The 72089-nt window shown below is 40.6% G+C and overlaps 1 long non-coding RNA gene across 1 annotated transcript; it reads left to right on the forward strand.

Moving 5' to 3' along the window:
• Window positions 1–17245: 17245 nt before the first annotated feature.
• On the forward strand, window positions 17246–43946 carry LOC134471728 (uncharacterized). The gene is made up of 4 exons (XR_010041319.1): window positions 17246–17650; window positions 22503–22605; window positions 29475–29533; window positions 42506–43946. It is a non-coding gene; the product is annotated as an uncharacterized LOC134471728 (long non-coding RNA).
• The last annotated feature ends 28143 nt before the right edge of the window (window positions 43947–72089 follow it).

The raw sequence follows: 72089 nt of genomic DNA on the forward strand, positions 1-72089 counted from the left end.
GCCTCAAGTGACCAACTCTACCTAGAGGACACTCCGGCAGGCACTCTGTGTACAGTTACATCCCTAAAACCCTAAAGAGTTTCGTGAGAGGATCACATGATCTCAAGAAAAGAATGTGGGGTTTGAGCCTACTGGAAATGCCTTAGACTGATTGAACTACCACAGTTTAAACCTTGGGAAGAATTTTTTCTCGTGTTTAGAAAAATGCATGTGATATCGTCTCTCAGGGCTTTCTTGAAAACTCAAGGTGATAAATCCTGCCTGAACTATTTATCAAATGTTGTACCTTGGCTACTAAGCTATATTTCTCTTTCTTAAAAGTCCTAACTTTGCAGATTTTTTCAAACTCATAAGGAGGAGAAAACATTATGTTGAACATTCGTGTATCATTGAGGGAGAGGGAGCATGAGGGGCAAGGATATTGAACAAGGAAGGGTGTGGCCATTTGAAATTTGGAAGTTATTATGTTAAGTGAGTCACCCAAAAGAATTTCTGTGACACTGATAAGCATTCTTTTGTGGTTTCAGTTCATGTTCCAGAGCAGTGATCCTACTTCCCATGGCAAGATTATCATCCCTGGCAAACTTGGGGAGGGAATGGGGGGGAAAGCACAGTGCTTTAAGCCAGAGAGCTGTACAGGTAGACTCTGAAGCAATCAGTAGAGAGAGGAAAAGAAGAAGCGATTACAAGAGATGGGCACAATGCCTGGAATTTCATGCCTTTGTAGTAGAGGGGAAATCCAAGGAATCTTAGCTATCTTTCTCCATCAGCACATCCTTGCCCTATCAAAGCAAATCTACAGAAAACAATGACTGCACTGTTTCACGAGACACCTAGCGATCCAGTTTAGAACATTAGTTTTCTATGCCTCTGACTACAGCTGTGTCTGCCTTAGTGCAGTTTTTGTTAATATAACCGAATACCTGAGACTTGGTAATTTGTAAAGAAGAGATTTGTTTCTTGTGGTTGTGGGAGCTGGGAAAGCTGAAGTCAAGGGGCCCCACACACTAAGAGGGTGTTATTGCTGTTCCATTTCGTGGAAGACAGCAGGAACCTGGGAGAGTTTCAGAGAGAGGCAAAGGTTGAGCTCACCCTTTCATTGGGACCACCTCCAGGGATAACTAACCCACTCCTGTGAAGGGGGTCAATTAATCCACCTGTGAGAGCAGAGTCCTTCTGAACCAAGCCCCACTTAAGGCCCCTCTCTCAGCCTTGTTGCAGATCAGCAAGTTCTCTGTGTGGGAACCTTGAGGAGATGCTCAAATGACAGTAGTGTCTCTGTGCTCCCACGTTGGTACCAATGTGTCCTTCACAGAGGCCGGCAATCAATACACAGTGAAGAAGAATCCCACTGCTTTGGTTTGCAGGAGCCTGACATAGAAATGCAGAGGGCTTTTCCATTCTCAACATTTCACTCTTGGGACTGAGACATGCAGACTTAGAAGGAGAGGAGGATGAAGAGCAGAGTGGGCCGCCGTCTGCTATATAGAAGCCGCCATGCTTGGCCACTGTTGTCTTTTTCCCTTGTGTATTTTCATAACTGTGCAAAGCAGGCATTTTTACCCTACCTTTGTGGAAGTATAAAAAGTGGTAAAGTCAGTCAATGAGGGAAGGAAGAATTCACAATCCACAACAACCATGTATAGATCATGTATAGATACCATTGTCCATGTATTTATTCATTGAAATGAGCAGTTCAGGAGGGTGTCCCATATAGGAGGCAGTTGGATTTGGGAACAGTTATTTACAGAACAAGGCAGGAGGGAAGTGGTTTAAATGCAGTGCAGGGTAAATAAGCTCAGGAGGGTGTTCTAGTCATAAAGGAACAAAAAAAAAAAATCCTAGGAATGTCAGGCAAAATGACAAAGTGGCCACCACAGAAGTGACAGAAAAATCTGACCTAAAATATTTTTAAAATAGTAAATTTAAATACTTTTTTAAAGCTTAGTTTAAGATAAAGAGGCTACAGAGAGATGGCATTATTTTGTTTTATGCAAATAGTAGTTGTAAAATCCTTTTTTTTTTTTTGTCCTTTTGAGAAGGGTCTCCATGCAGTTCAGGCTGGCCTTGAACTCACTTTGTAGCCTAGGCTTGTCTCAAACTTGCAAAGATTCTCCTGCCTCAGCCTCCTGAGTGCTGGGATTACAGGTGTGAACCACCACACCTGGCTAGTAGTTGTAAAATTCTAACCTGTATTTGGTCAAAAGAAAAAAGAAAAAGTTTTAAAAATTCTTCCAAATAGATATTTTTAAAGTCATTATTTTGAGGCCACAACTCAGCAAACCTAGGAATTAAGGAGAAATTTTTATACATCTGACAAGTGGATAAACAGAGCACATGGATTTAAAAAATAGTTTAAGCAGTGAGGAAAACATGTATATTGATTACTCTTCAATATATTCCTTGGAACAAGGAAGAAATAAAAATATAAGTTAAATTGTATCTCAAAATCAGTGAAAAGATTACTTGTTATCAAAATTTACTTGTTCTAAACTTATAATTAGAAATGTACAAAATGCCTTTATTATTTTATTACTGAAAATAAATGACTGATCCTAGTTAAGTACTGAATCTACAAGTACAACCACAAAGTAAATTGAGGAAAATGACAAATGCAAAAGGTGCAGTCCTGATGTAGAACTCAGCACTGTACCGAGACAGGACAGAAATGAGCAAAGCCTGGTTCTTTGCAAAGACTAGTGAACAAAATTCACTGTGTGGAACCCCAGAAACGAGGGTGCAACCCACTGGCCTCAGATCCAGGGAGAAATCCGTAGCCTAATAACTGCCTGTCTACTTCCAGGGCCCTGTTGATAGATCACCCACGTAAAATTGATTTAGACAAAACAGACCCCGGGGCATTAATAAAGCAAAGGCAGGTTTCTGAGATTTCCACTGCCCCTGGGCTTTGCATACAAAGCTGCATCTTCCTTGCCCTTGTGTGATTCTAAAGCAACAGAAGTCTGGTTGACACTGAGGACTCCTTCAAGATGCACGGTGGTTCCCATTTATAGAATTTCGCTGTAAATTTTCCTATCTATCTATCTATAAATCAATCATCTATCTATCTATCTATCTATCTATCTATCTATCTATCTATCTATCTATTTCTAGAGAAAAATGAAAAAGATGAAGGAACTGAAGCTAAGGTCAGCAAAATGACCAGTCCAAAAGGAAAAAGCAAAAAGGAGAATTAGCATCCATGGACTGACTGAACGGATTGCATCAGATTATCTTTAGGTGGATCATCTGTAAACTATCTGTAATATTAGCCTCATTTTGCCAGTGATAGCAGGGAGCCACAGAGACACTAAGCAGCCTGCCCAAGGCTACAAAACCAGTAAGCAGCAGAACAGTATCTGACCCCAGGCTATCTGACTCTGAAGTCCCTGGTGACTAACAACCCATGGAGGCATTTCCTGACATCCCCTGCAGGAAATCACCTCCCCTGATGTCTCATCCTGCATCCACTGCCTTCTGCAAGGGTCATCCAGTTCTTCTCTGGCCCTGGGTCTGTTATAGCACATGATGGACCTGGGAGCTTAGGCCAGGTCCGGATGTGTGCAGAGAAAGCCCACCAGCTCCCCTTCCTCAGCTGCATGGTTCCTTCCCCCAGCTGATATCTCTCCTCTTATATAGATGGAGTGCTACTGGAATGTTTCTACTGTGAGTTTTCTCTCAAAGCATGAAGAAAAGAATGAGGTGTTTTGTTTCCCTTTGTTCCCTGGTAGCACCTATGTTAGGAATTTGTGCTTAAAGCATGACTCACTAATTCTTGGAGCAGAGTTACAAGGAAGTGAACAGATCTAAGCCTCTCTGAGATGTGGGCTTGAGCTCCTGTGGGAAAGAATCTACTGGAACCGCTGAGGCAAAGTTTCACTCAAAACACAAAAAGCCTCCCCACCCTTCCCCTTCCCCAGCAGCTCCCAACACGACTTCAGTGTTGTAGGCGCTCCATTTTCTTTCTTGCATGACTGTCAAATATTTCAGGCAAGTGATATCTAGTTCTTACATATGTGGGTGTGTGCTGGATTGTTCAGGTTTATAATTATTAACTGAATCATTGGTTTGTTGTGTGATAGGCAGTTGGATTTGGGAACAGTTATTTACAGAACAAGGCAGGAGGGAGGTGGTTTAAATGCAGTGCACGGTAAATAAGCTCTGAAAAATACTTGTTTTTTGCAGACTGAAGTGCAAGCATGCAACTAAACTCAGAGGATTTAATTCCCTCCATCTATGAATGTGAGGGGCAGAAATGGTCTTCTGTTGAATAATTGGCTTTCTAGAAAGAGATCTCTGTGGATGCCCCTGACAGAGGCCTTCTCAGCCCCAGGGATGAGATGGGGTGGAATGTTCTCCAAGGAACACCAGGAAGGCAGGAATGGTGGCAAGTCTGCCTGCAGGCTACTGGAGATCCACAGATGGGTTGCTCTCGGTGTGCGGATGTTTTCTTTGGAAAGGATCATCCAAAGAATTTCTTTTCTTTGAAGGAGACAATGAGGAGTGGGAAGTCACTCTGGGTGTGACTGTTTATCTCCCTTCTTTCATGTGCATTGCTCAATTCCTTCCAAAACAGAAATCTTGGAGCCAAGAGGCATATAGAGATTCAGCTTGGACTCCCTGGAGGCTGATGTTTCCCCAGGAGGCTTCACTTATCCACCATCAGACCCCAGGTTCTGTCTAAAAGGTATTTCTGTGAACGATTGCACAGTCTGACAAAGGAGCTTAACCCCAAATAGTCCCCCATTATCAAAATGGCATAACTCCCGGCTAATTTAGCGTAACCCTGTCCAATTTGGGACTCAATACAGCCTCACCAAAAACTGCAGTCAAACCTGTGCACCAGTACCACAGCCTTCAGTTAATTCAGCACTGACACCTACTCACTTAGGAGCTCACGGCAGCCAATCAGTGCCTGGGCCCTGGGAATATCAGAAAGAATATGCCATGAGTTATGCCTTGGAAGATGGTTCTATCTTAGAGTGACCTAGAAAATTACTCTCGTCTTTCCCCAAAATCGGGCCTTGAAGACCTAAAAAGCTTTCATCATCCTGTAATGATTTGATTAGTTCTATAATGTCCAGTATATATTCAATGTGTATGAAGATGGGGACAACTATTTGGAAGAAAACTAGAGAAAATAAGATAGACAGAGATCTCCAGTGGACTTGCTTTGAAATCTGTGTTTCTTTAATTTGTTTCCTTATAAACTGGTTTGTTCTGTTTTGTTATGTTTAATCTTATGCTCTTTAAGATAAAAAAGCAAATGTGTAGGACTGATAACCATATTACTAAGTTCTTGGTGGATCGTTGAGTAGAACTGTTGGCAGTGTCATTATTTGCATATCACTTTGTACACTTTAATTCTGTAACTCGAGCAACTATTTCTAAGATGACAGTACGTAACTTATCGACTGGTGATTTCTTACTGTTTATTTTTCTGAAATTCTGTATTGTTTCTATCCTTTTTTTATCCTTTTTTTTCTTTCTCTTTAAATAAAAATTTAAAAAATTTAAAAAAAAAAGAAAATTACTCTCATCTCATGTAATTTCTACTGCTGAGTACTCACAATAACCCTCGCCGCTGGTTTACAACAGAAACGTCAACCATTTGTGTAAGTAAGCCATACACAAATAAAAGCAAAAGTTACGATCAGCAAAACTTGCTTACTTGCTGAATGTCTGTCTCATTAGTTTTTAGGATCTAGGGAAGTGGAATTGTCTATTTTCTTCATTGTGGTACCTCTGGCATGTGACACAAAGCTTTTTTTGAAATATACAACCTCCATTCATTAAATGATGGGACATAGGAGAAAAGGATGAGTAAATGCAGCCTTTGAGGTCAGCTGAGATTAGCTGAAGAAAAGAGGATTTTAACAATAATCAACATGAAACTAGAGAGGAGTTGGATACATCGATTTTTGCATACATGTGTGTATATATGCATTTGTGTACATGTATTTATATGTTAGACCTCAGGGTCTTGTTTCCACAATAACATGAAGCTTGATTAGAAAATTGATAAGAATTGCAGAATGTTATTTCTAAGTGAGCATTTCTATTGTTCCTCCTTTTCCTTCTTCTTTTCTTCCTCTTTCATCTTTTTCTTCCTTCTTCTTTCCCAAGTTCCCTTCTCTTTTCTTTCTTTTGTTTTATAGTGGTAAGTTGATATAAGTTGATATAAGTATCATTATACTTATTGTTCATAATGGTAAACTGAATGGATAATACAGCCACAAGGAGTTGGAAATTACTAAGCCCTGCCCAAGTTGGAGGTTTATGAAATAAATAAATAAGTAAATAGATAGATAGATAGATAGATAGATAGATAGATAGATAGATAGATAGATGATAGTTGTTTTAAGAGAACAACTTTTGGATGGTTGATAACTGTAACAAAACTTATTGCCACTGATTATTCATTTTTATCCAGAAATAAAATTTCTGTTTCGACTGTCAGATTTTCTTTGAATCTTTTCTTTCAATCCATCAGTTATCTCTACTCTCAAGCTAGGAAGCTTGTATGTATATCACAGACAACTGGAGTACTAACTGAAGATACTAAAAGTGCCATATATAGTGAAAGGATTTTCAAATTCATCATTCGTTTCCCATCTGTGCTTCCATCCATCTATCTATCCACCCATCCATTTCTCCTGCTTGTAAGAGACAATCTAGGAAGAAGTTGATCAATGAGAATTTCTTAAGGAAGAAGAAGAAGAAGAAGAAGAAGAAGAAGAAGAAGAAGAAGAAGAAGAAGAAGAAGAAGGAGAAGGAGAAGGAGAAGGAGAAGGAGAAGGAGAAGGAGAAGGAGAAGGAGAAGGAGAAGAACAAGAAGAATAAGAACAAGAAGAAGAACAAGAAGAGGAAGAAGAAAATTTTCTTCTTTTTAGAGTTCTTGCCATAAGTCAGTAACAGAATCTCATCGGACATCATTGTTACAAAAAAAATCAAGAGTTTCTGAAATGAAAGGCAGAACTTGTGGAAACACTGATTCAAGATCAGAAAGCCAGATGTTCCCGTAGCTAGCAAATGCATAAAGAAAGACTGGTAGGTTATGCTGGCACTTTAAGTATTTCATATACTACTTCTATAATTTGTTACATGGTACTGATACTAGTACTGGGACTGTATCATGGACCAGACATTCAATAATGAATGAGAGTAACTATTTACCTTCCTTAGTGGGGCTTCCATTCAATGGGGAAAACAGATAACGTATATGTAAATTAACAAAATGTAATAAAATCATTCAAAGAATTCTAAGGATAATATGTAAATTAACAAAATGTAGTAAAGTCATTCAAAGAGTTCTAAGGATAATAAAGCTAGGTGATAGATAAAGCAGAATTAAGTAGGCAATCCTAAGGGCAATCTGGGAAGACCCATTTGAAGAACGTAAACATGAATTGAAATCCAAATGGCAAACAGAACAAGGAGGGTAAAGAGGTGGCAGAACAGCATGCTGAGCCCAGGTCACAGCAATTGCGGAGGTCTTGGGCAAATTCCACGGGTGGGCAAGCGTTCATCAGTGGTTATATGGGCATCAGAGATTTGTGTAGAAGACCAAGGATGCAGGAATCCAGCTGTTAGTCATTTATTTCACCCATTGATCCATCAATGCAACAGTTGGTCCACTAATCCATTTGTCCACACCTACCAACCATCTGTCACATGTTTTGACTGTCCCCCAAATACCAGGGCCCATCCTAGGCCTGGTGGGTACAGGGGTGAATAAATCCACAGTGTCTGTACATGAGGGGTGAATCATTAGGTTCTGCAAACATTCTGTACAGTGGCCTGGTATGTGACTGAATACTCACTTTATTGATAAGAAAACTTAAATGCAGTTAAATGGCCCACCCTGATATCACCCATGCTGCCAGGACTTAAGCACTTTATCTTCCCTCCTTACTCAGAGACAGCATTACATACAACCTAGTTCTTCCAACTCTCTCCCTCAGTAGGTCAACGATTAGAGTTTATGTATTGCTAGTGCTCATAATTTTAGGTTTCTTTAATGAGAGTATTTTAAATTAGTGTTATTTTAATTTTACTTGTCTCTTGAGACATTCTAGAGGATGAACAGCAAATAAGATAATGCACATGAAAGCACTTTGTAACCCATAAACTGTCATAGAGATGTGAGTTTATATGGTTTTATATTCAAGGATATTGCTTCATGTATTAGTAGCACTTCCTTTTAAGGGATCCTTTCAGAGAATTTCAGAGTAAAATAGACATCAAAAACAATGTTTTAAAGGCATTTGGTATTTTCTTTAAAACTTAAACTGACTCACAGTAGATTTCCAATGAATACTTGCTCAGGGAATGAATAAGATGGACCACGCAGTGGACATGGATGGGCAGAGTGGGTGTTGGTGGGTTTAAAGTAGCCACTGACTATGTGATGCCAGTTTCCACCACACTGTCACCGCAGGGGACTCTCAGAGTCACTCAAAGACACACAGCAGAATTGCTGCTTTGTACCATGGGAACCAGAAGTATGGGGCTCAGAGAAGGAAGACCACTTTTCAGGAAAAAGACACAACATTGTCTAGAGTTACATTTCAAAGTATTATTAATTGTTGTTTATTTTTAACAGTTGTTTCTAAAGTCCTATGTTGACAAAGTATTGTGTTTACTTTTTTCTTCTGCTTAGCAGGTGAATCTTTAAACTTAGAACCACAAACAGTTGGCAACATAGAGACTGCTCAGTGACTGGCAATTTGTGTTTTAGAGTTGAGCTGTCTGGATTCAAATCCAGGCTCTGATTTTTGGCTGCTTTTCTAACTACTTTGTGTCTAATTTTACTATTAAATGAGAGACTTTTATAAGCAGTGTGCCTATTAAAAGAAAATAATAAGTGTTATATATTTAATAGATTTGTGGAAGGATTAATTTTTGTGGAGTACTTAGAATTGCACTTAATGAATGCTCGGGAAGCGTTGGCAAGGATGTGCCTTCTTGTTTCTGTATACTGTTGGGTTATAACAGCTGACGAACAAGGGCTCTGGCTGATTTCACTTACCTTGCCTTCATCACGCCTGGACTAAGAGGGGAAACTGAGTCAATAGCAAGGGAATGGTTGATAATGGCAAAAATGATATAGACAACCATGGTAAATATTAGGTTAACCCACTATTTAAAAAGCCAAAATTAGCAAAGTATTTCGTGACAAACATGACATTTTCAAGAGAGAATGTATGCATGAACTAGATTTAATAACCATCATGGAAGGTGAGCTTGGGTGAAGACATGTTGCTGGTCATGACGGATCCTTGCAGGTGAAATGGAGATATGCAAGATGCTGATTTCAAGTACGCTATGACTTTACTCACCCACAAAACTGGGAAATGAAAATGATAATAAATTTCAATTGGGGTATAAATTGAGTGGCCTGCTTTTAAACTTTAATATTTTTCAAAGGTTTTAATGTTCTACAAGAAACTAACTGTTAAACACTTATGTTAACAGAGGTACCTACAAGAACACTTGTTTTGCTTAAGCTCTGGCACAACTAGGGTTTTCCCAGCTCCTGGCACACGGGCCAGTGCAGAGAGCGTGCCCTGCTCCTACAAGCAGAGGAGCTGTGAGAGATTCAAGACCCGACAGTGCGTGTCTTTTGAGCCCCTTTCTTGAGTGTGGGGACAGGTACCCCAAGAAGAATAAAAGAATTAAGATAAATTTTGTTTAAGGCAAAACTGGGTCCACCTCATTATCCCTTGCACTTGAATCAGTTTGTGTCAGGTTGTTGGATTTGATGTACTGAAATGTTTACAAAGGGCTACAGAAATCACAGCCCAGGATCCCCTTATCTTGATGAAGGTCATTAATGCCCTCTTCATCTGAGATCTCACAAAAGGCATCATGCAGTCCCAAAAGATAGATAACAGCAGCTAGTAAGCAGGGGTGCACCATGTAACCCTGTGTCTGCTGTTTGCATACCTACTAAAGTGGTGCTTACCAAAGTTTCTGAGCATGGCTTTTGAGAGACATAATGTGTATGCTATGATCCAATATATACACTTCCACATGCTTATATGTGATTGAGACACGTACCATCAAAACTTCTTGAATCATGGAAGATACATTTACTATTTCAATCTCATTCTAGACATTTACGATGCATTTTGGTGATCTCAAAGTCCTCTCATGAATCACTGAGGACCACGACCCATAAAAATGCCACCCCAGACTGCATTTTTGGGAGGAAACTATTTTGCATTTTTTACTGTACCTCTTATAGCCTCTGGTACAGGGAAAGTGTCTCATAAGCCATATTGGCTTTAGGCTTTGATGCAAAGTACACAAATTTGGAAGTAGCCCCTAGGTTCGATTCCCAGCTTCATCACAATTCGCTAGATAACTTTTGGACAGGTGACTTTACTCAAGAGCCTCTATCTCTTTATTTATGAGAGGAATTACAATAATCATAATAGTAACTAAATGCTGTGAAGGCTTGCAATACACTTTATGTATAATGAGATGATGATTAGAACTTAGGAGGGCTAAACAAGGTACTATTTAAAGCACCTGCCATTGTACAAGGGGACCAGTCATTGCTGGGCCACTCTCCTCTTTAGGGAGATTCCCTCCTGGCAATCAGAATCCAGCTGTCTGCTCCTTTGGGCATTTGGCACGTGCGGAGCTGGGAAGCACCCAGCACTTTGAAGAGCTCTGTGAGGGTGCATCACCAATTGCATTCTCAAATACCCATCTCCCAGCCTTCTTCCTGGCCCATTTGCAAGCCTTTGGTCTGCGTTTGTAGTAATTGTGTCCAGCTGGCCTCCATCCACATTCCAGCCTTTCCAAGGACAGTAGCAGCATTGTTGGCTGAGCACACAGGACACAGAGCTCACGTCCTCCGGCTACCTGTGGCATTTCTTTCCCAGCATGATCTTATTGTTCTTCTCATTGGTCTCACTGCCATGTGGGACCAGAGAGGAGAGAGGGCTAGACAGGGTGCCACGATGAGCGCAAACCACAGGGCACTGATGAATTGTGCAAATCGCTCTGTTCTGATGGGGCTTTTGGTCAAGAAAGAAGCACTTATGCTTGTTTGAAATAAGGTTCTTGACTTTGCCACTGCCCTGCCCCCTTCTCTTAGTAAAGAACTTAATATAATTCTGAGAGCATTACTTTCTACATCTCATAATTACAATTGTCATTCTTGAAAATATGCAAATATGTTTCTATTTGGTCGGTGTAGGTTATTTCAAACCTTCATAAGAACAGTTTGAACAGTAACGTAACATGCCTAGTTTGCAAACTTATAAGAATGAGACTAAAATGAGTGAAGTAATTTTCTTCAAAGCTCATAATGATGACTTTTGAATTGGACCAGGAGACTGTTTGAGGCTGAAGTCAGGTTCTTTCTGCTTCTCACATTACCTGTTCCAAACCACACTTTCATTAATACTCTGCAACCATATTTACTTCACTAAATGATTACTGTACGTCTGGCTGTTTTGCACTCTCCCCAAAATGTGTTGCTGAATCCTCACAACACTCTGACAGACTTATTACCACCAGATTTTCCAGATAAGGACCCAAAGCGTAGCTACACTGCAAGACTGGGTTCTGCTCTAAGCTGCGGACCTCATATCTCATCAAAGCAGCCTGAGCCTTTGAATGCAAACCTACTGTGTATCCTTTGTATTTCTCTTAGATCTCACACTAACTATGCAACCAGGGAGGGACTTACCTGCCCAGTATTAACAGAGCTCCTAAGAGGAAGGATGACTTGAGTCCGGGTGGTGTGGCGCCCAGTTCACCACCTGCTCCATCAAGTCAGGACAGGTCGTTGTGGCAGGCAAAGCACCCTATATGTGCCCTGGACTTGGCACCTGGGTGTGCTAAGCATATGTAGGACAGTATCCATGAGGTTGGCTCTGGGCCTTGGATGGATTACCAGCCTGTGCCCTAAGGAGGACTCCTCTCCTGGGGGCGGGCTTTGCTGACTCCTGCTTAGCTGTGCCTACCTGTTTTCTGTACGTCCTGACCTTTGGTGTGTGCCTGGCCCTTCTGCCATCCTGTATGCTGTCCACTCTGACCTCTCAGGGCTTTCCCGTGGATAAAGCATATTTTCTATTAGCAAAGGCTTGTTTTCTGCCTTTTCCTGGCAATTTATGGATATTTTCTCCAATTATTCCTGCTTCTAGCCTATTAGAATAAAACTTGAGGGGGCGGGTGGGTGTCAACTAGCACTTCAAAATTCCTACCCTCTACTTTCTACGTACACAGTAAGCACATCAATGAATGCTTGCCTCTGCCCTGCCTTTGGAGATCTGGTAATCTGTTTATGAACACTTGTTCCCTCCAAAAATTGTCCTTGAAAGAAGGGATGGTTTTTCTATTTGTTATGACCCAAAGGAAACAGTGTAAAGCTGGATTTATAGCACGAGCAGAGGCCAGAGAAAGATATGGGAAGTAAACAACCTTTGTCAAGTGCCCCTGTGTGGGGGCATAGTCATATATACCCTCTCATTTAATTCTGGCACCCTCTCGGGGAAGGAGCAGCTACAATTATTCCGATGCTCAGAGAGGAGACCCACAACTTGGAGGTACAAAGTCAATTTAGCTCAGAATGATGGAACAGGAACCTACGTCTAGAGAATATGGCTTTTACACTAATTGTTTTTCTTCTTCTTTTCACATTTGTGATTTTTTTGTACAATTTTTGAGTCTAGCAGTTTAGTATGTGTACATGAGTGTCTATATACATGTTTGAACCTAATATACACATCTCTCCAAAGATATTAATGGTATGATGTTTTTAACCTGTGTGTACAAAGCTCATATTGTCATCACTTGTAATTTTATAGTTCACACTTGTTCACCAAATGCCCATATTTCCCATTTACTAATAATTCCTCCTTCAGATAATGTCATTACTTTCACATATGTACCCCTAAATTTCATGAATTTGCAATTCACTGTATGATGCAAAAATTGGAGAAAATTCATCAATTCATGAAATCCCCTGTGGAATCATTCAGTTTAGTATTGGCATTGGAAACAAGGAATACATATCTATGTACGCATACATGTACGCGTACATTAAACACTGTAATTCTATCGTATTTGTATGTCATTAATTGGTAATTGCAAAGTCACTGTGTTTTATTAACTGAGAAGTGACAAGATGTGCAGAGCGCTCTTCTCCTAAAGTAAGTAGAGGGCTGTTAAATGTCCCCCTTGTAAGTTAACATAGGGTACACTCCCTGTGACAGGAGAAAGCCTGATTTGCCAAGACCTGACTTCATCCCACCTTCCCTAATGCACCTTCTGAATTCTGTCTCGTCTCTTCCACTCCCTCCACAAACATTTTCTGAGGTCAGCTTTGGAGAATGTCACGGCTCAGACAGACTCAGGGAGACCCACACTGGAAACCAAAAATGAAACTCCTGGGCCAAGATCTCTAAGTCTTATATTAAAAACAATGAATAAATAATAACTTTTGACATGATAATTTTTTAAGTTAAGAACTGATATAATAGATGAAATTCCCACTTATTTTTGAATTTTGATCATTTGAAGTGAAAATGATCTCTATTATGAAAATTCTGCCTTCAAGAGCAAATACTTCCTACCTCCAGTCTCTATCTCCCCAATTCCTACTATCTCTCCTTCATTTTGCCCTATAAATTATTTCTATTTTGAGTTTTTTAATTGATAATGATTTTATTTCTTGAAAAGTGTTTATTAGTATGGCACATAATGACATAATGGAGAGATTCGCCATGAAGCTGGTGCTTTTTTTTTTTTTTGGTACCGGGGATCGAACTCATGACTGCATGCCTGCCAGGCAGGTGCTTAAGCCACTGAGCTAAATCCCCAGCCCTTGTTTTTTTTTTTTTTTTTTTTTTTTAATTTTTTTATGGAGCTGGTCGTTTAACACATCACAGCTTCTCACTTCCTGATGCCCCCCTTCCCCCCACTTCTGTGCCCCTCCCATGTACAAGGGCTGCCCCAGTGGCTCTTATTGTCTATCCTATATTTGCTCTTTACGTTATTTATGTTTGAAACTTATATAAAGGAAATCATGAGATATATGTGTAATAATTTCACATATCCTTATGGTCTCAAGGTGTACCTACTATCCTTCATATGGTGGTTGAGTAATACTCCAACATAGATATATCATTCATATATATATATATTTATATATCACATTTTCTCTGGACTTTGTGGAAATGGGAAAGGGACCTTGGTATAGGACAGAGGAGCAGGAAGGGAGGGCAAAGAATACAAAGGATTAAAATGTGATATGTATAGGTACCAATTCCCATGAGGAATTACATATTGCAAACATACAGTAATAAAAAATAAAAAATTGGAGATGATGTCTCATCTAGGGAAAAAGGTTGAATACTTACTGAGCATCTATTTTCTTCCAACCACTGTCTTCTGGTATACAGTTAAAACATATCTGTCAGAGCAGCAAAGAATCTGTGGTTTTCATAGCCATTTCTTTGTAGTATGTACTTTGGGGTACCAGAGAACTATAATAAAGAATATGCTTTTAATGTTCAGGAAAATTTCATTTAGGTAGTTAGGGAAGATCGGACCAAAAAATGGTCATTAACAAGTATTAGAAAATTATTTAGCAATGAAAACTAAAACAGAATCTTCATGGACAGACGTTTGGACAGGTGGTACAAAAGCACAGTGAGTGTTGGCCACCGCACAAGGAAACCAAAGGAGATCAAGGCTGTTGGAAAGTGTGAGCAGAAGGATCTCTACAGATTTTATGATGCTAGGATCTGCTCAAACCAGGACCAGGAAGTAGAAATAGTATAAACTTCGGAAACACACTGTTTAAAATCCATGCTCTATTACTTAATTACTTGATACTTAATAAAAGCATTAAGTAAATTATTTAACCGTATGAATCCTCAAATGCCTAATCTTTAATGTGGAAATAATAAGATTACACCTGTGCATTATTGTAAGAGATTAAATGAGACAATCTGTTACAAATCGATATATCAATTCAACTGCTCACAGCTGATTATCTTGGCAAACAATGGGCCACAATAATGTAGAGGTAGGTTATATGAGAGTGTGTTGTTCAAAAATCTTACTTCTGGAGAAATAGTTTGATGAAAGTGTGTATAAATATTTATTATCAAATAGATTCCAAACAGTTAATACTAACTGTTCCCTGATGAATTTCTTCCTCTCATCCTTTTCATTCATCCAAAAGCACCTTGCAAGCAAACCCTACTTTGAGGTCCATTCATAGTCAGCAAACCACCCACTGATAAAGTGACACAGATCTCTCCATCAAGTCTGGAAGAGAGAAGATCAAATAGAATTTCAGCCACAGTTATGCCAAAGATCTTAGGCTGCTGGGCTTCTCAAAGTTTTTTGCTTTCTTAATGAAAGCCTAGCTTGTTCATAAACTTACTAGTCAACAACGCATTCTGGTATTCTTCACTCCATCAGCAAATCACTTCTGGCATCCTTGACCCTCGTATTTCGCCTGATCTATATCTGCAGGAGGCACCGCTGGAGCAGATATGAATTACTGATAAGACTGTGCTGGGCTATGGATGCTTGGATGGTTTCCATCATATAGGAATAAGTTATGCTATGGAATGTTTCCAGATCTATGATTTCCCCATTGAAATGTCAGTTCCATGAAAGCATTTTTTAAAAAGTGCTTTATAAACCACTGTTTTGGGAGCAAAAATAACAATGCCAGGCAAAGTACTGGGTAAATAAGTGAGGGAATGAAATTATCACCCGCAGGGCATAGTTTAAGGTTGACATAATGCATTTACATATGTGTAGACACTGATGTATATTACATTACCAATATTACAGCATAGAAACCTGCTAGACAATATGTTTTTTTCTTTCTTTGAAGACAAATTCATTGAATAATATGATCAACAACTTCCAGCAGTGATGAGAACAAATTAGATGCCATTATAGTAAGTTAGTTTTAATGATGATTTTTATATATTCATTTTTCTCATAAGTAAATTGGAGATAATACTTCCCATTCTATTTGTGTACTTTATTGGACTCTTGTGGCACTCAAAGCACAACAAACAACACAATATTTAAAGTACTGCAATCTAAGACAATATTTGTTAAGTACAAATCTTTAAATGTGTGTATCAGAACCAACTGGATAGTTTTTAAAACATGGAGTCTTGGGATTTGTTAATTCACAGCACAGTGTGGAAAACATTCCTAGAAATTCACATTTTAAAAAAATCTCCAAAGGATTGTTTTTCACTCCTTTATTTGTAAAAGTATTTCATTTCTTTATGTATTTTTAATCTTAGCTGTTTCATAAACACTTATTTTTTTAAGTTGTCCTGAGAGATAAGAAGGGAAGTGACAATGGTGGTGACATTGAAAAGGACTACAATGGTCTAACAGTGTGTGACCTGCCATGGACGTTTGGCGAGGAGGGGCAGGACAAAGACTTCACTCAGCACTGGACCCTGGCACCCAGGACAGTGACTGCCCCCCGGCCAGTGCTTCCTCATAGGCTCTGCTGTTAATGTTAATGGTGGCAACATTGTCTTTTGAACTCTTCATGACATCCAGTATAAAGGAGGAGACTTTTTTTTGGACAGCTGATGCAGGTCAAGAGCATGAAATTTTGCTTGTCTTTTGCCAAAAGGAAGAGGATTTCCTTCTTGTGCTCTCCTCCCTTCCATCTGAACAATGTCCGTGGGCTGGGGGAAGGTACATAAACATATACATTGTGTTTGCACACCCAGATCCGTGTGGGTGATGACCACATTTCCTGCCTTACAAAACGACCAAAATCTGTGTTGCCCATGTCTCTTTATCCCCAGGGTACGTTCACTGGCCTCTTCAGAGATGCAGAGGGTGCCTGGGGCCTCCCCATGGTATGATTAACCTGGGATTGTCCTCTTCCAGTTCTTTCCTAGAGTAGTTCAGAAAAAGAAAGGAGATTTCCTTGGACATTGTACATAAACCCCATAGTGAGAGAGGTAGCTGATTGCCTAAACGTAGGCTTGATTTTTAGTTTTTAACCACCATGAAGAGATAAGGTGATCGGAGTAACTTTTTTTCTGAGTTAGAAAGCAAACAGGAAACAGCTATGAACAGGTTGATTGTTACAAAGACAGTTAAGCCACCCTCTTCACACACACACACACACACACACACACACACACACACACACACACACACACTGACACCTACAAGTCTTTGTCAGCTTCCAGTGAGAAGCAGCTGGAAGGATCCTTGGGGTTGGCCTTAGGTACAGGTTCCAACTCATTACCCAAATGGCAGTCTGGGAAGCCACCTGCTTCCCAGAGCTGTCTCCCCCAGCAGACAGCATTGAACTAGAGGCTGGAGCGTGACTGGGAATATGCAGTTAAGGCATGCTCATAAAATTTTCAAAACATGCTGCTGTGTTCTGGAGGCAGAATCTGTACCTTTTGATTGCTTTTACCACCTGCCATGACTCCTGTTTGATAGTTCAGATTATCAGCTGCTTCTCATGTCTCTAGGCGAACTGCGAAGTCAGTTTTTCAAATGAGAAGAGAAAGTACACAGAGCACCTTCAAATTGGAGTTCTCATTGGAAGTCTATGAACTCACCAGACAACCCTAGAATATACTAAGCTTCAAATCTCAACTTGGTGGTTGGTGTAAGTGCCTTTCCTTTATTTTTATTAATTTCTGTAGCATTTCTCTTTTCACAGTTACCCTCTACTTGAAGCAGCTGCTTTGTCCAGTGTCAGAGTGGTGCCAAGAGTTGGCCTTTGTGCAAGTTTCCATAAAATATACACTCAGGCTAGGTATTTATAAATTTAGAACTCTTCCTGAATATTTGTGAGTCTTTAGGGAAAATTCATGTCGCTAAATGCATTGCTTTATTCTATTCATCGGTCTCCTCTTTCTGCTTCTACCAATTTCTGCTGCTGTTCCAGGTCTTTCCATCAAGGCAGAGCCAAGGGCTCCACCATCTCTCTCTGTGATGTACAGAAGAACCTTGCTGTGCGCAGCTCCTGTGAGCATGCAATATTTTGGACACATAGAGCAGAAACGCTCTGGGGTAGACACCTAGGAAGGCTGTCCCAGCTTTAAAATGGTGACATTATATTCATTGTTTTGATTTTTTTGTTTTCTAACCATTGAGATCATGCTGAAAGAGACACGGAGAAAAAGAACCAAAAGGAAAAATTACTGTCCGAAGGCATGTCATTGATAAGTGGGGGAAATAAGATTTGAATTTGGATTTCCCTGATTCTGAGACGCATGTTCCTTCTCTTCCTCTGTGTCACACTCAGCACAGAACTGGGGGGAGGGGGGCTAGGAAATTAGGGAAAAAGCTTTATCAGTGTTAAAAATGCTTTCCATTCTTGGCAGGACGCAAACTTTTTGATCCAGTAATGTAAACTCATAGGAGTCATAAAAGATAAGTTTCTTTTAACCAGAATTGATGAATTGTTAGCCAAACTACTTCTCTTCTATCAATAAGAAAGGGTGAAAAAGTTTCTCCATGGTATGGTGCTCCAAGTTAATCATGTATCGTCTCTAAAAGTCTTCTTCAACTTTGAAAAGAGGTCGTGAAATGATTCATCTTTAGGTTAGTGACAAAAGGAAATGCTGTTCTTTCATATTTGGTTTAAAATCAGTTTATCTAACCACTGGGCTGATCTTTTCAGCCACTGGAATGAGAGAGGAGACAGTGTGGTTTGTGGAAGGAGCCCCTCTGTGAAAACAGCTTTATTCAAAGGAGAAGGGAAATGACTCACTTATTAATTATACATTCATAGAAAGATTCTACTTTCCTTTCTATTTGACTAGTTATGTGAAATTGCCAACTCTTCTGACCTTTAGACGTCATGATCTTTTGGCAGTCTCCCACGGCATAGTGGTACCACGTGCCTCTATTTTAAACCACCAAGTTTTGAACTGAGTCTCTCTTATTTTGTCATATGACTATATCTTCCAACAGTGAAACCTATCAAACAGAAAGTCAGGGTGATAGGACAGTGCCTCATAATGTAAAGCAGGGTACAACTGCTGACGTAAGAGATCAGGTGGATGACATCTTAAAAAAGCAACAAGCAAATGGCTAAAGAAAATACAATAATTCCACTCACTGGAGGGCCACTCTACCATACAGAAGGGTAAACCCGAGTCATTTGTAGGAAAATGAATGCACCTTGAGACTATACTTTTAAAAGAAATAAATCAGACCCATAAGATTAAATATTGAAAGGGTTCTCTTTTATCAGAACCTCAAAATATAAATAAAGAGCAAAATAAAAGATAGCTAATAGGCAGGAGGGAGGTAGATCTTTCTCAAAACAGAAGGGGGTCAAGAGATGGAGGGAGGAGAGGGAAAGGGTTGCAAAAAGAATTTAAAAATGTTATGTACATGTACCAATCCCACCAAGGGAGCGTGATAGATATGTATTACAAACATGTCCTAACAATAAATAAGAACAAAACAAAACTCATGAAAACCAGCCCTAAGAAAAGTATCTTTTTCTTGAAATGGACCAAAGTTTCTCTGGCAAGTTGACAGGAAGCGTGGTCAGGGTTGCAAATGGGTCCACAGGAATACACTTTCAAAGCATGGCCATCTGCCCAAGGGAAGTCGTTGTAATACTTTTTATGGACATGGCGGGGAAGGTTACATTACAGGGGTGATTATGCTGTAATTACCAATTTATTGTTATTTTGAATTTTGTATAATTGTGATTACTCTGAAAAAAATCTTTCAAATTTTAAATACTAACTATTTATCTTGTCCGGTCTTCTAAAACTTCCTTTTAAAAACCTCAAATATAACACACTCAATTTAATTACCTTGTAGCTGCTGTTCAGCTTGAGTGTCCTGCTTGGAACCATGCTTGCTCACCTGTAAAAGGCAGGAACTGAGCGAGACAGTGGAATGCATCTGCAGAGTTTTGGAGAAATTAAGAGAGGACATTGTGGTGAAGGCTTCAAGTTTCCTGTCTTCACTTTCAGGAAAAGAATCTGGTTTGTCTTATTTTGCCAGGTTTGGGACTCTTCAGAAAATGCTTTAATTTGCAAATAACAGAAACTCACTCTCAATTCATGATGAACATGAAAGAAAATCTGTTTATTTACTTAGCAAAGAAGTTCACAAGCAAATAGCTTTAGCACAACCTGAGACAGTGGATTAATTCTACTTACGATAGGGCTCCCTTTTGGTATTTTTCATGCATCATCGTGTGCTTCATTATGCTGTTTGGGGCTCAGGCTAGAACTGTTGCTGGTGCTTCACTCCCTGCCTTCATCCTGTTGCCCAGAAAAGCTGGCCTGAGTAACCCAGTCCAACCAGTTTCCACAGGGCCAGCCTGACTGGATGATCAAGAGACAACTTGATGGTTTTAAACCAATTATGTCGAAGCATTTTCACTTGATGAATGGGCTTAAGCCACTCAGGGACCTGCACTGGAGCAGAGTTAGAGTCTGCCTCATACAGTACACTGGGAATGAAGGTATTTTCTCAAAGAACATTTAGGTACATGTTGTCCAAAAGGAGACAGCAGTAATAGCAGTAGTAACACTTATAGTAGGAGGAACTGATGTCTACCTAAGAGTCCCCTTAGGATGCTATCTGAAAATGGGTTTCCATGACTAAAAATAAGTTTGAAAACACTGGAGAAAATCACACTTAAAATTCCAATTCTGTGTTTTTCTTTTCTCATTCCACCTTCTTTTTATTTCATTCAGTATCAAATGCTTCAGAAAGATTTGGGTCCATACCTGATTTTGCTAATGTTCAAAATGGGTTAATAATTTAAGACAAAAAGCACTACTATAAATAATGGCTCAGATGTTCACAGCAAAAGTACTGGTAATGCATCCCATAATTTGCATTAACCCAGAGGCCAATGTGTAATTATTTAAAAGAGATTTTTCTTAAAAAGCAGAATGATTCCCTGAAGGTTGATACCTACAATCCATTGTCAGTGAGTGCGTGGAGCCAGCAACAGCCTTAAGGAAAAGAAAGTCTCCCACTTGCTATAGAAGATTTCACTAAAAGGAAATAAAATCTTCCACTTACTAGGAACACATCTGGACGACCCGAATGTTCCTTGTATCCAAACCTCACTCAAAATAAACTCCTTACCTGTTTGCTGCAAGGTTAGCAGATACCATGCCCATTGCCATGACAACAGGCTGGGTTTAAGAGTTAACTCAGCGCTTGGCATCATGGAGATTCATCACCAGGTGCCAGTGCTGCAGCACCAAGCCCCTGAACCTAGAGCAGGCATCAGAGCATGCGCAGCACAGGTGCCTGGCCTGGAACAGGGTGCCCAGAAGCAAGCCTGCTGTACGGTCAGACTAGCTACTTTGAGAAGCACTGCTAATTCAGTGGCTTTTCTCAAGGCTCCACTGTTTTCCTCATGCTGTTCCCTTCTCTGAGATGCTTTCTCCTTCCTCTTTCATCTTCAAGATCCAGCTTCGAAGCCATCCCCTCCAATCTGTCACCCTCCATCTTAGAAATAATTACAACTTTTTCCTGAAGATTCAAAATTCCTGGGGCTTCTGGTTAGTTAGTAACTCTTCAGTCATCTGATTGATAAAATGTGGATAAAAATCCTTCTTCAGAGTGATTATGAGAATAAATCAACGAAACTGCTAGAAGTGCTTTATAAATGCTTGGCATTCAGGAAATGTTCAGTGTATGCAAATACCATCCTTAAGAAAAAGATAAAAGTCAAAATAAAAGTTTGGAACATGAATAAAGGTGGGGTTCTGTTCAGCGTCTGAATCAGCCAGGGACATGGCCGTTGCTGAAGAACCCACTTCCTTAGGGTCTCAACGGACCTGCACTTGGGCCACATCACTGTTCCCCACATACCTGGGCTAGCACTGCCTTCCACAGACTTCAGCATGACCCAGCTCTGCAGTGCCCGGCAGGCACCTGCATTGCTCATGCCGAGTACTCTGAAATATATGTCCCTACTGAGATGAGAAGCATCTTGTGTTCTTTGAATGTGCAAAAGTGGGGCAGGGAAGTCTGCCTCCTGGGGATATGCTAGAGAGGACCGTTGGGTTGACGGCAATGTTTTGGCTATGCTAGATGTGACATCCCAAAACATCTCAGAGGTTGATGATTTGCATGAGTCCTCTCTTCTTCCTTTACTTTTGTGGACTAGTTCTTTGTTTTCCTCATCTGTGTAGGGGAAATAAATTCAGGTCACTAATTTATTTCTTCATTAAGAGACAGCTCCTCTTGAGGCAGTAACAGAAATGTATTGTGAAATAATTGGAAGCAAAATTGAAGGCAAAACTAAGATTTTTCCTTGCAACGTGATGACTATATATTTCAGTGTTACGTATATTCCAAACGTATTTGAACTTTTCTCCAGAAAACATTAAGACCTCATATGGACCATGTTGAATCACTTCATTCTTCTCTGACTAGCATCACAATTGGATACAATAAAAGATGAAAAATAAAAATAAAAATTAATTCTTTTCTTTCCCTTCCCTGCCTTCTTTTTGCAGCCAGGACTATTCATGCAAAACTTTGGATGCTGTCTCTGATTCTCAGCTGAGCTGGATTTTCTTCAGCTACAGAGCGGATTGACAAGATCTCTTTCCTGACTAGGTATGTTCCTGCTTGTGCAGAGGAGGGCTTATTTTCACCTGTGTCAGCACCTGTGCTCCTTAACCTCCAAATATGGTACAAGAGCGAAACAAAGAGAAAGACTATGCTGGTTTCTTGGCGGTTTTATGGCAGGGACTTAAAGTAGATAGTCTCTCTTCTTTCCTGTTTGGTTCCTTCTGTTAAGCTTTAGCACTGCGCTTCCTGGGAGGGAACCCTGTTTGGGTCCTCTCAGTTTAAACAAGGAAGGGTTAGGATTGAGAGGCAAAACCATAGCTCCATGTGTCGTAGGTACAAGACAGCACATTGCTGTGTCTGTTTTCTCATCCTGAGGAACAAAAGAAGACAAGTTAAGCAGAAGAGATAACCAAGCAGAATCTCCAGAGTTTCTGGGATATTCCAGTAAGATCTTTATTTTTTTTTTACAGTAACCACTCAGTAATCAGTGGCTCCTTCCTGGTTTGCATCCTCATGATAGGTCCATTCTGTCCATAGGAAGGAAAAGATTAGAAGTGAACAGGAACCTGACTAACTCAGCTTCTCAAGTGCAGAGCTAACTCTGAGCAAAACTCCGGCTCACCAATGCTGTTTGACACTGGACACCCCTAACTTTATGCCTTCCGAGTTCCTCATGGTGTTTGTTTGCTCAGTTCTTTTTCTAGGGTGTCTGGATCTCACAAAACCTTTTCCTCTTTCTTATCAATCCCATCTCTAGAAAATGTCCAGCACTATCCCAAACTAAGGTGCAATGGACTGCTCAATCTCAACAGACACTTGAGGATGAAGACAGTCTCAATTAAGGTCCTATTTACTGTAGGCTAATAGGGAAGACTGAGCCAATACTTGACTCCTTTATCTACATTTCTTATTTCTTTAGTAAACATGCACAAAGCTAGGTTGTAAGAGCCTGGAGCATATGAGTGAGTGAGGCAGGATCACTCCCCTGGGGGCTGCCCAGTCTTGTTTGACACAGTTATGTAAATATAATTAATAACAGGAAACTCTCAATGGCTGTCAAGCTCTCCTCTCTGTGCTTTGCATACCTTAATTTATTTACTCTTTGTAACAGCCCCATGTGTTGGTTAATTACAGTGTGTTGGTTAGTTACAGTTTGGAGTAAGCTGAGAGAGGCTAAAGATCCTACCCAAGCTCCTACTGCTGGTCAGCGTGGTCTCCGCCTGGTTTTTGCTCTTCACTTGTGTAGAGATGCTGTGGCGGCTACTTAGAGTGTCAGATGGCTTCTCTAGGAAGCTGTCAGAGACACAGATAAGAATGGTAGGCAGTCTTTGAGAAAGCACAAAATGGGACAATTTGTAATCACCTTTCAGTAGTAGAATGTGTAACATAATTAAAAGTTAGGTTAATAATGGTATATTTGTATGATGAAATATTTGCAGATGTTAAAAGACAAAGCTATAACTCTAAACTTTACATGAAAGAAGGCAGAAAGTAGTTCATGTACATTATTTTAATCTTTTAAAAGTGCTTGTTCATGTATAAAAAACTTTGTATGTCAGACAAAGCACTTTGTATGGACACAAACACAGCACAGTCCCTGCCCTGAAGGAGCTTCCAGTTTGGAGAGATGACAGACACCCCAACAGCTGATTTTTAGGCCATGTTAGAAGATCAAGCCTAGGGGCCTGGGAGGGAATCACCGGGAGTCTCACAGAACAGCCTTACACCCCCCGACCCCCCACCCCGACACTTTGTCTTCCTGGAATAGACTTCTGTTCCTCGCTTCTGGCTGCCTCTGCAGGCAGGAATGAGGCAAAGCCAAAGCATGTCTGTCTCCTTCAGCAGCTTTTGGACAACTGTCTTTGTGTCCTACACACGGTGTCCATCCCGGAGGTGAGTCCCTGATAACCCTCCCCTGCTCCCTCCTGAGTTGTGCTGAGCTGTTTTTACCCTGAGCTCCTCTGGGCTGTGGACACTCAGGGAAGTGAAATGGGAACCTGATTTCTATGCCTACCAGGATCCAGGTTGTACTCTAAGGTTTTGTCTGTCAAATGAGCATTCTGATTCTCTGAGATGCGCTGTGGCACGCTCATCCCAATGAGTGGAAAAGAATCAGCGCTCTCTCTGGCAGCTTCCTGATTTGGAGCCAGGCATGGTCCCTGCGTTTTCTACTCTTTTTATAATAATTGTTCAGGGTCAGGAATGTAGCTTAGTGGTATAAGCACTTGTCTAGAAAGCATGAGGTCATGAGTTCGATCCCTGGTACAAAAAAAATTGCAATGATAATTGTGCAGTGGAGGCTTTTTCATCCCATTCTGGAAGTAGAAATGTTCCAACTATGGCGGGTAACAGCAGGCTCATGGACAGTTTTAACTGTGGCGCCTACCACACTTCTTGGCACCTAGAAGGTACTTGCACGACTTTGTGCTTCACTCTCAGAGCTTGTGACAAGCAAGGGAAAGAGTGAATGCTGGTCCACGCCTCCCACAGCCTTCTCCTCTGTTGCTTTGCCTGGGTTCTTGCTTGGCACTGTTTCCTTCCGCCCTGGCAGCGATGCTCTCTGATGAGGCTAAGGGCACCCATTCTGGCCAGCACTGACTGCGCCATGGTAGCTTCTAGATTAAAGGTGTGGGGCGCATGCTCAGGGGGCCTGCTGGGCCCGCTGCAGCTCTGCCCACGCAGTCTTTCACACTGTGTGCCTGCTAGGGCGATCTTTCATCCTTTCTGTGCCTTCCTGAGAAGCCTATCAAACAACTCGCGGCCCTTTCTTTCTCCTTTTTATCACCCTCTGGAACAAAGTTAGGACTTGTGCAACTGCGGAGCTCTTTTCTGTGGGAACAATAATCTCATTTCAATATATGTGGGTGGGTAGATTATACATTACGGGCTGGGAGTACAGTTGTAGGACTAGGGAGGGTCTAGGTTAAATAGTTGTATGATTAACAAGCTGCTGCTTTTTTATGGTCTGGAAAGAAAGGTTACTTCAAGAATTATCAGTTCAGACTGAGAATGATTCACCCAAAAGTTTCAATGGTTTGGGAGTAGGAGTGTGGAAAGGCAAAGAATTTACTCCCTACTCCTTGAAAAGAATAGTATGTACTGTATTCAGAGGAGTTTACTCTGTTTTTCAAAAAATAAAATCCTCCCCCTCCTTGAATTAAAGCTCTCTAAAATTACAGAGCGAATGTGCCATATAATAGCAGGGCTGTACTCACTGGCTTGGCGGTAAGACCGTGTGTTAGATGGGGCAAGGACTCGGGATGAGTTTCCCTGATCAAATCACGATTCTGGGTTTTACTTATCTGTTAGTAAGGAAAAAGTGGAATAGATTTTTTTTCAGGTTTCTTCTAAATTCATTCATTGATTGAGAGTTTATTGCATCCCCTTAGGACTGTACAGCTGAGGACTGGGCTGTAGGATCTGTCAGTACTGCTGTACTCCCTGCCTGAGTTCAGAATCATAGGAGAGACCACGTGGAAGTTAGGCAGGCAGAGAGCAGGACATCCCCGGCACTGCGGAGAAGCATTACGGAGCGCCCAAGAAAGGGCCCAGCAGAAACGGCTTTCATAGCGCTACCGCTCAGAATCCAACATGCCCACCTGTCCTTCAGAGCTGTAGGACTAGCTCAGAGGTTTCCACCCCAGTGTGGGTGATGAGGGCTTTCTCTGGCAAAGCTTGCTTTCTGAAAGGCAAAGCAGAATATGCTCTCTGCTCTCAGCTGTTCCCCCAAGAACAAAAGACAGGAAGGGCTGCGTCAACACCCTTAGAAGGCACTAAATAGCTAAGTCATTGTCCCTTCCAGAAAGAGGCCAGAAGAGCAGAGAGACGCTTTAGTGCTCAGGGACATTGTCCTTGCAGCCACAGCTCACCCACGTGCCTCTGCCTTCCCTGCTATCCCATCAGGGCCGCAGAACAAGCCTGGCCATTAGAGATCAAGGGAAGTAAGTGTGTGTGGGCTGAGCCAATCAAAAGCTACCTGGATCAGTCTCATTTCCTCCTCGATGATTCTGGAGGGCCTGGGTTTGAGATAACCAGATTGTAAGATGGAGAAAGGATGTCCAAAGTGAATGTTCTGTGAACATTTTTCTTTTCTAAACCATAGAAATCTGGGGACTCTCTTCCTCTTTCTTTCTTTCTTTCTTTCTTTCTTTCTCTCTCTCTCTCTCTCTCTCTCTCTCTCTCTCTCTCTCTCTCTCTCTTTCTTTCTTTCTTTCTTTCTGGTACTGGGGGTATAACCCCCAGTACCAGAACTGAGCTGCATCCCAAATTATCTTTATTTTTTATTTTTTTCTAATTTGTGATCTTGCCTCATCCTCCCAGAATTCTGGGATTATGGGTGTGCACCATTGTGACAGGTTTATTTGGGGAATTTATCTGCTGTCAGAGCAGAGTCTGCTGTCTCCTGAATAATACCATTTTCCTTCTCAAACATCAAGAACTGGGCACTCTGAATAACAAAGCAGGCATGATCATTGCACTCATCAAGCACTTAGCAGAGTGGGAAAGCCAGACACTAAACAGGAAAAAATAATTGCAATCCGTGGTAAGGGCTGTGAAGGAAATGTAGAGAATAATCCTCAGGCTTTATAAATAGCTTTGATGGTCAGAGTAAGTATCTCCGAAAACATGACATTTTAGCAAATCTAAAATGACATATCCCGATACAAATGAAAGCCCTTTTTCATAAATAACCTCATGTTCTTGGAACTGCAAGAGACTCAACTCTTGAGGTAAAATCTTTTTCTGCCATAATGCATCAAATGTTGACCAAGATATAATATGCCAAAGGTTTTTTCAGTCCATTGGCATTGGTGAAGAAACTGCCCTGTCTTTTTCTCCTTCTCCTTTTCCTTCTCTTCCTTCTCTATCTCCTCCTTTTCCTTCTCCTCCTCCTCCTTCTCCTCCTCCTCCTCTTCTTCTTGTGGTTTCTCTCTTTCTCTTACAAAAGGAAGCCTTTGATTTTCATTTGACAAATATGTACTTATTATACTAAGTATGAGTTTTCATGTTACATCAACGTCCTTTCCAAGCAATATTTCCATCTGTATTAGTCAGCTTTTCTGTTACTGTGACAAAACAAAATCAATATAAGAGATGAAAATTTATTTTGGGGCACAGGTTCAGAGGTTTCAGTTGATGGTCACTTGGCTCTATTTCTTCTGGGCCCAAGATAAAACTGAACGCTATCATGGGGAATAGAGTAACTCAAATTTTAGAGGAAAGGAAGGAGGGAGAGAAGGGGAAAAGGAAAAAAGGAGGGAAAATGAGAGACAAAGACAGAGACAGAGAGACAGACACAGGGAGAGAGAGAGAGGTTAGCTAAAAGATATAGTCCCCATGAGTACACCTTCCTGATTCACTGCTTTCAGGCTGGTGCCATCTCCATGTTTCCATCAGCTCTAAATAATGTTCTCAAATCATGAAGTCATAATGGATTCATTCAGCAGTGAAGTTAGATTCCTCATGGTTCAGCTATTTTCTGAAAGCCCCACTTCTAACATCAATGCACTGGGTTCCCAACCAACACATAGACTTCTTTGGGGACATTTTAGATCCACACCATAAAATCATTTTATTCCTCATCCCTTGCCTGGTTAAAAGAAAGTCACTGATTTGTATTGTGCCTTTGAAAAATCAGTATCACAGACCAATGAAGATGGAGTGGAATTTTATATCAAAATGCAAACTTTCTTCCAGTTGATGGGCCAAACATGATCTGGACAGGATCATGCTGAACACTTATTTTGGGGCCCTGTGAAGGATCCCTGATCTTCTATTTTGGTCATTCTTCAGCTTCTCCTCACTTCCCACTCACATCCTCTTGGTGAAAACATGATTGAGACTCTGGCTATCAAATCAAGACTTCAGCCTGCATAGAGAGACTTTTGGGAATGTCCCCCAACTTGGTGCTCTAAAAGTTAAGCTCTAGGCTTTTGTGACAATCTAGAGGCTTTGCTGTAAGTGCAAAAAAGGGAGAAATTTCTATTCTACTGGCTGTAATCCTGGGAGGGCAGAGGGCTCTCACACCAGCTTCTGTTTTGCCTTACAATGCTTCTAATTTAAAGAGAGGTGCTGGACACATCAGCACTGGGCACTTTGCTTTCTCACCCAGTGCTAAAGTGAGAGTTGCTTTTTCAAGGCTTGTAAGGAAAAGAAACCTAATTAATGGGAAAAGAAAGAATTCAATCCATTTATGTGTGTTTCAGAATGATTCTAGTAATTTCTAGTGGAAGGAACTCATGTTCCAATCATTTTATATTCCTTAGGAGGAAACATATTTATTGAAAGCAGAAAAAATTATTGCTGCTATCTAATTATAAGGTTGCATTCAAGATACAAAACAATAAAAAACTAATCAATGCAAACAAAAATAGGACATGGAAGACATTCAAAAGATAGGCAATAAAAAACTTCATAAAACAAAAAAGCAATGACAAACATTCTGGTTGAATGTTCTTTATTTAGTAGGAGTTTATATAAATTTTAACTGCTTGACTCTTTATGTAAATTTAATATAGTCAACACACATAAGCTGTTTGATTTCCTCTCTCTCTCCTTAGATGGTACATTCTTCTTGGGGTGTAGTTTTGATTTTTGGTGGCGCCAGGTTGATTGAAATTTTCAAAATTGATAGACAGGTCCAAATTGTTTCAGATGGTGCTAAGTTTCTGTCAACATCCTTTCTCCTCTTAGAAGGAAAGAAGAAAGGAGGAAAGGAAGGAAAGATGGAAAGAAGGAAGGAAGGAAGGAAGGAAAGGGAGGGAAGGAGAGGGATAAAAATGATCAAATATATTATTAAAACCTAGTTGTCACTGAAGTGAAACTTAAGAGGTAAATATTATTACTTTAAATTTTAAATGGAAAAACAAGACTTAGAGACATGTAATTACAATTAATGTTTTTTTTAATTCCAGGTGTTCCTGTATGTGCCTGAGATAAATCATAAATTTAATTTTCATGACAGCCCCATGAGGTAAGCAACACTATCCTCAATTCGTAGATGAGAAAGCAGGACCTAAACAGATAAGATTCCTTATCCGAGCTCCCACGGCTGTGTCAGAGCTCAGCCTGAGCCCTGGAGCTCTGCTCCCCAAGCCTGTGCCCATAAACATTATGCTATTTTGTCCTTGTGCACCAAGAGGCATCTATGGATCAATTTGCTCAAGATTTCAAAGCTCCTTGTTAGTTATAATGGTCATGTTTCTTTAATGCAGGTAACATAATTAAATTAAGCTGTTTTCAGCAGAATGAAATCAATCCATTAAAGGATGTAGATAGCTTCCAAAACTGATGAAGAGCCTCTGATGATGGGGAAATTAAATTTCTGTGAAAAACATCTTAGTCAGAACCTTGTAACCAGCCCACAGAGAGAAGTTGAGCCTCTCAGGACCAGGATGTTAAGGATACGGAGCCACACCCTAAGTGAGGACTGTAGAACCAGACCGCATGTGCATCATTCCACGCCAGTGGGTGGATCCTCTGCATCCTGCCTCCCTTTCTATGGATGTCACTGTCTCCTCGAGACATACCTGCCAGGAGCTGTCTGACGCACAGATGCACAGCACTCATGCCATGTGTTGGCCTTGGTGGAACAGGGGGAATGAATTCTGTATTTTAGTGGAGAGACCTACACAGTAGAGAACCATCTAAGTGTGGAGAGGATTCTCACACTGGCTAAAGTATAGATGCCCAAGACAACTGAAAACCTGAAATTTGAGTACAGATCTCGTAAATTCCAGACCCCTTGTCTGTTAGTCTGACCATTCCTTGTTCCAGTGTGACCAGGGCTAACAAAAGTCTACAGATTTGTCACATCATGCATGATCTATTCATGATCCTCAAACAGATAGCTGGCTCCAGATCTGTGATTATTCCCAGAGAACATATGTGACTTGAACAGTGGGCAGCACTTGCTCTTGAAAGCTGGAATGGATTCTCGCTGTGAGGTTAGATGGTGCCCGAACCCACACTTTAGGCTCTAGCACAGAACCAAGACACAATAACACACATTGTTTTCTCTATGGTTGTGGCTCTCATCTGCAATTAAACTGTGGCCATAGAAGGCAGAATCTTTACTGAACAGTTTTTCTCAGGATTGGGTCAGGTTATTGTATTGGGTGCAAATAAGTATTTTATGAATAAAAAGAAGAAGAGAGACATGTAGGGGAGGTGCAAGAGCTCTTTTGATTCTGAATTGCTTCCTAAGGAGAGATGCATTTAGCCAGGTTTTGGAGATCGCTTGTGAAGACAAAGGGCAAAAGAATGGTCTAAAAATAACTCTGGAAACCATGTTCCACTCCCCATCAAGCCATCATGTTTCCACTGCCACAATCCCTCCTCAGACATAGCCAGCCCCAATCCCTCCCGCACAGCACCTGACATTTCATGGTAAAAGCCAATCCTCCCCACAAGGACCATTCACAGTTCATGTCAAGCAAACATTGAGTCTCTCCACAACCACTTCCTCCGCCACAGAGTGGCCAGTCCTCCAATTCAATAACCACTTTGTTCTCTACCGTAAATTGCAATTCTGCAATTCTCTATCGTAAATTGTAATTCTGCAATTCTCTACTGTAAATTATAATTCTGCTGAACCAAATTCTGCTGAACCAAAATCATTCATAGCCCATGGGATCATGTTAGGAAATCCTCCGTCTTCACAGCCAGTTCACATTCCAGTTAGGCTCTAACCTTCCTGCTCATCACGGTTTCACACTACATAGGGAGGTTCTCACTTCTGCAGCCACTTCTTGCTTCGCAGGCCATCCCTACCTGCACCTCCTCCTACTCCAGGAAAAACTCCAGTCTTCCCTTCTACCACCACTTCACACCCCACAGGAAACCTCTGACCTTTCTGAGAAAAGCAGTCCTCCTGAGACTGCTGCTCTGTCCTTCCTGTCTCACTCCATGGTGAAACCTCCTCGCTCCTGCACCGTGGACCTGCCCCCACACAGTTCCCATCCTCTTCCTCACAACCACCCACCTCAGCCCATAATGGGCTGAAATCCTCTCTCCACGAAACCAGTTTAGATTTAGGGGTAAGGACCACTCAACTTTTAGCCACTTTGTATTGCAGGTAAAACTCAGTTCCCGCGCCCAAATGCCTCACATCCCCCAGGGCCCTACACTGTGCCTTCCCACACCTACCCCACACTCCTGACCTCCCAGCCTGCCTTCCCCAAACACTCCACACTCCACGGTGAGCCTTGAGTGTCACCTTCTCTCACTGCTTTGCACACTATGCCAAACACCAGTTTACCCAGTCTCAGTGATCCGTTCACATTCTTCCCTCTGTGGCCCTTTCACATTCCATGTTAAACCTGCCTTCCTCTACAACACTGCACACCCCACAGTGAACCCCAAACCCCCTGTCTCTTAACCTTGCACTCTTCCAGATGAGTCGCGATCCACATCCCTCACATCCTTGGTGCTCCTCACGTCCTGCTGCCCCCAGAGAGCACTTAATCCTCTGCACACATGGTCCTATCTCTACCACATGCTTCATGTGCTTCAGAAGCACCCGCTCTCACCTCCTGCATCCTTCTGCATTCTGTATTAATTTCTGATTTTTCTCTAGAAACAAGTCACCTGTCAGGCCCACTCACCTTCATGATCTCTTTCTCACTCCCCAGAAAGTCTCAATGCTCTTCTCTAACCCAACAGCCCCTTTTAGCACCTCAGACCCCCTTCCCTTATCATCCACAGTAAGCCCCTCACTGTGCTCCCTAAAGGACTTTACACTGTCTAGTGACTATTATTGCTTTTAGTCCCACTGTAAAATTATACTCCATGGTGACCTCATTCTCAGGTGTGACAGACTGACCAAACTCCAGGACAATCCCCAGGCATCTCTCCTTGACCACTCATCACCAGGCAGTGACTCCCAAGGAGCCCTCCCATGCCACACCAGAACCCTAGGCTCTACGCATAACCACTGCACACTCCCAGTATGATTTTTTCCCAAGCTCCTAAATTCTCCAAGACTTTGGTAATTAAAACAGCATTCCATAATCCACTTCTGGGGAGGTGTTACCAAAACTCAGCCCACCATCCTATTAGCCTATTGTAAGGATTTACAGTGAAAGAAATGTCACCTTCCTGAATGAAGCTGTACCTTGCCATGCCATCCATACTGGGGAATACTGGATGTCATGTGAAAGTGCACTTTAAAATTCATACCTAAATAAAGTGCTTTGACAAATGTAGCTCATACGTGAGAAACCTTTCCCAGGCATCGTCAGAGAAAAATATGATGAATCTAGAAACTGTGACTCCAAATGGATTTTAGTTCCTCAAGTGTCACTGTGGTCAGAGGAGAAAGAGGGTACTGGCAAAGCGAAATATTAATGGGAGGCATTGAAATTATAGATGACTTCTGTGTGGATTTCTATATAGTGTCTTGAGGCTGCATGTAAAGACATCATGGGGAAAAGCTAGTAGCCCGCATGCTTCTTTGATTTACAATCTTTCCCCTTGTGCACACTTTGAGGTGCTCAGTGTACACAGCATATGCATTTACTTCCTGACTCTGCCTGAAAACTTTGACAGAGAAATTCCACTGTGTCAGGTATGTGAAAATTCCACTCTGTCAGGCTTTGAAAGGCATATGATAGCTTTCAGGAATTTTTTGTCCAAAACTTCTGCCTCTTTAATTCCATCCAATCCTGATGTGGTCATTTGCAGCTATACAAAGGGAAAGGCATTTCACGGCCCCCACTCTCTCCAGTCTTCATGGATTGACTTTGACTTCCTTGCTCTGGGCCTCTCCATGTCTATGAGCCCAGGGTCTCGCCTGTCTTACTGACTGCTGTACTTTCAGGACCAATCTTAGAAAGTGCTAAGAAATGAAATGTGCTTTGATAATCACCCCTCTTTGGTTTTGGAGTGAACCCCCATATAAATTTTCGCTAAATCCATCCTCTGTCTGGTCACATGGTTATCTGACTGGGAATATCTACAGCTGGTAGAGAGAGGCTGTCAACAAGTGAGAATTTTGAGAGCTCTGAAGGGCTGCTAATTGTGCAAAGTACGACTTCATTTTCTTTAAAACAAATAAGGGTCTTGCAGAAAATTGGGAGCTGCCTTTCCAGAAGATTTGCCCATCAAAAATTTATTAAGTATATGCTTTGTATTAGGAACTTTTAGATGCTATTTTATTTAATTTACTGTTGTCAAATGTAATTTGTACTGTACTACTAATATCCTGTAAAATTAGATAGTGAGTGACAAAATTCTAGAGCAAATGAGGGGAGGATGACAGAGTCATGTAAATTGCCAATTCAAGGTGTAGATTTAGGCAAGGCTCAATCTACCTACCTAAATTAGGCTCAGAATCTCTCTTGCACTCTCCCCCCCCCCCAAACACTGGCCACATAAGTCATCCAAAATAGGAGTTTTATAACCTTTTAAACGTGTGGTTGCCAATACTCAGGGCAGTACCTACCAGGTTTATCAGTAATTTCTGGTAACAGGTAGGACTTATTGTCCTGACTGGCCCTATGTTAGTAACTCTTGAAAAACTCCATCATAGGTTAAAATAAAGTCATGAAAAAATTTAAGTTTATGGAACTGAAAATCATTTGCACCTAAGAACCAAAGAGAAAACCTTAAATCTATGTACAAATGCACAATCCATTACCTTGCACCTGAGGTAAACCAGAGTGGATGTAATGTTGAGCTGGGGAAGGGTGAAAGCGTGAGCTATTTTCAATATTTCAAAGCGCCTAAAGCGAATTTCACATTAATTTGTGTTAATGCTTTATAAATTAACTACGATGTTAAATAATCTGTATTTCAAGCTGAAATGATCTCATTCCTGCTGATTAGAAGTTTCAATTAACATTTTGTATATCTTTCATCAGTTAAAAAAATTGTATAGGGAATTAAGTACTAGCTAAAGCACCATACTTTTTGGATCAAATTCTTCCAAAACATTTGACTATTAGGGAAAACGCAAGAAAAGAAGTGCTTTTGTGCTAAGAAGACTAAATATAAGAACTATCGTCCCTTGGTGTCCATTGGAAATTGCTTCTACGACCTCCCCTGTATATATCTACCAGGGCTCCTCTCTAACGTAAAATGGCACAATATTTGCATCTAACCTGTGCATACCTTCTCATGTACTTTAAATTATCTTCTGATCACCTTATAGTTAATCCATGAAAATAGCTGTTGTATTTTGTTTAGGGAATAATGACAAGAAAGAAGCTTGTACATAGGCAATTTTATATCAGATGTGTTAGATGCAGATATTTATTTTTAAGGTTGGATTTGAGGTTGGTTGGCACTATGGTTGAAATTCACAGGTGCCAGTGCTCTGTCACGTGCCTTCTTGTTCAGCAGCTGAGCCTACACAGGGACCTTCCTTCTAGGTACCTTCCTAGACTCCCAGGGGATCCAACGCCCCGCAGCCCACAAGCACAGAAGAGGCATCACTATTTTTCAGTTTCCTAGGGCTTATGTACTGAATCACTTTCATTAGCATCTTCTGATTTATTCCCACTTAATATTTTTTCGGCTGCTCCATTGCTATATTGGGTTTTCCTCTTTATCACCCTGCTGAGGAATAACTAACACCGATTAAATTGATTAGGAATGAGTTTCTTGCTGATTGTGCCAATCTGCAGCCTCACAACAGAACCACAACCCTGGGCACAGCTGCCCACTGACAGAAATGGGGATGGAAATGAATGAATTCTTGTTCTCCCCATCCTGAAGCCCTGAGGAACTGGATTGAGGTTACAAATGTGAACTCGGGCAAAAAGGCACTTTCCAGCCCAGCAGAAGCCTCCTGGCTTGTGAGGCTGGCGGGCTCTTGGAGGAGCTGGTCTCCCTGCTGCACCGTGTGACTTCAGAGAGGTGGCTTCCAGCAGGACACAGAAGAGAGCTGGGGGGGGGGGGGTGGAGAGGAGAGGAATCCGGGGTGGTGATGATCCAGAGGGTGACAAGAGGGAAGGGCGATGCCTGTACTGATAAGGCCCGGGTGTGTCTTTGCACTTTCCTTACTGGAAAGTCATGCAAATCAGTGGGAACTTCCTGGCAACACACCTTGATTTGCTGCAGCTGCAAGGTCATACTAAGCAGATAATTAGGAGCAGAGCAGAGATTTGCTCACACCCTCAACCCTGCAGCAAACTTTCTCTGTGACTTCGGAGGAGCCTGATTTGTGATTGGAAGCAAGAAAGGTGCAGGCATCAGCGCCTCAGTGAAACAGCACAGAGAACATCGAGCCTTGATAGGTAGCCTCCTATGGCCTTCAGGCAGCACTCACAAGCTTGGCCCAGGTCAAGGAATCAAGGTGCACTTGGAGCTCAAGAAGTGCCACACTTACGTCCAGGCCAGTGATGCAGGATCCCCACGTGCCACTGTGTTACCGGCATTATTGCAATAATTCATAAAGATATTGACTCACTTGATAAACACTAACCAGCAGCTGCATGCAGGAGACCGTATTAGATCATTACAGAAGCCACAGTGAGCAAAGCCTGTGCCATCCTCAGCAGGTTTCAAGTCAGGAGAAGGGAGATAGACACAGAAACACAGAGCTGCACAGTGCGATGACTCAGTTTGGGCGTTTGTCACCCAGCTGCTAAGGATAAAGACAGATGGCTGCTGTGAGTTTGAGAAACGAAGGAGGGGGAGGAAGAAATAGCTAGGAGCAAAACACCTTGGCGAGAAACCCTCAGGTCTATGCAAGTGTCAGCCCAGGGTGTGGGATAGACGCCAGGACTCCTTCCTGTTCTGAGATAACCGAGACCCTACTTCAACTCACTGAACTGTGGGTGCTTTTCCTTGGTAAACGGAAATGACAGTACTGCCTTCCACACAGAGTGGTAGTGTTGATTGCTATCCTATGTGCAAAATTTAGGGCACATTTAAGGAGGAAAACTGGTGGCCACTATAGCTATTATTACTGTTGAATAAGAAATTGGAGGGTTTGAAGAACCATTTACTGTTTTAAAGAAGAAAATGACCTAGGAAATGGTGTTATCAGGATTTTTTCTGTACACTATAGCAGGCATTGAGGGAATTAAACTTATAGTGTAAACCATGGCAGATAGGGGACTCTACATGGGGGCAAGAGTATGATACAACACTAGAGAATTCAGTCACTGAACTGCTACTTGTGGCCCAAATCACACACTTATTTAATTCTCACAGCAGCTATCCAACTTAGCATCCGTGTACCTATGGTACCAGTGAAGAAATGGAGGCTCTTAGGAGTCAGTGAATTGCCCCAGTACACAGTAAGTGGGGAGCTCTGTCTTGAATTTCCAGGAGGTTGTTGAGCTCTGGAGATTGTGTTTTCAGCTGATCTGAACTTTTCTGTGCATGAAAGCATAGCACCATTGGCAGTGGGGCAGATGGGGAGATGGAAACTGGGTGAATCACTCAGTTTGTTTGGAGCACGACAAAGGTGCCATCTGTGGAGCACATTTGTTCTCAGTTTGAGAAGTTTAGCAAAGTGTGATATAAAGTGAATTGCTGCCGGAAGTGGTGAGGACGTGACTGTGAGGGGATGGTCGGGGTACAGGCATGGAGACAGACTTCGCATGTTCAGATCTCAGCTATTCCACCTGGCAGGCATGCCGTGCTGAAGAGAACAAGTGGGATGGAAAAGCAAGCTTGAGACAAAAAGCACAGAGTAAAGTAACATTGTCTTTATCTGCCCTGGTTCCTTGGAAGGAAGAGCAGTGGATGCTTTAAGCCAGAGAGTTAGTGCTAGGAAATGTGACTTAGCAAATCTTGTCATTTGGGCAAACAGAGGGTAAAGAGAACAAAGGACTCTGTGGAGCTTGATTGGTAAACACTTTGTCAAGACTGCAGGAGGAGAACAAGAGCACATAACAGCACCTTTGTTGATGAAGCCTTAATACAAAGGCAAACAAAACAAAACCTGAGTTATCTTGAGTAGCAGTGATCTTCCACAGACTCCACAATGCTGCCCAGTGGTAGAGATTGTGCTGTTTTTGAATACAAAGGCTTGATTTCACAACACAGCATCCACAATCATTTGATGATGATATCTTCCAAGATATTTATGCCAAGACCTTAAGTTTTCCTGAATAAATGGGGCAGTGATATCCACTCTCCCACTGGCTCAACAGCTACATAAACATACAGTGTTGTAGACATTTCACAACCTGTAATGGGATAGGTAGAGTAATAATTGTCAACATTACAACAATAGCAGCACAAACAACAAGGTCACTGCATCTCTCAGGTTCTTTTTTTAGTTAACTAGTCATTAACTACACAGAAGGCAGAAATAGTAACTGGCCTATGTGATCTTTTTCCCCTAAACACAGAGGAGGAGAAAGTTGATTTCTGGGTATCTAGGGGAGCAGTTCTGAAATCATGGCCTGGAACCAGCAGCTTCCACATTGTATCACATGGGCACTTATTGGAAGTGCAGTTTGGGGCTATACCCATGAGTTACTGATTCAGAAATTCAGTGGGGGGGGGTGTGTGCTGTGAGAAACATCATATATTTTAACAAGTTTGGTAAGCAGTGACCTCAATGGCTGTGATCATCTGGCAAAAGACAGGACCAAAACACTGTGTACGATAAAAAAAATAATATTCCCAGAGTAGGGAAAAATGATGCTTTGCAGATGAGCCCAAGTTCAGGGATCTAAAGCCCTGGGAAGTCTGCACCTAATCAATAAGAACTAAAATAAAAAGATTATTAAGTAATTTCACATTTTCTCTGTCTAATAAGCCAATAGTAACCTCCCCTTTCCAAATTAATGTCCACTCAGCACCTGTGAGTATGACCTTTCTCAGCAACAGGGTCTTTGTAGATGCTGTCAAGTTAAAATGAGGTGCTCCTGGAATAGACTGGGCATTAAACGTGGTGACCAGTGTTCTTAATGTGCGGAGAGATTTGGAGACCTAAAGAGACAAGGAGGAATGTCGTGTGTAGATGTCTTCAGAGACACGTGATACATCCATGAGCTGAGAAGCTCCAAGGACCTCTAGCAGCCACCAGGACTAAGAGAGACACACAAAGCAGATTTATTTCCAGACCTCTTGGAAGGGACCAAGCCTGCTGACATCTTTGATCTAACACTTCTGGCTACCAGAACTATATAGCATAATAAGTGTTGTATTAAGTCATAGGGTATTTTGAGAAAACTAAGACATCACGCCTTTAAAATCAAGTATTTCTCAATATTCAGTATGGAGTAGCCACTCCAATACCTCCCAATTTCTCATGAATCAATATTTCTTCTCCTCTATATCCACTCTTTCCTTAAATTGTATCATCCATGATTGTGGCCCACATGTGTATTTTCAGCTTGGATGTCCTTCTCTGCAGTATTAGGTGTTCAGACCAAGATAATCGAATGTGTGCTGGAAAGATTGCACAGCATTATGGGTAAATTTTGGGATGGATGCACATCTAGTGTAGTTTTGGAAAAAGTGATTTAACCCCTCGCATCCCAGTTCCTTTTTCTGTGAAATGGAAGGTGTCCGCCTGCATCTCCTTTGTGGGAGTCAGTGTGTGTCAGGAACGTAGGAGACTGTCTGGAACATGGTGAAGTGTGAAAAAAGCGCTGTTTATGGAACAACCTACTGTAGTGATCTTCGATGACTATTTTAACACTGCTTGGCTATCTCTAACTCATCATGTGTCCACCACACACACACAAATCATCCGAGGGGCTTCTCCTTTCAGGGCTAGACTGTCTTTGACTCTGCCTTTTCCCTCGCTTGAATCCGTCACCAAGTCCTGTCATTTATACATCCAGAAAATACATTGCAAATCCACTGCCTCTTCCTTATCCCTCGAATTTTCCTTATGTTCTCTTGCTTCTTATTTGGATGACAACAACAGCATCTTTACTTGTTTACCACCTCACCCTTGCCCCGCTTAAAATCCTCCTTAACAGTGATGTCCAGTGAACCTTACAGAGAAAGATGCTAATGAGTGAATGGAGTCAGTTTCCTACAGTTCTCTTAAGAGACCCCTGAGTGTCAGGGCAGAAACAGCCTTTCCTCCCTGTGATAGTCTATCTCCTGGTAGTCAGGGTCTGTAGGCCCAGGGAGGCATGTGTGCAATGAATGAAAAAAAAAGCAAAGAACTTTAACAACAATGCCGAAGAGCTCAGGCTTCATGATCCTTCCCCTTGGTTTCCACACCACCATTAATAAGGAGAAGAAGAGTCCTAGAGTTCTGGGAGCTCTAGAGGAGACCCCCACCCTACTTGTTACCATGCACAGCTTTATCACCAGTGTGCTGTCCAAGACTAGCCCGCCTCTCTTTTAGAAAATAAGATCATCTCCCCTTCCCCGTCACTCCCCCCAGTACACACCTTTACAAACCCCACTGATCTCATCCTCACCTCTTTCTAATCCTCAAGACATCCCACTGAGGTTTTCATACCCCCAGATCAGTAACAGGGAAGCTCCCCCGACCCACCCACTGATCCTGTGCCCCTTCTTTACACTGCTTCACTCTAACTGAAACAGGAACAGTGCTTCTCCACAAGCCCGTTAGTTGTGCAGGGTTTTCGTGTTTTCCTTTTTGTTTCTCTGTAACCCTAGTCTGCAAATAGGATGTGAGTCCTCTTGCTCCATCACAGCCTTCAGTCACTCCCTCCTCCTCATCAGTGGGAACCCGATCCCAGTGTAATGTTTTTGATTGATTTCATCAGTTCCCTGCTCCCCTCAGGCATCTGTAGAGCTCACTCCCAAGCCTTATTCTTCTAAGATTTTAGCATCCAATGTGTTCTTTTAATCTTAATTACTGTTCATATAGCAAATTAGCAGTTTCATGGTCAGCTAAGGCCACCCCTTCAGGAACTGCATGGTTTCTTAGTTCTTTTACTTTTCTGTCCTCTTCAGAATTTGGCTTTCAGATGATCAGTGTCCTTGAACTCAGCTTCTGGTGTCCCGCCTGTCCCCCACTTCACTCTGCCTTTTAATTTACTTGTGCTAGCACCTTGATCCCACAAAGACTGGTGGCACAGTGATTTAAAATCTTGTGATCTTACTTCCTATTTAACCGGGGAAACCAGGGAACACAGAAGACAGAGCTTTCATGACGCTGCTTATACCTGATGTGTATCTGCATGGCCCAGTCACCTTTCTCCCAGTCAGGACAAACACACAGCCCATATTTGTGTCCAAGGCCAATCTTTGCACATTTTCACATCCCCTCTTGCCTACTCAACGATGTTGCTTCATAAAGCAACTTTGACTCCTACACAAGTGTTTTTGTTAGGAAATGAGGGAAATGTGTAATTCCTCTATCAGCAAAACTCCTTCCCTTGCTGCCAAATTTCTCCCCAGTCGCTGCCACATTTCCATAGTAAAATGCTCCCACACAGCTGCTTTTTCTTACTGTCTTTGTGTTTCTGCATGGAGCCCGTCTCATTCTCCTTAAAAGAGTGTCTCTTGATACTACCTCCAAGGCAGGGGTATTGCAAATCATATTCCTACTGGCAGCAACTGATTCAATGACCATTTCTTCTGCATTACAGAGATTTTCTCATTTCTTCAGGCATATTACCCTCCTATTCTTCACTGGAACTTCGTGTCAATCACTCCCCCTCTTTGCCTTCCAGCTTCCTCACCACTAAAGCTCCGCATGCTGTAGGATTCAGTTCGGAAGCATTACTTCACTTTATTCTTATTCTACCGTGGACTTGTGGGATAACATCATCCATAGAATGATGACTCCCAATTTATAGACCAAGTCTGTGCCTTCCCTGAAAACGAAACATCACAAAATGATATCTTAATCCTAGTTGAGCATTTCCAGCTGAGTATCCAAAAGATTTTATCCAAAGGATCTTCTCCTCCTCTGTAAATGATAATTTCATTTTTCTTTTACACCAAGATTTCCTAACTCTTCCATGGTCACACCCCACATCCAATTGATTGGCAAATCTTCTTGGTTCTGTGGTCAAAACACGTCCAGGATCCATTTACTTCTCTAGCATTCCCAGTGCGGTGCTAGCGAGTAGTATCGCTGATCTGTTTTATTTTAATAGTGTGACCCCCTGATTCTGCCTGTAGCTCACGTACCAGCTACTTCAAACATAGCAACAGAAACATTTTAATATGCAGATCCTATAATCCTGCAACCAACTTAAACTCTCTGATAGTTTTTATTTGACTCATGACAAAAGTGTGAATTCTGGGAATGGCGAGTGAAGTCCTTTCAGATCCGCCTTGTACAGTCTCTGACTTCAGCCCCTCGTGCTCTGCTCCTTGAGCTTCTGCCACGTTGGCCTCCTTGGCTATCCCTGCAGAGAACTGGCAACTCCTGTCTCCGGATCTATGCACTTAACGCTTCCTCTGCTCAGAACGCACTTCTGCTGGATGTCTGTTACTTTCTTCAGGTCATCATTCAAATGTCACTGTCTCCGAGATGCCTTCCTTCATTGTATTTTAAATTGCATGCCTGTTCCAAGAAGGTCTTACATGTCTTTTCCTCCTGCTGTTGTGGTTTGAATGCACTCCCCAAAGTTCAGGGGTTGGAAGTTTACTTCCCAGCATAGCATTGTTGAGAGACCAGACCTTGAAGGGCTGGGAAGGTCCTAAGGGCAGAGCTCAGTGAATCAGCGTTGCTACAGAGCATGACAGGAGTGAGTTATTTATCCTGAGAGTACATTCCTTATAAAAGTGTATTATGCCTCCTGTTGCTCGTTCCTTGCTCTGCTATTCTGCCTGCTGCCTGGGATGATGCAGCATGAATTCCTTCCCCAGGTGTGGGCTCCTTGACCTTGGACTTTCCAGCTTTAAGAATTGTAAAGAATAAATCTCTGTTTTGTTTTAATAAATTACCTAACCTCACTTGTTGTATTTTAACAGCACAAAGAGGACAAAGACATCTTCACTTATTTCCAAAGGTTTTTTTTTTTTTTTTTTTTTCTCATCACCTATAGTTTGATCTGCTTTTCGACATATGTTAATTTTATTCTCCTATTTACAGGTCAGCACCACTGGGGCAGGACTTCTGTCCACCATGGTCCCTGCACCCTGAGTGTTTTGAAAAGTTCGTGGCCCACAGTGCTTCCTGACTGAGTGAATCTATCCAGTATGTTTGGCCCTGAAGCAGACCTGCAGTCTATCCAGTAGACAGAAATACTACTGGGAAGAGAGAGAAAATCTCATTCAGAATGAGAGCGTTTGTGTTACTCCTTCTACCACTGGTCTGCATACAGGTTCTGCCTTGGCCACTCAGGCTCCCTTCCACCCCAGGAATGACAGACAAGCCATATGAGAAGGAAGCGTTGCTATGGTGCCATCACCTTATCCTTTCCTGTCTCTCTGTTTCTCCATTTTGCTTTGGATAGAGGTTTGCATGATTTCATCTCCAAATATTCAGTCATTTTAATTCTTAACCTGGAGTTTTAGCCTTCCAGACAATGGCCATCTGTCCACTGTAGATTTCTTCTCCCTTTTTAATTTTTAAAAAATTTTTATTTAAAAGGAAAAAAGAAAATCAAAACAAAACAGTATAGGGTACAAATAATATAGAATTACAAAAAAAAAAAACAGTAAGAAATCACTAGTTAATAGATTACATATTGTCATCTTAGAAATAGTTGTTCAAGTTACAGGATTAAAGATACAAAGTGGACATTCAAACAGTGAGACTGCAAACAGTTGTGTTCAATGATCCAACAAAAACTCAGTAATATGGTCATCTATCTTAACACACCTAAACACACTTCCAGTTGTATCCTCTAGAGCACTTTTTTTCTCTCTTTTTTACAACAAAATTTACACATTTTGGGTTTTATTACTACCATAGTTCTTATTACTTTTTCCTTTTTAATTTTTTAAAGTCCCCTTTCTTTGTATGTGTGTGGTACTCAGTGAATGACCATTCTGTCTTAGAATTTAGATGATACAGGGAAAAGGAAGAAGTAAAGCAACTCCATGGCCACTTCCACCTAAGTCTCACCATTCTCATCACTGTTTCCTGGATTCTTTGTCACTGGGTCAATGAATTTCTGCACAAGTGCAAGAAAAAATAAACTTTAAAGAGTTTTTTAATTGTTGTAGGAAATTAAAACTTATATATACATTGAAAAAATAGTGCCATGAATTCCTCCCAGGGCAGCCAGGAATTTCTAGAGCTCTAACTTCCTTCTGTCCCTACAAAATAAAGGAGTGCTTCTCTGTCTTCTGTAAAGAGAATCAGTTTAAAAAGTCTCCATTGCTTCATGTACAATAATGCAAAAACACAAGGCTTTGTTGTGCTGAGACCTGATTTGCCTTGAGAGAAGGTAAAAGCAGAAGGGTCTATTCTTCCGTAAAGAAAGATACTGCAGTGTGTTCATGGAGTAGACTCTAGAACTAGTGAGAGTACTGAACGTGAGAATGTAGCAGAGGAAGGAGATATGCCCTAAACGCACTAGAATCTTCAAGAGGAGCTTGGGGATCACACTTGGGGTGCAAAGGAAAACCATCAGAGTGCCTGTCTTCCAGCTTGTCCTTTATTATAAAATGTCAAGTCAAAATCCAGAATAACCTAATTTAATTCAGAAGAATTTGAGAACATCAGAACTTGGTTCCCAACAAAAGACTTGTGAGTCTGTAAGCCCTCAGAGGAGGTCCATAGTCAGCAGGAAAATAATCTTGGCTGTAAGGACGGGCAGCAAGGAAGCCAGAGGTGGCTAAACCTCTGGCTGAACCTCTTCTGTACCACTGCCTGGTCCTGAGAGAGCCATGGTTATTCACTGCCCCCAGAAGACATGAAAATCCAAGACTGGAGGCTTGCAGTTGAGATGAAATGCGGACTTTTCAAAATGTGAACCTGAAGACTAGAGACCACAGCTGTGCCTGAGATCATTGGCAGAAGATGCCAATATGATATCTGGGACTTGGTGGGAGTACCATCTTCCAGTGTGGGTTCTGGGTACTATCCTGATACTTTAAAATGACTCTATTGTCTTTTCTAAACTATATATTCTTTCAGTTACAGAAAGAAGGGGTAGGGCACACCCGGGAAAGTAAGCACATACCCCTAAAAGCCTGAGTTTTACCTGAAAAAGAATCCTTTCCACCACATGCTTGTGGAAGAGCATGCAAACTATTCAAGTACAAATGTCTAGATTCACACATTTTTGTGCCCTGTTAAGTTATCACAAAGCCTGACATTTGGAACATCTCAGTAGAGGACCTTTGATTGACTTGATATGAGCAGCCCCATTTACAACTTCTGAGTAATAGGATAGGGTTGAGTTTACTAAGAAAATGACAAAGAGAAAAAGGCAGACATACTTTCTTTGGTTCTAGAATATACTGCACAACTATAGGTATGACAGTCATATTCTAAATCATATTCTAAATCATTTACTGTGAATGAGAAAACAGCTTGAATTTAATGAAATAATAATGAAGTGGAATTAGAAAAGGAAAAACTGGGAGAGGATGAACAAAATGTTTTTCATTGTACTGTATTAATTAAAGCAGAATGCATAGTTGCTTTTTATGATACCGGACTTCACACGTGTGACAGCTTTCAAAGTATGCAGATGATTTTAGGTACCCCATAAGGAGGGAATATTGTCACCCTGTGTACCTAGAATAAAGTAATTTCATATTGATCTCATCAGAGAGAATAATTAGGTCTGGAAAAGAATAAAGAATTAATGAAGATATTGATAAAAGACTTTGGCTATAAAATGGTTGTCATGTAGAAGAACAAATAGATCTGCTCTAGTCTGCTCCATGGGTCAGGAAAGAGAGCAGAGAAAATGTGCTGGTCAGCTGTCCCATGGCTGAGACCAAATACCTGGTACCCACAATTTAAAGCAAAAGTTTAACTAGGTTCAGTGTTTCAGAGGATTCAGTCCATGGTCAGCTGATTCCAAGGCAGAAACATCATGTTGGAAGAGCACATTGGAGTAAAGATGCTTAGTTCATGGTGGCCAAAAAGCAGAGAAGAACAGTGCCAGAGAGAAAGGAACTGGAGACAGTATGTAAGCTTCAAGGCCATACTTATATGTTCCATCTGCACGTACTCAGAAATATACTCTACAAGTCTCCTGAGCTGATTTCAAAATCATTTAAGATGACATCTTAATCTAATGGCTACACCCTATCCCTTCTAAACTTCACATCCAAACATAACTCCTTTAACCATACCTAATCTCCAAATAAGCACAGTAATAAATTTATGATTCCATCTAACATGATACAACTGCTTTGCCTGCAACCCAAAATGCAATTACCTCTTCCCCAAGGTGTGAAAAGTTCTAGCAATTTTGAAAAGTCCAAGTGCAAGTTGCTTTTGAGCCTCAAGGCAAATTCTTAGTTGTGAACCTCTACAAAAATGGAAAGTTGAATAATCCCAAGGTACAATGGCACAGGGTGAACCTTCCCATTCCAAAAAGGAGAAACAGTGATATAGACAGCAATCAGACCTCAAGACTGAAAGTAGGCAAGGTAGACATTAAATCCATCGCTTCATATCCAGTGTGCAGGTTTCATGGTACTAAGATGTGAATTCAGAGGAATTGAGAAGCCCTATATTCATGTCCTTGTGGGTTCAGCTCCCATGGTTAATTCTTCTCATGGTCTAGAGCTTTTCTCCACAAACATTTCTTGTTCTTGACATCTCTGACTTCCCTTAGTTTTCACCATGCCTTTGCCTTCATTCCTATAGCTTCACATACTGTCCTCTCAGGGACCATTTGCTTGGCCTTCCAAACCTTCCTTTAAAATTTAGGAGGAAACCTTCCTGACCCTGTAAGTCTTAAACATAACTGTACACAGAGGGATGATGCCAAGATTTTACACCAGCACAAAACGCAGCTGGACTCTTTTGGACCATTGCTGTGGTGAACTGAGTCCTTGTATGTTCTGAGCATGGTGAAATGCATCCCACAAAAACAGTCCTGGAGGCTGGTTTTCCTGAGCAGGGGGTCCAAGCGATCTCATGAGCAGGGTCTTGCAAATTCCTGAGATACCTTCAAAGCATTTTTCTTCTTTTTCCTGTACAAAATATTTGGTTTCCTTTTAATGGTGCCAATATTTTCAGCATTCATGCCCTCTCTGTCCTCAACTTTACACATGGTTCCTCCTGAGCCCAAGTTTAAGTGTTTCAAAATTTTCTGCTCCAGCTTCTACACTAGTTTCTCATACATAAATCTGGCTAAAACTAGCCAGCAGTACTGTTGCCTTGACATTTCTTTCACTGAATTAATCCATTGACATAATTAGCCTCCTACAAGATCTCAGGACATGATTAAAATGTAGAGAAAATATCTGTCAGACCATAACATACACTAGTCTAGCTGTCAATGGAGACCTTATTCTCCGCTGAAACGTGAACTGGCCTTTACTGTTGACGTTCCTATCAGGATTCCGGTCCTCAGATATTGTTTACAGCATTCTAGGACATCTTTGTTATATTTATTCAAACCTTCCCAAACTCCTCCCACAGGCCAGCTTCAAAGACTTCTCAACCACACTGTCAGGTAAAATCTAAGCAACAAATGCATTTATCCAGCACTAATTTTCTATATTAGCTAACTTTTTCATTGATGAAACACAACATCTGACATCATAAGCTAAATGAGAAGAGACTGAATTTATCTTGTAGTCTCAAAGGATCCAGACCATAGTAGGCTGGGTCCTAGGCAGAAATGTCATATTGGGAGTGTGAGGTAAAACAAAGATTCTTAGTAGTAGTCAAAGGCAGAGCAGGAGAAAGCTGTGCTTGCTAATTGAGAGGGAGAAAGAGATTTTTAACTCAGAGTGTATCTTCTCCTGCAGAGCTGCTTTTTCAAAAAGGTACCAGGATGCAACAAGGACACAGTAGTAGAAACGTAACATGCAGTGTAGAAAAACTGAACTCCCATATTCTCCATATTAATGTATCCTTGCAATATGCCTTTTAGCTTCTGATCAAGAGACAGGTCTTATTTCCTTACCTCTTAAATTTGGTCTGGCCGTGTCTCTTTCCTTAGCCCACACAATGTCATACACATGGCTCTGCATTGGTTTGGAGCCCAGCCTCAAGAGACCTTTTTTATTTTACTTTCTTGGAACCGCACACTAACTTGAAAACAAGACCAGACTGGCCTCCTGCAGAATGAGAAGCTCACTAAAGCAGATCCTATTTGTTTTAATGGGAGATGTCACAGGTTCGATTGTCAGTTGATACCCAAACCTGTAAGCACAAACAAGATCCACAGAGCTGGCTATTCACCATGGCTGACTCTAGAGAGATGAGTAAGCCCAGCTGAGAACAGAAGTCCAGAGAATAGAAGAGGCCCATCTATAGATTCATGAGGAATAGAACGCTCACTGTCTTATGCATGGAGTTTTGTCACAGTTTGTGATACAGATATATTATCTAATATACCACAGACATAGCAAGGCCTGCATCTCAACATCGTCTGAACTTTACAAACATCTTTATACTCTTTTTGTTGAGTTACTGTATCTCTAAAATTATGTCATCAAACATAGGACCTGTTGCCTTTCTTGGGATTATTAACTGTAATAATTTATCTCAAGTAATTTTCATAGTACTCAACACATAGGTAACACTCAATAAATATTTCCATTACTAGTATTTTTCCATTACTAGATGGCATCACAAGAAAATAAAGTCACCATATGGGAATAAATTACATATGACATGCTGTCTTAGTACTTTTCTTATTGCCGGAATGAAATACCCAAAGTTAAAGGAGGAAAGGTTTACTTTAGTTCACAATTTGTAGAGATTTCAGTCTATATTTGGCAGACTCCATAGGAGGTGGCATGGCAGAGGGGCATAGTAGAGGAGGAACAGTCCATGGCAAGGCAGGAAGCTACAGGAACAGCAATCAGGGAGCAGCAAGCCTGTATCCTCTCTCTCCCTTTATAGTCCTTCAAAGCTGCACAAGTTTGATTGGGGCCACCCACAATCAGGGGTGAGGCTTTCACTATCCATCCCCAGAATTATGCCAAACCCATCTAATTACCACACATGTTTAATCCCAGTAAAACACTCCCTCCACCTAGGCACCCCAGAAAAGTGCCACCTATGTGTGTGGGAGGCTTTGGGGGAACATTTCAATGCCAGCTGCAACACATGCTTACAGTCATACATCAAAAAGGTGGCATAGTTATTTTCTTAATCTTCTTAGGTTGGTGTATTTATTTTGAGAGAAATCACTTTCTTTAAATTTCTGTGTACCAGGCACATGTCCAAGCCAAGACAAAGAACTTTAGATAATGACATCCACTCACCTCTTTCTTCATGGCCACATACACTATTTTATAAGTTCTCTTGTGAAGGCTTTCTCTTTCTGCCTGGTGATAGCAGGTGTCAAAATTAAAACCTAATTTGGACAAAGAAATGATGTGCTTCTGAGCTCTGCCCAACCTGAGAGGTCTTTTATATGAATACCTGTAATAAAAGCTGACACCAAGTCACATACATTCAAATAACTTTTAGAAAAATGCCCTCCCCAGAAAACTTGAGACTTAAAATAACCTTTTCAGCAAGGGAGGATATGTCATGAGATAAACAAAATGTAATTTGACTTAGCAATAGAAGACTGTAAGGTCTAAATGTGGATTCTTCAGTTCAATCATCCATTTTATTCAGAGATCTCAAACCCTTTCTTGTATTCATGAGTGAATGCTTCTACTACTGAAAATCATACTATCTATTTCAATGTTTTTGAGCTGAGACCTAAGCACTGAGTTATTGGGTATGGAGAAATCATACACATAAAGAAGGAAATTGATGAATACCAGATCATTTTTCAGATCATTAGAGTTCAATATTTAGAAACCAACATTCTTAGCAAATGTTTCTAAAAATGACCTAACTTGGGGTATGGGAGAGCTCATGCATTTGTCCACCAGATTGTACAATTACAGGCTGACTTTGTTACTGAGAGGAGTTAATTCTTCAGGAAGTGACACGGGAGCTTCACCAATCTGCATTACTTGAGCAGAACAAGCTTCAGCCCATAAGAAAGGAACATACAGCTGGCAGACACTAGCTTGTGTTCACAGGTGCAGTGAATCCTGAGAAGAGATGAGCAGGGCTTTGTTAAAGCATGCTATAGACTGTAGACATCAGATCTTCATCGCAGAAGACATCTTCTAATTTTTGCTCTCCAAGCACCCACGTACTTTTGTCAACTTCCTTTGGAGACCTCACTCTCTCTTCACTCAGTCTGTATGACTCGGAAGGAATGGATTCACTCTCCTCCTAGCTTGGGAGCCAGCACTTACATAATTTTGGTCAATGGTTATAGAGCATCGGATTGGTGATGGGTTTAAAGGTGATCATGTGATCAAAGCCTGTTCATTCAGAAGCAATCCTGGATCTCTCTAGAACAATGAAGAAAGGACATATATTTTCTCTGCTAGAGTTGCTCAACTGAAAAGTTATGGGTCTACAGCTGTTGTTGGCTTTTTTTCACTTATTTTAACTCTTTAAATATCTTTTTATGTGCCTTTAAGCTTACCAGTTTATTGGATTTCCCAATTCTACATATTTATCTTAAAGCACTAAAATCAGGATTCTAATGAGTATTAACACTCCCATGACATGGCAACACTACTCTCATAGGTCAGTGTCTAGAAACAAGCTAAGTGTCCCCGATTGATAAATGGAAAAGAATGGAATACTACACAACATAGAAAACTAGGGAAATTCAGCAACATGTGATGTCTTTGACAAGCTTTGAAAGTATCATTATAAGTGAAATAATTCAATAATAGAATGATAAATAATATGTTGGTCCACTTATATTAATATCAAAAACAGTCAAATTTATAAAATTAAAGACTGGGATAGTATTTGCTAGAGGTTGAGAAAGGAAGGAAATAGGCATTTATCAATGGCTATACAATTGTAGCTAATTGAATAAATGAATGAGCACTGAGCATCTGTTGTATAACATTTTACCTATAATCAACTCAATGTATTGTACATTTAAGTAGCTCTCATGGTCAATGTTAATAATAATGTTAATAATAAAGTTTAGAAAAAGGATGATTTAATAGTTAAAAATATAGATGATAATATGATTGTATAAAAAAATAAGACATAATCAAGAGCTTTGAATTTGGACACACCTGAATTTGAGCCACAGCTCAGACACTTAGTAGCAAGCTACATGGCTGAGAGTGAGGTGTTCGATCACTGCATGCCTTAGAAAGGAGGAAAGGACCCCACTCTGCCTGGATCTGTTTACAATTGTGATTGTGGAATACTCAATGGAGAGTAAAGTTGGTGACAGCTGAAGAAACATTTGCAGATTTGAAGACAACAATTTTTAAAATGCTTTACTAAGGTATAATTTGCACATATTTACTCTAAACATTTTGAAGAATTTGGACATAAGCATTCATCCATGGACTTATCTTCTCAGTCAAGTTAATAGGTGTACATACCATGTCTGAAATGTTCCTTTTGGAGTTTTTCCTCTACTAAGAATTCTCAACATGAGATCTCTTTCCTAAATATATTTTAATATGCACAATATCTTATTATTAACCCCAGGTACTACATTGTACAGCAAATCTCCAGAACTAGGCTTGCATAACTGCAAATATATATACTCAGCAACAACTCCTAGGCGGGTGTTTATTCGAATAGACTAGGTCCATGAAGCGAGCTAAAATTCTTACATCCCACCCTGGCCCTTCTTTTCTACAGAGTTCATAGCTCTCAAATTGTTCAGCATATATTTTTCACATACTTTCAATATAATTTCACCAGAGTCATTCAAAGAGGAGGTTAGGTATTTCAGAGAAAGAATTAGAAATAATAAAAGATGTGTGATGGCTTAGTGACTACATATCATGATTTGGTGTGCTCAGTCACATCTATGGCTACTCTTATAATAGAAAAATTTAAGTAAAATATATGTAGGCTTAAAATCTTTCCTCACCTGCACTGCAGTGGTTACCGCATGGAAAAAGTATTATTAATCTTTCTTAAAGCAGAGATTCACACTATATACACAATCTCAGCCAGAGACTGACTTGAGTTTGGAGGCTTTCTGGAGCCGACATTCACTAATGGCTCTAGCTATGGATGACACTTGAGAAACCTACCTCATGCAATGGTGGAGATTTAAGCAAAAAATAAGGAAGCTACAGGGGCTGTGCCAAGTCCCAGTGAACACACAGAGTCATCAAGCACAGGGTTGATGGTTCACCTCAAAATAGGTCAGATTTCTAGTTAAATGATCCAACAGATTACTTGACCAAAGTGCACTAGGAGAAACTTGCATCTTCTATGAACTTGCACCAACCCTTAAAGCTTTGCTAATCAGCTGCTTTTATATATTTTCTCTCTGCTTAGCAGTTTTCATCAAGGGCTCCCTATTGTTGACCTGCTTGAGTTCCTAAGAAAGAGACATGGAGATGGGAATTTGCATGCAGGAAATTCACTGCATAATATCTTCGGGAACACCTGTAAGAAACTGTCAGAGCAAGATTGGGCAGAAGAAGAAGTCAACTGTTCTGCAGGTGCATGAAAGGCCTTGGCCCATCCCCAGGAAAGCCCTGGAACAAGAATGCCCTCAGGAATTCCCCTGAACTGAGGCTGTTGTGCCTCTGCATTGACTACTGTTGTTCCTCTGCATTGACTAATCATTAGATCACTAATCTGACTGAGCAAACTAGTTGGCTTCCTAAGAGCAATTAACCAGTAGGCAATGCACCCAGCAGCTGGAGTAGTCAGTACTTTGGCTTTGAAGGAGGACATGAGTTACACATCATAGCACCCAGTGGTCTTTGTTCAAGAAAATTTGACAATGAATTCAGCACCCAGCTGATTCAAAGAGAAAAGAAATCTGAAAATATGAAGCCAGCAATGGCACTTATAAAAGTAGGAAGTGCTGATTACTGAATTGACCCGGGATTTGGACTCAGACTGACCTGAAATTTCTTTCTGACATTCTCACTCTTGCTGTAGACTTGGGCTATTCATCTAAATTATTTAGCTTCTTTGAGTAGCAGCTTTTTAACTTAAAAAAGATGGTATTTGTAGTAATGCTTGTTGTCTTATGTATTTGCAATGAAAAGACACTTGAAATACCAGCAAAAGCACCTAAGGAGCGGATTCAGTATGGCCAAATAAAGGAGGAGCCATATTTGAGCAACTCAGAGAAAATCATCTAAAAACACAGGTAGTTAGAAAGAAAGAAAGGCACATACATTCCAATGCTAAAATCAATCTGAAATAAGAAATTTGTAGTTCAAAAAAGTGCTGACATAGGACTTTATAAAAATGGTGAAGCAACCCATAGGGCTGCCTGAGGGATCTCCACCTGTGTACGGAGCCTGTGCACACCTGTGCACACCGCCTGTGCATGGAACCTGTGCACCGCCACCTGTGCACGGAGCAGGACCTTCCACCTGGGGAAGTTCCCAAAATGCTGATGGACTGCAACAGTAAGGCATAATGAAGTCACACAGGATGACTTCATTACAGGGCCCCCCACCTCTTCTGCCTTCCTCCAAACAGACGACCCTGTAGCCTGGCAGCAAATTTTTCCAGCATACACAAGGGCAAGTGACTAGGAAGCTGCTCCTTCCCTGATGAGTGTGTGTGTATAGTGCGACATGGTAGCTAACTGAGATCTTTAGTGACAGTGAGGATAGGGAACACAGTGGTGGTGGCGAAGGCAGTGAGTGGGACAGCATGACCCCTCCTACCCTGCCTCCAGTGGTGTGAGAGACAGAAGTGGATGTGAAATTTAAGCAGTCTTGGGTCACGGTGGGCCGCAGCTGGAAAGCCAGCTCTCTCCCCAGGAGAGAGGAGATAGAAGTGGGACCAACCAGCCTGGGGCTGTGGCCATGGCAGGAGCAGAGGGAATCAGCTGAGAGTACTCCTCCCTTCCTGTGACCAGTCCTGTGGGAGGAGAGGGACATGGCCATGGAGTGGAACAGGGGAGGCTGTGCGAGGACAGGGAGGGGCCACATGTACACAGGGCTGGAGGCAGCTTCGGGGTGTCTCTGTCTGAGGGGCCCATAGCAGCTGTCAGAGTGACACAGAGATGAACAGCTTAAGGAGATGCAGGTGGGATGCCAAAGGACAGACAGAAAGGTGCTAGCTGCAGACTCTGGCCCATCTTCCGCCTCAAGATGCCAAGATCAGCCCTGCACCCAGCAAGGACCCTACAGCAGATTTGGCAGTGTTACGCAGGAGTTTCTGGCTCTGACATGAACGCTATCACAGAACTGCGAAAACCAGAGGAATTCTGTTTCATTTCCTTGTTTTATTTTTTCCCATTTTTGTCTTTTTTATTATTTAGGTTTTTACTTTTATTACTTTGTTTGTCTTTTTTCTCTCTTCAATTGTCTTTTCTCATTTTTTGTATAAGTGAATATTATCTCAGGTCTTTCTGGTTTGCTTTGATATTCTTCTACCTTCTTCATTCATTCTCTTCTGTCCTGCTCTTTGGTTTCTTAAAGTTTGGGTGACCATTCTTAGCCCTTCAGCCCTGGTTTTACTGTATTTCTCTTCCTTTATCTCTGCTTTGTGTCTCTCCTTCTTAAGCCCACTCTCCAGCACACAGACTGTAAAATCACTGCACTGAGATCCTGGTGTACACTGGATTTTGTTATGCAACTGTAGATCTTGCTCCCATGACTGAAGTTACCAAATTAGCAATCATCACAGCTTATCAGTTTCCAGGCTGTACTTGGTACTATTGTTACTGCTAACTGTGCTACTTTAGCCAGCATGTCAAACCTGTTGTAATTAGTTGTTCTCCTTTATATGATAGCACTGTGATTGTCTGGGGTCACAACCATCACCATAGTCCAGTATCAGCAGACTTCGTGCTGAGTCAAATAGATCACAATTTTTCTTCCCTAATAACTGAGGAAGATAGTGTCTTGGAACAGACACAAAGCCCAAGAGCTAGCTACACCTAGGAGACATCTCTGAGAAGCAGACTTTGCCTATGGAAGCCTCAATACTCATTATAAATCTGTCTACAATCAGCATATTACAAGCATCAACTCAAAAAACAAATAAAAATAAAAATAATAGAACATGACAAGACAGAAGAAAAATGCAACCCCAGATTTGTAGCCCACCCAGGGGAAGTCCAAGGGATGAAGAGATGGAGGAAATTGGAAGCCATCACTTGAGTTTTCTGAAATGATAACAAAATAAAAACAAACAAACAAACAAAACCCCAAAATGAATGAGGTTATGGAAGAAAGGCGATCCAAAATAAGGTTATTAATAAAAGGTATAAAATAGATGGCAATAAAAGAGATGGCAATCAAAGCAAAAACAACAATGAAAAAGAAAAAGAAAAGAAAAAAGATTTGCTCAGTAAAGCTAGAGTAGACATGGATTTAAAAAATATAGAGGCACTTAGGGACATAATGGAAGCCGTGAATGTCCACCATGGGAAAGATAAGGAATTCACGAGATAGATTCAAACAGGTGTCCAGACTAGAAATTTAATCGATTGCATGTATTTTAATGGAATTTGTAATCTGAATACCTGTTTGATGTTATCAAATCTAGACAGTGGGGTTGAGGTTAGCAACCACAAAAAGAAAGTTTTATTAAAAATGAGGGACCATGAAAAATCAATCCAACTCCTGCAAGATGATGCAAAGAAGAATAACACAAGATTGAGGAGAATTGATGAGAAAGCAGGACACAGGGCAAATGATACTAAAACCTATTCACACAATAATGGCAGAAATTTCCCAAGCACAGAAAAAGAGTTTGATACCAAATAAAGGAGTCATATAGAACTCCAATTAGCCATTACCAAAATAGATCTATCCCAAGGCATATAATTATCAAGATCTCTGAAATTCAGCACAGCAGTAGAATAGTAAAAGCTGTTAGATGACTCTCCACACTGATTTCCACAGAGGCTACACCAGTCTACATGCCCACCAATAGCACAGAAATGTTCCTTACTAGAAGTTTTATTTGACTCAGTTATTCCCCTTCTTGGTGTCTTCCTGAAAGAATTAAAATCATCATAAAAATGCTATGTTTATAGTGACACAGCTTGTAATATTTAAATCTTGGGAACAGCCCAATTGCCTGACAAATGGTGAATGATAAAGAAGATTTGGAGTTCTTTAATAAAACGGAGCACTACTCTGCCATGAAGAAGGATGAAAAATATTAATGGATATGAAAAATCAAATAGGTGCTAATATTTATAGGGGGAGGGACTCTATCTCATTACCACAAACATACAGGTCAAAAAGCAACAAATAAATATCTGAACTGAACCAAATATTTGAACAAATGGACTTAGTAAATGGCTCCAGAGTGTTACACTTCACAATTTTAGAATACACATTTTTCTCAGATTCCCATAGGACATTATTCAAAATAGACCATATACTGACACATAGAACATATTTAAGTAAATACAAAGGAATTGAAATTATTTCATGCATATTAACAGGCTATAAAGCAATTTAAAATTGGAAATCAATGGCAAAAGAAACTACAAAACCTTACAGATGAATGTAAATTAATTTACACCCTTCTGAGTAATCCATGGGTCACAGAAAAAATTAAAGAAGAAATTAGTCATACCTATGGTTAAATGATGGTGCAGAGGCTTGAGCTGCAGTGAGCAGTCCTACTAGGGAAATTTATAGCAGTAAACTCTCACACCAGAGAAAAGAATGAGCTCAAATAAACTAATGCTGCACTGCAAACTTCTAGAAAAAGGAGGACAAGGCAAGCCCAAAGCTCCTACCAGGTGTGAAATTATAAATATCAGTGCAGAAATTAATGCAATTGAGGCTCAGGAGGCAGCACAAAGAATAAGCGAATTAAAGAGCTGGTTCTTTGCAAGATTAAATAAAATTGACAATGCCTCAGCTGTCTTTATCAGAAACAGAAAAGACTCAAATCCATGGAATTGGAAATGAAAATGGTGAAATCACAACAAACCCTTCAGAAACTCAGATCATCAATATGTACTTCAAAAATATTTATTCTAGTAAGATAGAAAACACAGAAGAAATGGCAGATTCCTAGATATATATGAATTGCTAAATCTGAATGAAGAAGATAAATTATAAATAGCCCAATATCAACCAATGAACTTGAAGATGTAATTAAAAACTTACCAACAAAGAAAAATCCAAAAGAAACAAAAGTTCCTGATGCATTCACTGCTGAATTCTACAAGAAATTAAGATAATATCTAACACCATTACTCCTCAAGCTCTTTAATGACATAAAAAGGGAAACAGCACTCCTAAAGTCATTCTGGAAGCATGTATTATCCTGATTCTTGAACCAGAGAAGAGTTCAACTAAAAAAAAAAAAAAAAAAAAAAAAGAACTACAAGTCAATCTCCCTAAAAAATATAGACTAAAAACCCTCAATAAGAACCTGGCAAACAGAATACAGAAAATCATCAAAATTATGCATCATTATCAAGTAGGACTCATCCCAGGGATGCAGGGGATAGTTCGAGATATGAAAATCAACAAATACAATACAGTATCTCAACAGATACAAAGACTATAAGATAATCTCAATAGAAGCAGGAAAAGTGTTTGACCAAGTCCACCATCTGTTCATGATAAAAAACCCTACAGAAAACATGAAATGGATGGTCTTTATCTCAATCTGATAAAAGCCACCTATGACAAACCAGTAAGCAACATCATACTAAATTCACTCTAAAATCAGGAACAAGACAAGAATGTCTGCTATTGTGACATCTATTCAATATAGTTTTGCAATCATGAACCATAGCAATTAGACAAGAGAAATAAATGAACCGAATAAAGATAAGAAAGGAAGAAGTTAAATTATCATTACTTGTGGATGACATGGTATTCTTCACAGAAGACTTCAAAAAATCTACCAAAAGATCTCTAGATTTGACATCCAAATTCAATCAGATAACTGGATACAAAGCCAGTACTCAATCAGCAGCATCCCTGTGCATGAATAAAAAACTCATGGGAAGATAAATTAGGGAATGAAATTCTTAGGAATGAATCTAACAAAGGAAGTAAAAGATCTTTACATTGAAAACAGTATTCTGAAAAAGAGATTAAAAAGATGAGAAAATGGATATCAAACACGGATATCAGAAAGATAGCCTTTGCTCTTCAGTAGAAAGAACCACCATAGTGAAAATGACCACAATATTAAAATTGTTAAACAGATGTAATACAATCCCAATCAAAACAACAATAGTATACCTCACTGAAATAGAGAAAACAATCACAAAATTTTTTTTTGAAACCTAGAGTAGCAAAACAAATTCTGGACAACAAGGGCAATGCAAGAGACATCACAATCATTGACTTCAAATTATACAATAAAGCTACTGTGATAAAAACAGCATGGTGCTGGCAAAAAAAAAAAAAAAAGGAATCAGAGACAAAATAAAACCAGACCTGAGTGTCAGTGGAACAGACTGGAAGATGCAGAAACAAGTCCAAACATACTCAGCCACCTTAGCCTTATCTTTGACAAAGGAGCTAAACATCTTGACTGGAAGAAACATAGCCTGTTTAATGTAATGGTGCTCAGAAAACTACCTTTCCATACGCAAAAGACTAAATTTAGACCCATATTTCACCAAATTTAGACCATATACTAAACTAAAACCACAACAGATCAAACCTCTAAATATTAAAACACAAGCACTAAATCTGCTGGAAGGGAAAATAAGTAGAACTCTTGAAGAGACCGTTGTGGCCAAAGAGTGCATGAACAGAACCCTGATTTCACAGGAAATATTACAAAGATCAACAACGGGGACCTCACAGTACTGAAAAGCTTTGTACAGAAAAAGAACCACCAACAAAGTGAAAAGACACCCACAAAGTGGGAAAAAATTTTGCCAGTTTTTCTTTAGACAAAGGGCTTAACATATCCAGAATATATATCTAGAATATATGAAGAACTCCAAAAACCATACCCCCAAATTAAAGACCCAGTTCTAAACTGGGCACTTGAGATGAGTAGACACTTCTCAGATAAAGAAGTGGAAACTGCAAATGAATACCGAAAAAAAGTGTTAAACAATACTGGTCATTTAAGAGATGCAAATTACACCCACACTGAGATTCCATCTCATTCCAGAAAGGTGACTGCTATCAAGAAATCAATGAACATCAAATGCTAGCAGGGCTGTGGTGACAAAGGAACACATCTCCACTGTCACTGGAATGTAGACTTGGAAATCACTGTGGAGATCCTTAAAAGACTAGGTCTAGAGATTTAATTTAATCAAGCTATTCTCCTTCTTGGTATTTTCCCAAAAGAATAAAAACATCACACAACAGTGATATATACACACACACCCATGTTTATAGTAGCACAGTTTGTAACACCTAAAACTTGGAAACAGCTGAACTGCCCATCAACTGAGAAATGGATCAAGAAGACTTTTTTATACACTGGAGTACTATTCAGCCATAAAGAAGTATAAACTTGAGACATTTCTAAGTAAATGGATATACTTTGTACACTTTTAAGTGAAATAAATCAAAGACATACCTGTAAATATCATATTGTTTCTCTGATGTGAGAAACTAAAAGTGTATAATAGGTGTTGTGAAATAGAGAGAAAAGGGTAAGAAGTGAATGGGAACCAGAGAGTGGGGAGAGGGAACAAAAGGAAGGGAAAAGAAAAAAGAAAATAAAAGAAAAACAATGGAAGCAAAACTTTCACAAGTAAAGAGGGGAAGACAGGGCAAACTGAGGGAAGGGGATTGGGAAAAAACAACATATATCATGTACAGGTACAAATTCTCTATACTGAATGTGATCTTTATATTTATCTAAAAGAAACTCAACAACAAAAAGCACCTAGCATATGAAAATCATTTAGTAACTAACCCCTTTTGTACCACCTTCAAGGCAGCAAATGATTGGACTATTCTTTATGCAAACCATGGCAAGAGCATATCAGAATGTTTTAAGAGTTTACAACTGGTTGCATGCAAGAGAGAACAGATAAGAAGTGAGGTGATGGGTGCTTAGATGGAAGCAAGCATGGTGTGTGCTGGGTGTAAAGAACACATTCATCAGAGAATCAGAGAGGCTCAGGAGGAATCTGATCTGCACCCTGAAGCATAAATAGGCCTCCGAGTGGTGATGGAGCAGTGATAGAGGGGCCTTTCAGGTTTAGAAGCATGAGGAACAGCTGCATGTGGGATATATTTGGGCCTTGGTGGTTAGGTCCATACATCTAGAGCACGCAAGAAGACTTCATTCTAAATGCTTCATACTAGCAGTTCCTAATCCATACTGTGACTTGGAGTTACTTCTTTCTAATTCATGCAGAAACATTAACAGAAAGACATGGTTGTTAGTTCATGATTGTCCCAATGGACAGGCTGAGGGTCAGCTAGTAAGAGATCCACTTGTCCAACCTTCTTCACAGCTCTGGACTTCAGAATGAAAGGTTCTGCTGGCTTAGAACAGTCCTGTGTTGTAGTCCGTGCTTCTTTGAGGTGATTGGAAAATTCACTTTTCTATACTATAAAGTTTAATGTCATTGAGTTCCTAGTGGTGTTCATGATTCTTTGAAAACCCAGGACACTGATATTCAGCTGGCAGGAAGAGACCTGGAACATGAGGTCTGTCTCACCTGGGTGGCCACTCCATTCTCCATGGACCCAGGGCAGTGCATAGGCTGGGGAGCAAAGAGCCCTGTAGCCTGTCTATGACAAGTTCCATTGTAAATCTTGTTTTTATTCTATATAAAAGAGTCCTTTATGCCCTACACTTATAGAAATTTAAAGAAACTGATGTTCGTGTGAAATTTTTTAAATTTGGACTCAGTCCAAGCAGTATTAAAAGTTGGCAAGAGAAATTAAATCTCAGAGTCCCTGGTTGTAGGCTTCAGTGATCTTGGATGGTTTACTTTACATGCACCTCATCCTGGACCATGTTCACAGTCAAGGAGCACGCTAGTAATAATCTGCGCTCATAGAGGACTGTGCTTTCCAAACTGATTGCCATAACTAACTCACATTTTCATCATATAATTACTGCAAGGTAAGCAAGGTAAAAAATGACCTTGAGGCACTGGCAAGTCATAAGTACCCCAGATGGTCAATTGTTAGTACAAAAATATGTCATATGGATTCAAAATACACCTAGATTTCATAAATGGTGCCGCTATGACTGTCTGTATCTCGATTACTTATAAAATCTGATGATAGACTTACTCCTCTGTAAAATGGGTTAGCAATGTTACACAGAAGAATATGTGAATCAAGAGAGATGGTGGTAAAAATATTCTTTATAAATCGGAGTGTCGCTTAAGTACTAAATGTTATATAAATGCAATTAAACATCTAGTCAAGGAGGTAAATGTAAATTCAACCCATCTTCTGATTCTTAAGTCAGCAGCCCTATTTCAAATGGACAATGATTATTAACCTAAATTCACCATTATCAATTCATCAAGAAACTAGTAGGTTTAACTCCTCCAGTTCTGGGGGCTCAGGGGACCCCTTCTGGCATTCCCCGTGAACTCAGCACTCACTTTGGTACCTTGCTGAGTGGAACTGAACAATACTCACATGGGATGTGCTGTGATTTGTCACAAATCTCTCTGCTTCCTGTGGAATGATCTCTTATGTAATTTGAAATGACGTGGTTTAATGCTCACGAACTGCTTAGCCATTAGGGAATAGGACCTGTAGAGAAGTAGCACCCACACCCTCAAGGACTGTGTATTCTCTGAGATATCAAAAGTAAGGTGTCTTTACTACTTTAAACATCTGCCAATCCATGTATGCTACAAAAACTGTAACAAGTAGACAGCACCTCAAAGTCAAAACAGTGAGTATGCACAGAAGAGTACAAAGTCTCCATATGTGCCCTCGCAAGCGGCCAAACACCTAAACATGATAACTTCCTATGACAAGACTCTAGTTCTTTATCATTCTGTGTCTCGAATACTCGTGCTTTAAAGAGGGAGCCATTCAGTGCTGATGTGCATACTTCTCATCTTCTCAAGTAAACTCTGGGAACTGGGTTGTGCATCTTATTTATCTTTGTATCCACACGACCATAATGTAGGTGAAGCAGAGGAATATACTTTTTAGGCACTGTCAGTATCAGGCACTGAACTTGATTCTTAACACTGATTGGATCATTAGTTCTTTTACATAACTCTTTAAATGACAGGTGTTTGCATCATCTCTAGTGATGGGAAATAGGCTGAAGATAGGAAACTAACATGCTCAAACCCACCTGTTTAGAAAACGGTAGAGCCACAAATCACACTCGCATGCCTTGCATTGTACACCTTGGCCTTTCATACAGAACTCATGGCTGATATTTTCAGTGTGTGCTTACAGGTGTAAACTCACTGGTCATAGCATCATGTTTAAAGAGGTGCTTGTGTAAGACATAGTATTCTGGATAGAAAAAGACTTTAGGGTAGAATTCTATAAAGGTTGTTCCTGATTTAGGTTCCATATATTAGACCTCCATTATGGTCCTCTTTTGGCACCTACTCATTCAAGTAGAAGCAAAAATCATATATCAGGGTCATGAGTTAAAATGTGTGGGACGCTTCATATAAACTGATTTATTTAGCCATTTGAGGTAGATACTACTGTTACTTCTATCATGCTTACTTTGCAAGGTTAGAAAATGAGGTAAAGTGAGTTTTGCAAAGAAAAGCTGAGATGCACCTTCTGAGGTCAGGGAGATCTGGTTCCACTTTGCCTATGGATCTCCCGCCGCATTACATGCTAGGATCAGTTGGGAAAGTCTTGTACTCTGTGAGTACTGGAGCTGCTGGCCCACGGTTTAGATCTGGTTGATTGAGGAGGTGCAAGGACAGAATTCCTCAGCTCTAGGCTGCCCGTGTGCTTCTGGGGAACAGGCAGGGCTGGAAGGTCCTTTACCGTTTTGGACTGCCTCTGAATTCTGCCATGCAGAAGCCTTGTTTTCTGAGCAAAGTCCTTCATTCTCCCCACTGACTTCTAAAAACCAATTGTTTGAAGTTTTAGTATAAATTTAACTTTCAAATCAATTAGTTAAGAATTAATAGAAATGGGAACTCCTTGTGGTTTAAGTGTCAGGCATCACACTAGGGACTTTCTATACCTATTTCAGTAAATCCACAGAACACCCCTGTGAGGTAGGTGTTACTGCTCCAGGTCAGATATATCAAACAGAATTTTGTCTGGCTTCCTCCCACACTGCTTGGTTGCAGGCTTTCTGCTCTCAACTTGGTCTGTGAACATAAACTAGGAGATTGTTAGAAATGCAAAATCTCAGGTTTACCCTGTGCACCTAATTAAAAGGTCAAATTACGCATTTCGTCAAGATCCCCAGGTATTCCTGGTACACATTGAAGTTTAAGAAGATTGGTCTGGAGTGGGGAGTTGAGTGGACTGAGTATAATCACTGAAGGTGGGGTGCTGGGGTGAGCGCTCCGGTAAATCTCCCGCATCCACTTGGGCAGAGGATGGAACAGTTCCTGGAAAATCAGTCATTTACCATTCAGCTTCAAATATTAACCAAGAGGACACTATGTGTAGAGAATGTGCACAGAACAGGTTCTCATTTTGGTCAATGGTTTTTCCTTACTAAACAATCACTCATCTGACAAAGAGATTGTGTTCTTTTGACTCTGTCCTTTTCTGTGCCCAACATTTATTGTTTTGATGTTTAGCGTCTAAGCTAGGCAGGTGTTGTGAGCTCTCTAACCGAGTACTGCGGAGAGGCTGGTGACAGAATTCAGTGCTAGGGTTAGAAAAGTCTTGAGATAATCAGAGTGGAAGGTTATCATGAGTATATTTCTGCCTCTTTGGTTTCTGTATATTTGAGACCGTTTGTTTCTCTGCTTAATCTGCAGCTTCTGCCTGTGTCAGTGCATTATAATTTTCAGCCTTTCTTTGTCAAGAGATATTAGCTTCAATGCATAGTTTGTTTTCAATGCACAGGAAAATGCATACATCTTTCTCTCTCCCACAGATCCTCTGTCATCCAATGAGAAAATCAGGAACCAAGGAGTGTCTGTCAATAACTTTGAGCCTTGTGGTAGGGAACGGCTTATAGAAGACCACTATAATTATGATTTGAAAGATGTTTATATTTCTAATCATTTTGTAATCAATTTTAATTAGAATTAAGAGCCCCTTTTAAGGCTGTATCCCTTGCCCATCACTTTTCTAGACCAAGTGGTTCAATTGATGACACTAGAGATTTATTTATATTTTTTATAATTATATTTATTATTATATTTAATATTATAATATTACTAATATATTATAATATTATTTATTATTATATTTATATTGTAATAAATATAATATATTTATTATATTTATATTTTTCTGTCTTCTTTTTCAGAAACATAAAGGTATGATTGCTAGAGTTCCCCTAAGGTATAAAATTTTATAGATGTTTAATGAGTATGTTTTAGATTGTTATACCAGAAATTTCTATCTTAATCCTTCCAGTTTGTTGTATGCACAGCTTGAATAGACTACATTGAAAATAATAGTACAGATTCTAAAAAAGTGTATGTTCCCTCTAGTTGGAAGAAATTGACATTGGCCAGTTGTAGGCATATTAATTTGTTGATTTCACTGTATGAAACTGTGAAAGTGGCTCATTAAGTTTCAAAATATGAAAGAAAAGGGTTTCTGTTCTGTACCTCTATGCTGAGGAGTCATTAAGATAATCTAATAAGCTGGGTTATGTGTGCATCAGCAAGACCTCATTACATAACAACTATACTATAGACACCACCAACCAACCCCATAAATGGCTGCTGTGAAGGGGAAGGCTGAATGACAAGTTGCGTAAAACTTTGTCTTTGCCTACTGAAGTCATATTACAAGGGGTTGGTGATGATCTGAGCCCATCAACAGCAAAATGGATAAATAAGATGTGGTGTTTTTATACAATGTATTATTACTCAGCTACAAAAAGGATGATCTTGAGGCTTTCATACATAAATGGAAGCAACTTGAGGCCATACTCATAAGTGAAATAAATCAAACTCACATTTATAAATATTATATTATCTCACTAGTGTAAAATATAATAAAAAATGGAAAGAGTAATAAAATTCAAAATGTACAATAAATACTGTAATAATTAAAGAGAAAAAAGTGTTCAAAAGGAAAGGACAAGTGGAATAGGGAAAAGGAGAAAAGGAAAAGATTAAATGTATGTAGGTATACATATATAACTGTGCATGTGTATATGTATGCTAGATAGACAACTGTACTACCAATCTCATCAAAAAGAGCAGTTTGTACTGTCACTGTTTGACTGACCATTTTTTGTGCCTACATCTTGCAAGCTGAGCAACTAGTTCCAAGATAATAAGATGCAGTATAGTAACTATTGTTAATTTCCTACTATTTTTTTAAATTCTGTATAATTTCTATCCTTTCTTTTTTTTTTTTGTTTTGCTAAAAAAAACAAGCTCTGTGCCCTCCTCCAGGCTGAGGACACTGACAAAGTAAAGATCCTGGCTCCCTGCTGAGCCTTAGTTAAGTTTCTCAACTTCCCAAGTTGACACAGGGCATCAACCCTAACATCCTAAGAAACAGCAAAAGCAGGATTCACATATGCAGGTCAGGACCAGTTTTGACAGCTGTAAGCAGACTTAGCCGGTGCATCACTGCTACTGTGTTTTTCCTTAACAAGGGAAGCTGTACGTAAAGGACTTGTCTCTAGTGATTGCTATTGTTTCATAATCTTCTTCTACCTAAACTTCCATTTTTTATTTCAGTTGATGATGTAACAACTTCTAATATTTTATAGTTCTCGTGTTTCCAACTCTTAGCCATCCAGGTGCCACATTTACTTTTTAAACCTAACTTTAGGAACTATCTTAATGGGTTGTCTCTCTAGGGATGTTTCCTTTTTCGGGAGACTCATTTGACTGTCCAGGTCTTCATGCTTGATGCAGAAAAGTTTCTAATTTAGATACATCTCCTCAGTTACAGAAGACGCGACTGCTGATTGTGTGACAGCAACCGCACAAGGCGTGAGGGCCCTGGGAAAGCACTTATGGAATCTTTTGATTCTAGCATTTTTATAAGCTTGTGACTTGCACAGTCTGAATTCTTATTTCCATTATTAGCTCATGATTTGGTAAACATTCACAATAGAGATAGCACATGTGTTCACTAGGAATCAGAATTTTGCTTAAATGGAAAATTAAAAGTTTAATACAATAAAAGACTATGAGTATTTTTTAGCTCTAATTTTTTAACTCTAATGAGAAGGTCACCACTAGTTCTGTGATAATCTAACAAGTCTTTCTCCACTGACTTTAAAATGTAATTTTCTCTTCAATGTAATTTTAGTGCCAAGCACACTGTACTCTATTGCATCAAATCAGAAAGCATTTGTCAGTCAACTGGCCTTGCTGGACAGCAGATGTCTTGGCCGGTGGTGTTTCCTCCCATGTGGAAGATGCTCCACCATTCCACCAGGCCACCAGTGTTCCTGTCCTGTCTCCTACCCACTAATTTCTCCCCAGGAGAGGAACATCTAATACACCTGTGAGCCTGAAAGAGAAGCTTATACACAGTGAGCCTTATACATGCAGAACTGTGCAGTCTCCCCTTCCCTGCAGCCCTACATGGCTGGCTCACAGCGTACACAGATTTTCTGTTCTCCTTGGTCATGCAGCAAGTTTTATCAAGTGGTTCTGGCTGAAGCCTGACAGATACCTCTCTGCTTCTGGGTATGAAGATGCTGTAGGTGAGTCCAAGGGCAGTGACCTCAAGCGCATGAGATCCACATCACTGTTCTGAAACCTGCCCAACCAAAGTCGTGAGGATTAAATGAATTAATATATGTAAAGCATTCTCACCAGCACCAGGTGCAAAGTGCTCAACCAGTGTTTGATGTTAATGCTATCTGTTTGTTTCACTGTTCATGTAGTTCAGAGCACACACCTGGAAAAGGTGTCAGGTGCTGCCTGCCCCTTCCCCCAATCACGAGAGCTTTTTAGAGTGACCAACAAACCTATTTCAGTTTCAGCTCATTCTGTATTAGGCCAATCCTACAACGCAATGGTTCTCACCTCCCATAATATTTCTTTGCTTTGTTTTTTTAATTGTAGAATTAATCGTGCTCCCCTTCTAGTTGTGATGAGTTCAGTCCCTCTGCCTTGACCTCACACCTGCCCCAGCCAGGCTTTGGCTTCCAGGCAAGGCTCGCCTTCCCAACACAGTCTGAGCTGGCCCCAGTGTGTCATTACTCAGCTGTGTTTCCTGACACAAAGCAGGTAATTGTTAGAGGACACCAGCTCCACTATCACTGTTTCAGAGATTTCCCTTCTTCTTTGATGGTTAAAGTAGGATCTGTCCTGCAGAGCCCCATTCAAGGGCTTACTCCTTTGTGAAAATATTCCTTCTTCTTCCTCATTCCTGGTTGTGTCTGTGTAACAAAAGCAAAAGAAAAAAGAAGAAAAAGGAAGAAAGAAAGAAAAAGGAAAAGAAAAACAAAATGAAAAAATCATGCCATTGTAACCTGTTCCTCTGAGTTCAATTACAAATGACAGCTGCCAGCTCCTGAGGTCACAGTGTGGGTCCTTCCCTCTTTGTTCCGGTGCTCTTATCTCTGTGCACACCAGAGCCTGCCCTCTGGGTGATTACCTAAGTCCTTATCTTTGAGAATGCCGTACCAGTGCTTCTCCGTAGAATTAATCAGGTACTTCCCATGGCAGCCTGGCTACTACAAAATATCACCAGCTCTACTTTAGTAACTTTTTAAATCGGTTCCCTCCTTCTATGCTGACCCAACTGATGTTATTCCCTAAGTAGCCAATGATAATTAGAATTAACATGTACATAAAGTTAGGTTACCTTCTTACTTAACGGGCTCCCTTATACTGAAATCTCAATTTCAACTCTTGAGTCCCTAGCCTTTTTTCTCACCCGTGTTGAACTTTCCCCTTGGCTCCTGTCTATCTTTTCTTATTTGACTTTTCAAATAGGTTAAACTTTGCTGTTATTAGTCTCTTGTTCAATTTCTTCTCTTGACTTAAACGTGGAGCCGTCACTTTATTTTTAACAGCCAGCATTTTTAACCCTTAAAAACTAAGCCTAGAAGCCTTCTTGCAAGAGGAGACATCCTGACCTCTAGTCTGAATAGAAGTCTCCTGCCACCCCATGTAATTCCCATTACTACCTACTCACACACCTCAGACGCCCATATGTCTCTCTGCATTCATGTATCTGTCTCTGGTGAGTGTTCGTCAGTAGCTTATTGTCTCTGTTTCCCACTGTACCAAAACAGCATGAGCCCACTGAAGGCACGAGAGAAATCTGTGCAAAAGAACATGCTGCCTAAGGATGCCCTGAATGAGTTCACCCAGTCAAAGTCTCATCTTACAAGGAAGAAAATAAAGATTTAAGCCTTGCAATGGTATCTCTTAATCCCCCACACTCAGTGTCTGCCAGATAAACTTTGAGTTCTGGATATCCTTCATTATCAAGTTCTGTTGCCCTAGGCTTTAGGAAACTATGCAATAACTACAGATTGTTAATGAAATAACCTGACAGGAAAACCAAGTGCTTCATACATTTCAACCTTTCACTGAGAAATGAAAGCAAAGCCTAAGGAAATGCCATCTGACTAATTTCTAACCAACGCAAATCTTCTCTCTTAGTCACCTTTCACAAAAATGTCAGTGCTCTACAAGCACAGAGTGATCCACTAAGGTTCACAACAGCCTCCAACTCTTCTTTGATACAGAAAAGGTCTGCAATCCAGTGGCTCGGGCCTGCCTCGGTCTTCTGGGCAAGTAAGGAAAATGTAACACCTTAAACAGATATCACTGTTTTCCAAAAAAAGGGAGCAGTTGCAGCTCCAGGCTGTGGCTTCTTATTAATTTACTGTCTTTGTTCATTTTTCTTTTCCTTTCATTCTTGATTCTGTTTGCTCTAAAATAGACTGATCCATACCAGTATTGGAGTTAGCCTTGACTTTCTACTGTTCCGCTGTGAAGGGTTAGTTCTCAGCCTTCAAGGAATTCATGTGATCCGTTGAGCACTTTAGTTAGAAACTACCATGTGCAGAAAGTCAGATAACCATTTCAGAACCCGTAGCATCCTCTACTGTTTGGACCAAGTATGAGATGCCAGTGAGTCCCGGGGCTAACACATTCCGTTTTCTGTTCTCTAGGACTTTGCTGTCTTTACTAGATCATTAGAGTGAGAGGAAGAGAAGGTGTTTTCATAGCAGTAATAGGACCTAGGGCAATATAGGTAACCTCGCTACTGACTGCATGGAGACTTTCAGGACGATTATCAATATTCCCATCATATGCCTCGCCATTCAATGCAATTATTATGTATTCTAAAAGTGCCAGAAGCAACTCTTACATTCTACATATTCAGCATCAGTTACAAAATACTATCTGTCTTTTAGCAATATGCAGTTTAAAGTTAAGATAGGCAGTAGACTATTGCCATGTAGCAAAATGGTGGAAAGTTATTACACTTCTTGGCATGCCCAAAGTGAACAGTATAAACGCTATTCTCCATCTAGGGAGACAATGAGGGCTTCTCAATGGCCCAGTAACAGTTGAGCCAACTCAGGAAAGATGAGGAGTCAGTTCTCAGAGACACAGTGGGGGTAGTGTCAAGGGGAGAAGCACGAGGGGACCATGTGATGGTTTTCAGGCCAGATGCCCTGTGGAATAATGAGGAATGTAAGGTATTTTCTGGTGACACCAGCAAAGGGAGAAGATGAAAGAACAGAGAGTGGAGGTGAATCTTGAAGAGTAAGTAGCAGACAAGTTGAGAAGGGTCTTATAAACCATGTTACTGGGCTTGAAATTCTACATGTAGAACAGGAACTGGATTAGTGCAGTGTATAGGTGGGGGCTTGGGTGTATAGATAAAATAACTAGGTTTGATTTTTAGTAAGCAACTGATAGAAACAGAAGAATGAAGAATGTCAGTCTGATAAGTCATTAGGGAAAATGACCGCTTGAGAATCGTGAGTACAATGCTTTGGACTCATGGGAAGGTAAAATTTGGGAGAGTTTTTGGGGTGAATTCATGGAAGGTGAGACATTCAGTGTATGTAGGTGGAACCAATCACTTACAGCCAGTGAATCTTATGTATAACTTTTATCGTGAGGTTTACATAACAGTAATTAATGGTGAACGTAACAGAGTCAGACTTGGGGCTGAGAATCTGGAGAGAAATAATGTATACTGAAGATAGAACTTTTCTGGACAAGGCAGCATTTACATCTTCCACCAAAGACTTTGACTAAAGTCATATCATGCCTGGTTGATTCTCTTGGACTGTGAGGCTGTGGCCAACTTCTGTTGTCATGGATCCTCCATTAGCCCCCAGGGTAGAGCAGCTAACAATTTCTACCTCTGTGACTGCTAGAGAGATATTGCTGCATTCTGAAGCAACAGGTTATGCATAGCAGTACTTCTGAATGCAAAGATGGAGCCAGTGAGTCGCACAGCTTTGCAGAAGAGCAGCATACGTGCATGAATGAATGAACTGAGCTCACTGACAGCACACCTGAAGGTGTGCCTAGACAGCAGCGAGTCTTAACTCTCCAGCTCACCCACACCTGTCAATGGTTGATTTCACTGTGGGCCTGCTTTCATCATATACATGTGGAGTCTGGAGGCCCTAATTCCTTGGAAGCCCCATTTGAAAAACCAGGACAAGCCGTGACCAGTAGACAGCTCAGTGACTCAGGCACGTAAGCCTTTATCCAATTAGGAAGGGAAAATGTGGCACAGATTTGGAGTTAATATGAATGAAAGAAGAATAACTGGGGTCCGAATTATGTAAACTTCTATTTCCTTTTGGGACCATATCAGAACTCTGAGAGGAAGATTACCGTTTACCTTTAAGGAATTTTCAAAACGCATGTATGAGTTTGTGCAGTGCATGCATGCACTTTTGTGTGTGTGTGTGTTTATGTGTGTATGCATGTGTGTGTGTGTGTGTGTGTGTGTGTGTGTGTGTGTGTGCATGTGTGTGCGTGGTTAACTGACAAAGGAAAGAATTTCAACACTTCAGAAAAATGCTTTATCATTTCCTCTTGTGAAATCTGGGTGCTTCTCAATGAATCCACATTGGAATGTGGACCTCTAGCCACGAAGCTCAAGGTCCAACCTCATTTTTGGCCAAAGGCTGCTACCGAGTGGTAGTGCTGAATGACAAAACAATAGACAACTAGGCTTCCCCAGGCCTCCTGAGACTTGCTTGTATCTCTGGGAAAGTGTGAAAATGCAATTAAACAATAGGTTTGTCTGTTATCATTAGAGTTCCAAACCCTGCATAGCATCTTTTGGGTACACTACGGTCTTCTCTCATGCCCAGCCCTCTCATTTCTAGAATGGGGCTAGGAGAATGATATCTACCAGAGAATTCTAAGGGCAGATATCAACAGAGAAACTTTATCCTTTGCTGGATGTTTGAAGATAAAAACAAGCAAATAAAAATAACTGGCAGGTAGCAAGTGACCAAATGGCTTTAGGAGAGCTGATGGTTTTCAAAACTCCTCTTTCCACTAGAAAGATAGCCCCTAAACTTGCAGATATGCTAACATGCTACTGGTTTACAGTGGGGCTTGATGATTAGTGGTATTTGCTTTCTGTGTTCTATTTTGTTTGAAGGTCTTAAACGCTTCGTTGGAAGAATATTCACCTCTCTGATTCACAAAGAGAGGACTAGAAACTGAGATAAATGGACTTGTTACTACGTTGAAGAAATATGGATCAAAACCACTTGAAAATTTAGCATATTGCTCATCATGTGGGTGTTCTTTTTATTTTGTCCTCTGCTTTTTTGTTTCTCTTGCTATTTTATATCAATTCCAAAAATAAACAGACTGAGTCTGCATTCTGGAAGGACAGTGGAAAGTAGCTCATGACTTACTAGGAAACAGTCATCCCAAGGTCCTGTACTGGCCTCACTCCCTTGGGCCTTCTCTGCATGTTTGAAATTACCTTTCACTGCAGACCTAGTGGTATGAGTTTTCCAAAAGGGTAAATAGATATCCAAAGTCAACTAGCTGGCAAGCAACTGTGGAACTCAAACAGGACTGATTCCAAAGCCCAGACTCTTGTTTTATCTGAATTTCCCCATGCGCCTAACGAGGAATGGTGGCAGAAAGGACAGTGGTTTTGTGCATGAAAAATTACAAATATCACAATGTTTGTGTGGATACTAGACACATTTTTTTGGCTGACTCTGTGCCCCCTTTTCCAACCCCATCCTGACCTCAGGTTTTTCATTTGTGGGAAATGAAAGTTCAGCATCTAATATGCTTTGCTGCTCTTTGCCTTGCTCTGATACTACTGTGGTGTGGTGAGATCTTTATCCTTCCAAATCCTTCCTGTCAGACCTCCTGCCTTTTTCTCTGCAAAGATCAAGGATGTATCCCTGTTTCTTCATGAACACGGTATCTGACGATATGGCTGGTATCCCATAGGAGTTTCTCTCATAAACGGACCAGGGCGGGTGATATAGTGCAGGTGCACAATGTCTGCCTGAGTGTGATTCCCAGTACCAAAAAATAAATGGATCAATGAACCAATGAGAGAGAGAAAGAGAAACAGAGAGAGACAGA

The sequence above is a fragment of the Cavia porcellus genome, unplaced genomic scaffold, assembly GCF_034190915.1.
Source record: "Cavia porcellus strain 051 isolate PalLab524CR breed Dunkin Hartley unplaced genomic scaffold, mCavPor4.1 scaffold_19, whole genome shotgun sequence".
In the NCBI taxonomy this organism is placed as follows: domain Eukaryota; kingdom Metazoa; phylum Chordata; class Mammalia; order Rodentia; family Caviidae; genus Cavia; species Cavia porcellus.